This window comes from Molossus molossus, unplaced genomic scaffold, assembly GCF_014108415.1.
Source record: "Molossus molossus isolate mMolMol1 unplaced genomic scaffold, mMolMol1.p scaffold_m16_p_5, whole genome shotgun sequence".
In the NCBI taxonomy this organism is placed as follows: Eukaryota; Metazoa; Chordata; class Mammalia; order Chiroptera; family Molossidae; genus Molossus; species Molossus molossus.
In genome coordinates, this window is record NW_023425388.1 from 94,285,794 (window position 1) to 94,357,882 (window position 72,089).

A 72,089-nucleotide genomic window follows, 5' to 3' on the forward strand; every position below is an offset into this window, starting at 1 on the left:
ATGAGTGCACCTTATCTAGGTATAACCACATCCAATGACTATACAAATCAGCCTAGCTTTTGATTTTTGTCCTTGAAATCTGCCTTTTTGATCATTCTTTCCTAAGTTATGGTACCTAACTTATTCATAAAAGCTTTTTACAGGTATTGTTTGAAAAAATTTTGACATTGCTTATCTCAAAGGATATTTTTTTCACACTCATCTTTATTATTACCTTTTTAAACTTCATTACTTTTGTAGAGAGAGTTGAAAGGAACATTTAATCATTTAACATTTCTTGATTATAAATGATCTTTAAGACTCTCATAACAAGCCTCAGTTTTCTTATCTGTGAAGTAGGCATAAGGTTATGCTGTGCTCCTATGAGCAATGGGAATAACTTATACAAGCACCCAGGTTATATGGTGTGGAATCACCAACATTTCTTGAATGCTCACTTTGTCCTAGACACTGTCTTAGGGGATGTTCATAGATTCATTCAAAACTACATTATGAAGTTGACAAAATTATTATCCCTCTTTTTAAGAGGAGGAAATTGAGGCCCAGAATAATTTTTAAAAACTTATCTAAGGTTACCCAGCTAATGAACTGGGGTTTTCACCGAGGCGATCTGGTTGAGAGTCCGTGCTCTTCATCACAAGTATATGGTCTCAATCACTCAGTTACCTCAATATGTACTATGAGTCTAATATGTGATCACTCAGTCAATACTATTATTCTGTGTCATTGTTATTAAGCATGAGACAAAGAAATTGCTTACCAAATAAATCTATCATGTTTAATGGACAAAAAAAAAAAAAAAAAGACTCTCATTCCCAATGTTATTATTAATATAGTAATTTTTGTTGTAAACAATTAGTTGTGAGCCACTAGATTATTGCAAAACAAAGTTAATACATTACTTTGTATATAATTTTTTTACTAATATCTAGAATGACTATTGTTAGAAACATATATCAGCATTATAATTTCCAGTAAGTATAAGGAATTAATGTATTTCCTCCTTAGGTCTAATATATTGTCTTTTAACCTTTTAAAAAATTTACTCTTTGGAGTTTAAAAATGATTTATACTTTTGATGAGAAAATGCATGGCTTACATAGTTCAAGATATTAAACATTACAAAGTTTATTAACAAGGTCTAAAATTCTGTTATGTCCTAGTCATCATTTTATATATCACTAGTGTTAGAGTTTTATAAATTGTTTTATTGGTACTGGAAAAACTCTTCTAAGTATCATCAGAGATGACTGAAACTATTTATATTCAAATTCATATCTAGAGCCATTTTAATATCTGAATATTTTGATAATTAAAAGATACTGGTCTTGCCCGGCTGGTGTGGCTCAATGGTTGAGCATTGACCCATGCATCAAGAGGTCGCCAGTTCAATTCCCAGTGGGGAGCATGCAGGAGGCAGCCAATTGATGTTCTCTCTCATAGATGTCTCTATCGCTCTCCCTCTCCTTTCCTCTCTATTTAAAATCAATAAAATATAATTATTTAAAATAAGAAAATAAAAGATACTGGTTTTCAGATTCTGACAGAATCCTACTTCTGCAATGATGTGTGAGTGACAGTAGAAATGGCATTCTTCAGAAACTAAATTTATGGATTTTTACCATAAAAGGGTTTATATTGTAACTAAAAGTATCAGATTCATTTAATACATGATAGTCTCCTTAAAAGAAATTAAAGCTACTAAAAGCATTTCAGAATAAATTTTATCTGAAGTAAAAGGTATATAAATTTCCTGAATGTCAAGTTTGAAAACCAATGTATAAACAAACGAAATATTAAAAAGAAAAAGCAAAACAACACACATTTTGGTTCAAACTGCTTCATTATTTTTTCCTCTCATCACTGATTATGTAGATAATTCAATATATTTTACTTAATATCATGGTTGTTTAAAGTCTGTAGTTATTTGGGAATGTGAGTTATAAAACATAAGCATGGTGTATCACTGTTTTAGATAAGATGGGACAGTTAGACTGACATTAGAGTCATTGAACATCAGGAACTTAAAACAAAGACAAGTTGATTTACTCTCATGCTGCAGAGATTGACAGGCCTCTGCTCCACTTAGCCACAACGAGAGAGGCTTTGCATCTTGAAGATGCAACATCTAGAAAAATTATTTTTTCTACTGTCTACTTCTTGTTTGTATACATTCAATTTGGCAGTCAAATATATTTCTTCTGCTCATATTTAATTGGCTTAAACTATTCACACGGTCCTACCCAGCTGCAAGAACATAAAGAAAAGTAGGCAAGAAATGTTTGCTGAACATTTTCTCTGCCACCAACAATAACAATTATTTATTGAGTACCTTTACATCTGTAAATCACTGAGCAAAATGCTGAGCAGAGAGTAAGATATTAATTCTTCTTTGTCCCCTGGAAACTTATAAGCTAATCACAAAAGTATTTCTTTAATAATAGAGTCATCCAAATGAAATAATACATGACTTCTCCAAAGGATTTAAAAAACCAAATATCTATTCACATTTGAAAGAAAGAAAATACCTAGTAAAAATAATTAAATTACTACAGAGTACTTTTCATATGATAGAAACATACATATTATTAACATATAATATATACATATGATTTTAAAATTAATAACAATTTTAAAATAATGAGGCTGTGATTCAGAGAGCTTGGGTGCCTTACTCCAAACATATAACCAATAGATATGAAGAAGAGGTATGATTTATCTCTGAGTCTAGAGCACAGACTACCCTGCCTCTATGGTAGTATTTGGCCTGCAAGGGACTATTCCAACCACCAGAGTCTTAGGCAGTACTTAAATACTCATAGTGATAATTCTCTATTGATCTCTATGTCACTCTTGTGCTTTCTGTCAAAGCATTGAGATGGACCTCTTTTTTGAGCAGCCCATGTTTATGGTGCTTTATTAGATTTGTAGGTTGATGTTGTATTAGTCAGTGTTGACCAAGGAAGCAGAGACAATAGGGTATGTGTGTGTGTATGTATGTATGTATGTATGTATGTATGTACATATGTATGTATGTATGTATTCACTGGGCAAGTCCAAAAACGGTAGGATTTGCTGGCAGGAAGGAGGTCCAGGGAAGAGCTGATACTGCAGCTGAAGTTTGAAGGCAGACTACGGGCAGAATTTACTCTTCCTTGAGGAATGTCAGCTTTTTTTCTCCTAAGACCTGTTAAAGATGGGAGAGAAGAGTTAGGCTGAGATTATAATCACCAAACTTTAGATGCTTAATGCAAGAAAGATTTATTTTAACTGACTGCATAAGGCCCACCCACATTATGAAGGTGATCTGCTTTGCTTACAGTCTACTGATTTGAATGTTAATCTCATCTAGAAAATACTTTCACAGCAACATCTAGACTGGTGTTTGACCCCATTCTGGTACTGTAGCCCAACAAAGTTGACATTTAAAATTCACTATCACATGCCTTGGCTGGTTTGGCTCAGCAGTTAGAGCGTTGGCCCAAGGACCATAAGTTGCGGGCTTGATTCCGATCAAGGGCATGGACGCGGTTGTGGTTCATTCCTGGCCCTGGTCGGGGTTGTGTGGGAGGCAACCAGTTGATATGTCCCTCTCACGTCAATGTTTCTTTCTCCCTCTCACTCCATCTGAAGATCAATAGAAAAATATCCTTGGGTGAGGATTAAAAAAAATTCACTATCAGAAAGCTCTGGTAAAAATACACAGACAATTATTTAAAGAAGAAGGTGTTTTTCTCATATATTAATATGTTCGGCACTTCTAATGTACAGTTAACTAGAATAAATGGATTAACAACAAATGTTTTTCTAGAGTCACTTTACATTTAAATGTTTTTAAAGTATCCACAATTAAGCCTAAGTTAACAGAACACCTACTGAAAATGAACAGGTGACATTAATTGACCCCTTCTTTTTCCAGGGAGAAGTTGCTCTTCTAGTGAATATAGTTCAGGGCAACTCAATAAGTATCCCCAGAGACCAGCAGAAAGACAATGAAAAGCCCTGTATTCTTCTATATCTACTGTGTCATTCAGTTTCTGTTATATATACTGCCTCATAGTTTTAATTCTATTTTCACGTGCCTTGAAAATCATAGGCCTTGATTCCCCAAAATAATTTCCCTGGAGAATGATATGCTTCTTGACATAATGGACTGTGTCTTTTAATGTCAGTAAAACTGTGTACAAAGCAAGTACTCAAAAATATTGCCTTGCTATGTTATAAATGAAATTCTTTCATTTCAGAGATTTTTTTTAGAGAGAAATAAAATCATTAAAAAAATGACTTACGAAGAATAACTTATGTGTAATCTTAGTGTCAAAATGACATCTTAGAAAAAGTTTGGTGGAAGGAGTACTGAATTCAGCATCAGGAAAACTGGCATTTCCTTCTGGCTCCGAGTCAAAGAAAACGAGTGACTTCAGACACAGCGACACTCCGGTACCTGCGCTCAGCACCAAGCAAGGGAGGGGCTTGAGGCTCTAAAGATTCTAAGATTCTGTAATTCCTGGAAATAGTCTAAGACTCTAGTCACATTTTTATTTCTTTAAAAATTTTTTTGGTTTTGTTATTCATACTGAGATAATCTTCTTAAAGTATAATGAATATTGAATTCCATTTAATGCTCTATTAGTTAAGCTGCACCCAGATTTCTGATGTTCAGAAACTGTGATATAATAAATGGTGCTGTTTAAGCCATTAAAATTATATAATAAATATTAAAATAATATCTTTAAATTGTTTTGCAATTTTCAGGAGAAAAATCTTGTAGAAAGAAGAATTATATAATTAATAAAGGAAATCCAGATGGCACATTATAAACAGAAACATTCTGGTGTTGTATTATCCTGTTGTAGTTGAAAGATATTTTGAAAAATAAAAATAAAAGCAGTGCTAATAGTTTTGAAAGAACCAACTTGCTTCAGCATTATGGCTGACATTTCTGACTATTTTCTATGTCACTATGATTGACAGGTTGAATAAATATGAATGAAATATTAGCAATCTGGCTCAAAATAATGTCAAAACCTCCATGTCCAGAATGAATGTCAAACTCCAATATAATCCACAATTACAAGACTCTTGAAAATCGCAATTCTGTCATCATTTTTATGAAAAATCTACAAGCATAGTAATTGCTTTTTGGTAGGATAGTTTTTGTTGTTGTTGAGGAGTCAAATTTAAACCATCTGCAGACAGATGGAAGAGAAAGTGGAATTAGGGCTGTTACCAAAATCTTCTGCAGCTGTCAGGGAAGGTTTGAGGAGGTCCTAATGGTTCATTAACAGTAGGCAATGCTACATCCTGGGACAAGGAAACAGGACCTGGGGAGAGAGGAGTGTCCTTTTCATGGCTGGTTATTTTGGCAAACATGATTAAGTGATGATTGGTGTTGCAGAATACTGCTCCCATGGGCCCCGGCTGCAAATTCTGTCCAACATCTCTGGTACTCTTTCTGGCCATCAGGCCACATTGTGACTTCCAGTTGTTCAAAATAGAACCAACGAGGGCCACAGGCACTCACACCACACACATTCTTTCTCTTCGGGTCATCACCCCATTGTTCTTGTTTGTTTTAAGCATTGAAGAAAAGGAGAAAATGAACAAAGAGTTCAGCATACCACATGGCATGGCCATTACATGAAATACAGCAAAACTAGCTGTACAGTACAAGCAGAAGCCTCTGGAAACCCTGCACTCATTTCATATTTGGTGCACCACTCAGGTTCTTTTCAGTTTTGGGGTTCTCATGTGACAATCACTCTAGATTTTTGTGTGTTTTAAAATTTTTTTCTATGTCTTTGTTTCATATAAGCTATTTAAACACATTCTTGATTGGTGTCTCATATAGCCTGCCAAAGTCAAATGGATTCTTACAACATTAGTGCCCATTAAAAAGGAGAAAGGAGAAAAGGGGTATAAAAATAAAATTGTTTACAGCAATACAAGTATTCACCTAACAGCCACTGTGCATATTATGTTTTTGTTGATGTTTGTTTTTCTTTTACTGTTAAGAACTTTTGTAGCTTCTATTAGAAAAAAAAATCCATATTAAAATTGCTCATTGTGGCCAAACAGTCCTTTTATTTCTCAGACATGTCCCATGCCTTCCAGACTCCACAATGTTAGTTCACTATAAACTTGTTGAGGATGCTGTTATACTCATTTCCCTTATCTCAATCTTAATAATCTTTTAAGACCTTTTAAAGCCATTTTCTACCCTGTATGTAGCATTTATTACCTGCTACAATTATAAGCCACATGGTGAATCTTGCCTGGAACACAATCTTTCTGTACTAGTACAATTTCCCCAAATAGACTCTTAACCTTTATAGACAAGATCCTGTGATACACTTCTCAGTACTTACAATATCTTTGAAGCACTTTACACAGAGTAGGAGTTTCTAGGATGATGATGATGGTAATAACTCGAGGTCCCATTTGGAAGGGTACATTTGGAATGAAAAAGCAGTTTTAAAAATACTTGTGGAGATAATTGCATCATATAATATTTTCAAGATGTTAGGGTGAAAATATGTTCAAAGATAAAATCCTGTGGGCTTAAGTTTCAACATTTATCATGACTCAGCAGTATTCAGATTCACCTCTTACTGGAGAGCTGAGCCCCTTTCCAACAAAAGAAAGAATGTAGTGCAGTTTTCAGAGCAAGAATGAGACATCCATTTAACCCATACAACATTAAAAGTAAAAGCAAAGATCATTACTGGGAACGTAGACATTAAGAAGATGGGAGCTCAAACATAAAAGAAAGAGCCTGTGAGTAGAAAACATGTATTGACTTTATATATGCTTTTGGGGCATGAGGTCCAGATCTATTTCTATATTAAAGAAGCTACAGCAGAAAGGATTAAATAAGGTCTGACTTTCTTCATTGGGTCATTTGAGTTGGGAACGAGTTGGCAATGTTGTTGGCTGTCTAAGAACATCACAGAAGTACTTTAAATGTCAATCATTTTCATGACTATTAAAACAAAAAACAAAGTAATTATTAATATGATAGCTATTTATGTAAATAAATTGATACATTCTTTGTTAGCTCTTCATTTATTCCTGGAAGGAAGAGAGACAAGAAACTTCATGTAACAACACTTACATTCTTTTAGTGCTGGCTTATCTTGCCAGTCTTCTGAGGGCTTGACATATACTGACCCTCTTAATTCTCACAATAACCATCAGAGACGTGCTGTTATTATATTGGTTATTCAGAAGGGTAACAGAGGCCTGGATAGGTTGAATAACATATTCAATCTCATATAAGGCTAATGAATGGGGGAAATAGAATTCAGGTACAGACAATCTAGATCCAAGGGGCAAGCCTATAACCATCATGGTCAGCCACCTCATGTCACTGGATATTCCAAATAGTGGTGTGGCAAGGATTGGGCAAAAATGAGACAGATTCTTAGTTTATAGTTGGTAACCTGAGTAGAATGACTGAACTTTGAGAACAATCAATAAAGACAGGCAATCAGTATATTTGTTACCCAGTGGTTATTCTCTGGTCCTGAATGAGGGCACCTCTCTGTAGATACATTTTAATACATCTCTAGATTCCTTGCTTGGTTATATATCATGTTCTTGGCCATCAGTGTGCTAGGTGCAGGTCGTTATGCTTGCCCAAAAGCAATCCAGGAAATCATAGTTTCCTCCACATCCATGGTCTTTAGCACAGTTCTAATTCTGATGCTGACATGAGCTCTTGTTGTGTGGTGATCCCCTCGTCAAGCTGGAGGTGCTACATGTTGTCAATAAAGATGCTTTGGAATTTATCTGCAGTGATTGATTCTTATAGAGTGGAATAGAGCACTGAGGGAAGGCTGAGTCATACCTACAATGTAGAAACACACGTGATTTATACTTAGTAAATGACAAAAATACCCATTATATGTATACATCTTATCTTGTACTTGGTAGAATGCTTATTACAGAACATAAGCTGTTACATAATTCAAACCAGTCTAGTTGGATTAAAATTTATATCTTGAAATATTTTTTCAACACTTTAGAATATTAAAAGCTAAAATTTGACCATCACAAACTCTATATATGCTCATGATCTAGATTTGCTTTCTCACTTGGCAGTTAATTTAAGAGGATCTCTATTCCTTAATGTGCTGCCTTGTATTTATTTCTCTTTGTACCATCGTTGTATAGAGAGGTCAGTTTAACTTTAATTTAAGTGTAATCTTTTTCCAAACATTCCAGATTTCTGTCCACTCTCATCAGGGTGACTATCTCACAGTTTTGTTTTAATTTTGTTGCCCATTACTGCTACTCCTCCGCCTTTCGAATTGCCCCTATTTCTCTTCCTAGAGATGCTTTTCTTTAGGTTTTCAAAAAATAATTTTCTCCATCCATCACAGAAGATCTTTTACTATTTGAAAAGCAATGTTAAACTAAATTTCAGGCTTATAGAACTCCTAGTTCAAGTTATGACACAGAGCACATATATTTACTTAACTCCCTTCCTGAAAATGCAGTGAAATGTCAATACAGAAGTATAAATGACTAAACAACAACAACAATAAAAGAAGTGCTGAGTGGCCCTGGCTGGTTTGGCTCAGCAGTTAGAGCATTGGCCTGCGGTCCAGAGAGACCCGGGATGGGTTCCCGCTAAGGGCATGTGCCTTGGTTGCAGTTTGTCCCCAGCCCTGGTTGGGTAGTATGGGTGGCAGCCACTCAATGTGTCCCTGTGTCCCTTTCACGTTGATGTTTCTCTCCTTCTCTCTCCCTTCCACTCTATCTGAACAAAAAAAAAAAAAAAGGAAAAATATCCTTGGGTGAGAATTTAAAAAAAAAAGTGCTGAGTGAAGTGAGGTATCATCAGAATAAATATATAGTTAATTTATAAATAATAAAATTCAGGTGAAATTATTCAAAAATAAATCAGATCAGTGACACCCAAGTTTAGAGCTGATATAGGAGAAAAATTCATAAAATAAAAATAAGTTGTATGTATTGAAAAACCCCAAATACCAATACAAAATGTTAAAAGTTGACTTGAAGAAAAACTTTAGAAAATTAGGAGAACATACACAAAAAGAGAAAGAGAGAGAAGTGTAAGAAAACAGTATTAGAGATATCGATGATCATTCTGGGAATGTCGATATCTGAGAAATAGGAATTCCAGAGAAGCAGAATGAAAAAATGGAGCATTTGTAGAGAGAACAATGGTTCCCAAAGATGTCTATGCTTTAATTCTTAGAACTTGTGAATACATAACTATATACAGTTAAAGAGAAACTGCAGATGTGATTAAATTAAGGATTTAAAGACAGAGAGATTACCCTAATTATCCAGGGTCCGATGTAATGACAAGAGTCTTTAAGAAAGGAAGGTAGGAAGATCAGAGTCTGAGAATGTGATGACAGAAGCAGAAGTCTGACTGATTTGAGGAAGGAGCCATGGGCCACGGAAGGCGAGCAGCCTCTCAAAGCTGGAAAGACAGGAAAGTGTATTCTCCCTTATAGCATCCAGAACAAATACGCCATGGTGGACGACACCTTGATTTTAGGACTTCCAGTGACAGAAATGTAAGGTTATAACTTTGTGTTGGTTTGAACCACTAACACTAAGTGTTCATTAACTTGTTATAGTAGCAGTGGGAAATTCATAAAGTGAGAATGAAGTAACATTTCCATAAGGCAAAAGAACAGTGCTTTTATAATTAAATGAATCGCTTAAGTGGGAAGCATTTAGCGAAAAAAATAAAAAGAATCAACACAATTAGAAATATCACAAAATTTAGGAAAAAAGGTGTTAAAAGTTGCTAGGAGGAGGATTCAAAACAAAAGTTAAAGCTAAACTAGTCCTGGCCAGTTTGGCTCAGTGGTTGAGTGTCAGCCTATGTACCAGAGAGTCCTGGGTTTGGTTCCCACTAGGGGCACACACCAGAAAAAACAAACAAAACAAAACAAAAAGCAGCTAAACTAGCTATCTACAAAGGATCAGTTTTAAGATGTGCGTCATATTTCTCATAAGCATCATGGGATATTAGAGAGCGATAGAACATGCTTGTCTAGGAAAAATGTTTTTAAAATTGATATCTATTCTCGAGCAAAGCATTAATCAAGGTGAGGAATAAAGACAGTTTGAAATGTAAAAACTCAGAGATTTTACTCCCTGTAAACTCTTTCTTAAAGGAATACATAAAAGTTTATGTATCTGAGAATAAAGAAAATAGGTAATCCATGTACCAGATTCAGGAAACTAAAGAATAAACATTTCTGGATAACAGATAAGTAACAGTGTAGAAAGCAAACAAGTCAAAATAAAATAAGGAGTCAGTCAATAAGCTTTGAGAAAAACTTGGTCAAGAAGAAAATGAGCACCAGAATGATATAATAGGAAAGTTGAATGGTCTTAGCTATAAGACAAATACATATTAAAACATAAAATCTTGTAAAAAGTACACTCTACCCTCACAGTTATACTGGTCTTTAATTTTTTAAAATTATTACTATTTGTTTTGCTGTTGTTATTTGACCTTTTCTCTTCTTGCATATTTGAAGGATTTATAGAAAATAGGGATTTGGTCACATCAAGAAGCATAGACTAGTTGGAAAGTGGAGTTTTATTTTCATTTTCTTCTGCAAGGCAGAAATGGGTTTGAATGCAGGCCCTGGTTTTTAGTGAATATTGAGTCTGATACTGTCCTTACTGAGCTTTGTTTTTATAATCTCTAAGCTGGACAATAAATTGCAGTTCAGATACATAGATTAAAGGATTACTTTAAATGAGGTATCATGTAGAAGCTTCTATCATAATGTACACCTTTATTATATGCTTTTTGCCTTGCTCTCATACCTTTGGAAGCATACATGGGAGTCCTTTCACTATTCACTATCCTCAATAAAATCTGGGGGGGGGGGGGGCGTGTCTCACTTCAGTTCAGGCTAAGATTCTCTGTAGAGTCTCTTTAGAAGTAGCTCCTTTTCAAAGTCTAAAAGTTAAAAGCCAGCATTGATGGAAGATTCCTTTATTTTCAAGTAAAGATTTTTTTTTTTTTCCCCTGGCCAGGTGGCTCAGTTTTCTGGAGTGCTATCCCATACACAAAAAAGGTTTCAGGTTTAATTCCTGGTCAGGGCACCTACCTAAATTGCAGTTTTGATCTCTGGTTGGGGCATGTGCAAGAGACAACCAACCAGTCAATGTTTCTCTCTCACATCAATATATCTCTCTCTCCCTTCTGTGCTCTCTCAAATCAATAAATATATCCTCGAGTGAGGATTCAAAAAAATTTTTTTTTCCTTTTTGGCAGTTAACTTGCTTAGGAAACAGGAAGGAAAATCTTAAATTCTTTTACAGCTTGCTCCTTTTTACACCTACTCTTACTGCTTGCTGCCCAGGGAGTTTGAAAGAACATCCCAGGAGGCCTGACAGCATAGTTGCAAAATCTGTAGCAGTTGAAATGTCCAACCATTATTATAAACTTTTGGCTTTCAGTTGAGACTTTTGGAAATTTCAACATTACTTGCAGTTTCGGGAAGTATTTTTTCAGAACAAAAGTAAGGAATCTGAATTTCCACCAACCACAGCACACTCTTGTTTAGCTCTCCTATTTGTCTGACCCCTTAAGAAATAAAACATTTTTTTTGATGTGTTCTTCATCTTAAGTGTCCAATACAGTTTTTTTTTATTGATTAATTTTTGTTACAGATGTTTCTCCTTTTTCCCCCACTGATCCCCCTCCCCCGCCCCTTCCCCAGATTGTTGTCCATGTCCACTGTTCATGCATACATGCGTGTAAGTTCTGTGGTTCATCCCTCCCCCGCCTCCCCACTCCTTAGCCAAACAGAGAAAGACAAGTTTCATATGATCTCACTTATTTGTGGAATATAATGAACATAACAGTTTGAGGAATGGGGTAGTCCCAGAGACGCGGAAGCGGGGTACAGACCAATACAGTTTTTTTTAAGATGGTTCCTCCACAGAAGATATATCTAACATGGTGTTCCCAGTCATAACCATATCAAAGAAATTTTTGGGTTCATCAAATCAGATTTTATGAATATATGTACTTCAAATAGACATTTCTCTCCAGAAAAACCCAGGGTGATTTTTCTCTCCTATGAGCACTTCAATGGAGCACTGAGCCGGGGTAATCCCTGGCTTCCTGCCTCTTCACACTCACAGATGGACAGGATCCACTGTGGCAGGGGAGGGGTGTCCTCTCCTGCTTTCCTCGGTCAATTCCCAGGAAGAGGGCCCTCTTAATGCTATACTATTTTCAATTAACTTTTAATTTTTCAGATTCTGAATAATGCTTTGCTGTTGTAGTTTTTTCTCTTTTCCACAAGCATGCATGCACAAATACAGTGATTCCTCTCTGAGTCTCTTTTTTTTTCCATTTTTTGTTCAGATAGAGTGGGAGGGAGAGAGAGAAACATTGACGTGAAAGGGACACATCGAGTGGCTGCCACCCACATGACCCAACCAGGGCCGGGGACAAACTGCAACCAAGCCATGTGCCCTTAGCAGGAAACGAACCCAGGTCTCTCTGGACCGCAGACCGATGCTCTAACCGCGGAGCCAAACTGGCCAGGGCTCTTTGAGTCTTGATTACACACTGAACAAGAACATGGATGGATTTCTGCTTTCTGATTCTGCACGTCTGGAAATTGGAAATGCTACTCCATTCTTTTCTGGTTCTGCACATAAGGAGGTTGGAAATTGCCACTTGGTCCTAATAACAAGTAAAAAGCTGAACAGACAGAAAAATCACCCACTCCTCTTGCATCTGCCAAGGAGGGAAGGACATAGGGCAAGCCGCTCCCCCTGAGACTGGATAAACAGGTGAATACAGGGGGCCTTGGTTTATGGGAGCAGAAATTCACAAGTGGAAACCACTAATGGAACTCTGCTGGGCTAGGAAAACCTGAACTGGAATTGAAAAGTGTCTGGAGGCTCCGTGTGGACAAACCTGAGTTAAAACTCCAGGGGGCCTCTGTCATGGGGGTGGGGTGGGGCGCACAAATATTGTGACATTTACCCCTAGGAGCTTGACCAGATTATCACAGTAAATTATCTGAGAAAAATGTCCTATTTCCACAGGGGAATGCGAAGTGGAACTGTTTTGGGATAGCCCAGAGCACTCTGTTCTGCTTCTCAACGCCTGCCCTCTGGGGAAACTGGTGAAGAGAAACCTGACCTGCTGGGCTTTTAACAGAGCCTTGGTGACAGGAGGAAAGGGAATATCCACCTCCAGCCCCAGCAGCTGCAGCCATTCTCACCCACCTAAGGGGACTGAAAAGTACTGAGAAACACTGGTGAAGGTCACGGTCCAGAGACACAGGCTCACTAAACACTGACGTCTCATCACAGGACTAGTGAAGACTCCCTCCTCCTATCACCACCACAGAGCTAAAGGCTTATTTACAGCAGTTTCTTTACTCAGGACTTCATGTCCAGTGCTCAAGATAAATTACAAGGTATTTCGAAGGTCAAAAACACAATTTGAAGAGACAGCAAGTATTAGTACCAGAAATGGCAGGGATGTTGAAATAACCAAATCAAGAATTTAAAACAACTGTGCTTAATAAGCTGAGTTCTAGTGGATAAAGTAGATAGCCTGTAAAAACAGATAGACAATATAAGCAGAAATGAAAATCCTAAGAAAAGAAACAAACAATGACAAAAGAGCTAGAGAACAAAAACACTAACGGGATTTTAAAAAAGCCTTTGATAAGCTTATTAGTAGAAGGGATATGGCTGAGGAAAGCATCTCTGACTCAAAGGGTATATCAATAGAATCCCTGAAAACTGAAAAAGAAAAAGAATTAAGACTGAAAAAGACAGAATAAAATATCCAAGGATTGTGAAAAAAAAAAATCGGTGTACTCCACATGTATTAGAAATACCAGGAGAAAAAAGAGAGAAAGGAACAAAAGAAATATTTGAAGCAATGAGAATTTTCCCAAATTAATGTGAAACACTGAACCACAGAACTAGGAAGCTCAGAAAACACCAAGCAGAAAATGCCAAAATAAACCCACAACACCTCAGCATATTACTTTCAAATTACAGAAAATCAGAGAGAAAAGTTTCGAATCAGAGCAGCCAGAAAAATAAAAATACCTCACCTATAGAGGAACAAGGACAAATTACATTCGATTTCTCTTCAGCCACAGTGCAAGAGTGAAATGAAATATTTAAAGTGTTGAGGGAGAAAAAAATGACACTAACCTAGAACAATAATACCCCATGGAATTATTTTTCAAAAGTGAAGGAGAGGTGCTCTCCCTCTGGGGAGCAGACCCTCTGCTTTTCCTGTCCCCTGCCTCCCCCCGAGGCCTGTCACCTTTACCCTTCTCTCTGCTCAGCTCCATGGCCCCTTCTTTTCCTCTGTAACTTGTTTTCTAACCCATTTTTTCTATGACTCACTTCTGCCTCTGTGACTTTCTAAATAAATTTTCTCTTATACATTGAAAAAAAAAAGTGAGAAAAAAATCAAAACTTTTCCAGACAATCAAAAATGGAGGAAATGTGTTGCCAGTAGACAAGAACTGTTAAACAACAACCACACAACCATCACCTGCACCACTACCACCACCACAACAACAAACACTTCCATTGAGAAAAGAAAAATAACTAGGTCAGAAACTCAGATTTACACAAGGAAATAAAGAACATTGAAGAAGGAATTGGTGAAGGGAAAATAAAAACTTTTTTCTTATTCTTTATTGATCTAACAGATAAGTTTTTTCAAATTAATAGTAACAACGTTTCAACTGTATGTTTATCACATATATCCACTATGCATGTGTGTATATAAGTGAAATGAAAGAGTCATAATGCAAAGGAAGGGTGAAAGGGATTTGTATTATTTTGTTATTTTCAAGTACCCATGCTGCCCATGTCGTGGAATAATGCTACTTGACAGTGGACTTGCATTACTTATAAATGTATATTGCAAACTCTAAGGTAACCTCTTAAAAATGTTTTTTTTTTTTGTAATTTAGAATTTTTTTTCCTTTATTAATTTTAGAGAGAGAGAAAGGGAGAGGGAGAGAGAGATGAAAACATGAATGAGAGAGAACATTGATTGGCCACCTCCTGCATGCCCCCCACTGGGAATCAGGCCCACAACCTGGGCATGTGCCCTGACTGGGAATCAAACTGGTGACCTCTTGGTGCATGGGTTGACGCTCAACTGCTTAGCCATACTGGCCAGACAAAATGTTGTTTTTTAAGTAGAACTTATATGCTAATAAAGGAGAGAAAAAGAAAATGGGAATCATATAAAATTCTCAGTTAAAACCACAAACGGCAGAAAAGGAGTGTAAGATAAAAACTGGAGCAAAGGATAAGAACAACAAATAGAAACTAGGACCAGCTATTTTCTTCTTACTGATTTGTTTGCTAAGAAGTTGAGTTTTTGGACCAGGGGAAGAAAATGTAGTTCCCATACCTTAATGGAGTCTCTTAGTTTTGCATTAATTTAGATTGGCTTCCTCTGCCCTCCCTCTGTTTCTTGCATGTGCACTAGCTGATATCTTCTTTGTTAATCCTGCCCACTTTGTTATTGGGCCTTCTACATGCCTCTGAAACTAAAGCTTTAACGTTTGAACTTATGGATGTCATAGTCCTTCCAGGAACGTAGCCATCTCCCGCCTGGTTGGTTCAGCTTGCTCCCTGTTTCAGAAGGCTAACACATACATTCTGGGCCATGCATCTTCTTTGTCTTGACAAAAATTTACCTCATCCAACCAGTAAGGCTGCTCACAGACCTGGTGACTTCCAGTGTGGTCTCCCCCTACAAAACCAAGAAAGTCAACCATGCTGCTCCACCCTCTTTGCTAACTGGGCTGCCTCAGTGTTCAGAGCAGAATCATTCTTCCCAAATGGTCTCCATTGAAGGAGTGAGTCATGGCCCCTGAAATTAGTACTCTTTCAAATTATCTAATAGACTTTTTGCTCTCCCAGATTCAATTCAGAGAGGGAATACTGAGGCAGAAGTCAAGGTTCATTTCCCCCACCCTTGTCCATTTTCTGACTGACCTTCAGGGTCAGGGTGAAGTGTTATTTCACTTACACTTTGCCACCTTCCTTCTCAGAGTAACCTCAGGGGATCATGGTTGCTTCTCTAACTATTAGAAAAACACCTACTTTAACCCTTCATATATCAAATAAAAACTAAAGAAATCAAGTCAATCTTTATTTTTCTTTACTGTATTGGACATTAAGATTTCTGTCTTGTAAAATATTACTAATATGCTAATTATTTTCATATTATTTCTCTTTACATTTCTTCTGAAACACATTTTAACCTTCTCATCCTCCCGTGATTCCTATGGCCCTAGACCTCAGGTCAATGAATGTGATGGTTATATATGCAGAAGTGTAAATCATTAGCTGCATTGCCACTCTTATCTTACTTCTCTTCTGAAGTCAGATGCATATTCCAACTGTCCATCTAAAACTCCCCTAGGAAGTCCAATAATCAGTGCAGTCTTTATGCAAAACCCGGATTCCTTATGTTTTCCTCTACCGCTAAAACTCTCCTATAATCTCATTTATTATTATCATTTCTTACTCAGTAACCTATTCCAGAAACCACAGTCACTCTTGATTTCAACATTTCCTTACCTTCTTTCCCAATTAAGATATGTCTAAGTGCACCAACTATAGAATAATTTTCCCAAAGTCCTTAGGAAAAATGATTGACGTCTCTAAATGTAAGCTTCCTTTTTGTACCAAAAATATACTATTATGTAGGTCACAGATTGTTGGGAGAATTAAGAGAAAAAAAGATGGATATAAACATCTTGTTAGTGGTAGCAGTTACTCTTGTTTCTCCCCTCATGAACACCCACAGTCTTCTCCTTTCCTATAGGGTCTTTCGGTATTACTTTGAAGATTTGAGCAAAACGTGCAAGATTCTTCATCACCAGCCATCATCTTTAACACTCTGAGCACTCTTCATTTTCCTCACTAAGTGTCTGTCGTGCCTTGCTTTTCACAATTAGGTGTGCTCCCCACTCTTCTTCTCACTGCTTAAAATGCACTGTACTCACTTTGCAACTTTGGCATTTACTCTCCTCATAACCTTGGGAAAATATCATAATCTCTCTTGGCCTCTGTTCCCTAAGATCAAAGATAGATATAAAAATAAAACTGAACTCATGGAAGCTTCCTGAGATCAAACCAAATAGTACATATTGATACTACAAATAGTCTGGCTTTTTGTTAGGGTCCACTGTATGCTAGCCACTAACTAAAGACTGCATTATTAATTACTATTCATTATTATCATTATCATTATCAGCAGCAGTAGCAACACCTTTCCAGAGAGCTTACTTAACCTTCAGGAGAAGTTAAAATATCATCTTATCTGCAAACACTGTTCCATGGTGGTCTGTTCATTCACAGTATTGTGGTGTCTTGTGCAATCTCGTGTTCATTTCCTCTGAGTTTCTCAGCACCTTGGAGGCAGAGACCATGACAATCATCTTTATATTTTCAGTATCTTGTCAATGATTGTATATAGTAGGTGCTCAATAAAGAGTTGCTGAAGGAAGAAGAACAAGAAAATAATAAAATTTACTGTGTTCTTAGGTGTGTGACAAATTGTTCTAAGATCTCCTATGTATTAATACATTCAATTCTCCGGTAGCCCTCTAATGAGATAGTTTTGTTATTCCCATTGCACAGCTGAGAAACTGAGAGGTGGAAAAGTTAGGTAACTTGATCATAGCCAAAAACCAAGGTTATTTGGCTGCAGAGTCTATAATTAACTTTAATGCTATATAACTTTCCCTGGGCAAGAAGGAAGATGGAGAGACAGAGGATGAAATTGGATGATCTCTAAGGTCCTTCCTGTTTAACATTCTGTGATCCCAGGATTTCTCTTAATGTCTTTGAATCTAATAAATGCAGAAATAATATATAAATAAATTACTTCTTCAGAAGTTCTATAAAAGGTTCTAACTATTCATGTTTATTCACTAGGCATATCTAGTCTGATAAAATTACTGTTTCATATTAATTAACCATAGCATGCCTACTCATACTCTCACCTACTTATAATTTTACTCAGGTTAATGGTTATGTTTTAAATGGAATCTATTAGAAGTCATCTTGAAATTGGAATTTTATAATTTTCAAAGTTTAAGCTCTGACTGCCTTCATCTCACACAAAAGCTTTACTTCAGTCTGGCTATGCTAGATTTACACATTTGAAAACACACTTCATTCAGGTAGGTGCTCCCGGAAAGATTGTTGTGTAGGCAGGTATTTCTTTTAGGGTTTTAACCAGCTTCCATATACCTGAAAAGAGGGGACCTAGGAACACTTCATGTTTGTTAATACAACTATTGTAGAAGTAATGAAGGTAGACAGACTATATGGTAGAGAAAGTTGAGAGAGATGGCATTCCATGGAAGGAAGAGATGCCAATGAAGAGTGGATTACCACTGTGGGCAACTGGGGCTCAGTCCTGCTGGATACTCTCAAAATTGTTTCTCTGTAGCTAGAGCCTTTACCATAATTCCTGTCCACTGTTGTTGAGGGTTGTACTCAAAGGGTATTAATTACCCCACACTTCCAAGCTGCCCTCCTTGTGTGCAGAGTGAGTGAGCTTCCTGTAACTTCCACAAAGGCTATAAAGCAGAAAACGGAGAAGCAGGCACTAGGACTGGGACGCTGCCAGAGTGCACAGGAGCTCTCCACAAATGCAGGTGAAATTTTAGGTTGAATTAGGGACCTTAAGAGAACCCCCATATCACCCAGTGCAGCATCCCTTTTCAGGCTCTGAAATGTTACTGCCCCACATTAATTTCAATTTTTTTCACAACTCTTCAAAGTTTCGGTTGGCCACAACCTCTTGAAAAAACAAGAATTTAAAACAGATTTAGTATAGCAAGCTACAGTTCCTGCTAGAGTAGTGGGTTCCAAGGCCATAAATAATATTCATCTCTCTTCTCTACCACCCATTGATTAACCCTGGCTGGTGTCGCTTAGTTGGTTGAGCATCATCCCATGCACTAAAGGTCACCGGTTCGACTCCCTGGTCAGGGCACATGGCCGGGTGGCAGGTTGGCACATAATGGGAGGCAATGAATCGATGTTTCTCTCTCACATTGATGTTTCTCTCTCTCTCTCTCCCCCTCTCCCTTCCTTTCTCTCTAAAATTGATTAAAACATATTTTTTAAAAATCCCAACAATTAGAGAATGGAGATCTTTGTAGAGCCATTTGTCTACCCCAGAGAGATTGTGTCCTTAAATAGTAGGAGGTAGTTTGGAGACAGGTTAGAGGATTATAAATAAGAGAAATAAATTCATTCTTTTAACAGATATTTATTGAGTAAGCACTTCTCTCTAGTATTCTGGTTTAAAACTTTAGATTTTGAGCAATAGGGTGACATTGAATAACATTAAGTAAAAGAGTGATGGTATAAAATATCTGCTTTAGGGTTGTTAAGCTGCTGCTACCAGGCTATGGGGCAAAGCTGAAGTAGAAGAGAAACTAATGATTTCTTCTTTTTTAAAACTGCAGTTTAGGGCCAAGAGATAGGGCCTGCTTTTGGAAACTGGCAATGGGAAGAGAAAAGAAAGGATGACTTTGAGAAATGGTACAAAAACATAACTGACTGGACTTTCTGGCTGTTATAAAAGGCATGAAGGGGATGATGGCAATGCATAACTGGGAGAATTTGAGGAATAGCAAAATGCTCGTTACAGTATCTCTGATTCAAGAAGAATGAAGCAATGTCCCAAAATCTCTGAACTGGCATGCTTGAATAGAGGCACCATGTTAGCCAGAAACAACAATATACATAACTAATGGACACAGACAATAGTGGTGTGAAGGCAGGCAGGGGCGGGAGTGGCGGGAGAGATGGAGAAGAAGGAGGGGGCGGTGGGGCAGAGGAAAGGGAACATCTGTAATACTTTCAACAATAAAGATAACTTTTCTAAAAAAAGTAAAGCACCACTTTTTTTTTTTTTAACTGATTCATTTTTTAAGGGAGAAAGAGAGTGAGAGAAAGAGAAACATTAATTTGTTTTTCTACTTATTTATACATTCATTGGTTGATTCTTGTATGTGCCCTGACCAGGGATCAAACCTGAAACCTTCGCTATATTGGGACATTGCTCTAACCAACTGAGCTGACTAATTCATTGAGAGCATGCTGAGAGATGTGGTGGGGAGAGGCAGGCTAGGTTGGTGGGTGAAATGATTGAGCTAGAAGATAATAAAGAGGAAAAACTTATGGACACTGACAACAGTGTGGTGATTGCCCAGGGTTGGGGGATGGAGCTGCAGGAGAGTATGGGGGAATAAATGGTGATGAATGGAGACTTGACTGGAGTGGTAAAGACAAAATGCAGTGTACAGATGATGTGTAGTAGAATTGTCCTCCTGAAATCTGTAAAAGTTTGTTAACCAGTGTCACCCCAATAAACTCAATAAAAAGTAAAAGTAAAAGAACTAAAAGGAATAAGTATCAAAACTCACCAATTTTTCATTCTCATTTCATTATTCTTTTTCTTTGCTGTTGCAGGCTGTCAAGATGGACATCACCTGTCACAGTGCGTTTTCCATCAGCTGGACTTAACCACCAGTAAATGTAAAAATAACCAAGCTATTCAAGTTTCATAACAATTCAGGTTTATTTGCAGGAACACAATGTCATCTTCCAACAAACATATCAGCAGAGATTATAGTAAAGTGTGGGCCTAAAGTGTTAAGAAATGATTTGAGTTAAGAACAGTTTTGAACCAATTAAAGAGTACAGGCTGTGATTAAGTCAATCCTGCCACTAAAGAAGGATCGACATTTTTCTTACACATACTCAAATGTTGTCTCCTCTACTGCATGAACCAGACACATAATGATGCAACAATGGACTAGACACAGAGTAGGCCACATATGGTGGACATTTGCTCGAATATCCCCGCATAGGCGATTTTTTTTTAAGCCTTAGGAACTTATTCATTCAAATCCATACCTTGGAGGAGATTTTATTGCTTCAGTTCTCCTACTTAAAACTAGTTTTTATTTCTAGATTAATTTAATAGACAGAACACAACAATGTTGATCGTCACAAAAAATGCTTGTGTCAAACACTTTGTCTCCTTAATTCTTAATACTTTGTGTATTTTTAAAAGAATTTAAATTCATGTGTGTCTTATGCATTTACATTTAACTCATTAAATTTATCTTAACTTAGAGACCAATAGACTCAGGATATTGTTTATTTGCCTTTGAAGCACTTTTTATTAGGAAACAATTGCATATTCACTGGTATAGTTAATATTAGATACCCAGGTGTTTAGTTTTACAAGTATATAAATAGCTCTATCTAGAACATCCATGTTTGTCCTTATGTCTTGCTTCCCCTGGCCTATTAACACAATGGTAATCATCCTCATTATTATCATCAATTGTAGAACTATTATTATCTTATTATTTAATATTATTATTGTTATAAACTTCATAGTAACATTATTGGTATTATAAAAATACCTATAAATTTTGTCAAGATGGTGGGTAGGTAAACTTTCTCCCATAACCACATCAAAATTAAAACTAAACTACAACACAACCATCATTCAGAACTGCCTGACATCAAGCTGAATGGAAGTCCTACAACTCTACGAAATTAAAGAAGCAGCCACACAAAGACTGGTAGGGGGGAAGAGGCGGGCTGGTCCCACACCCACGTGTGGCAGATAAAAATCAGGAGGACATCTTGGCTGGGAAGGTCCTCCCTGAGGAGTGAGGGGTCCCTATCCCACACCAGTTGCCCAGTTCAGGGTTCCAGTGCCAGGAAGAGAAGTCCCCATTACCTCTGGCTGGAAAATCAGTGGGAACTGAGTGGAGCCCCAGGCAGCTCCCCTTAAAGGGCCCGTGCACAGATTTACTGGGATTTGCTTCTTCTGAACTCAGAGGGAAGACAGATTGAGGGGCACCAGAGACATGCAGGAAAGAACTGAGTTGTTGGCCTCGGGGTAAGGGCAGGAGTGGCAGCTTTCTCCTAGACAGACATGCTGGCAGAGCCCATTGTTCCTTTGGTGAGTACTTCTCCCTCAGGGCAGGCAGAGAGCCGTTATATCTGGAACTCCACCAACCTGGTCCACACTGTTTGCCCTGTCCTGGAGATTCCCTGAGGTCTCGCCCCACCGAACTTTCAGGCTCACCCAAGCTGTTTCCAAAGGATTTACCATAGGAGTTACCTGTCTTGGATCCTGCTTCGGTGTTTCCTAAAATCTCTCAAATAAGCAGCATCTGGTCTCAGGGAGCTCCATACCTCTCATTAAGGGGCCCCAGGCCTGGCAATAGAAATAGCCAGCATTGGTTCACAACTTGGCTTTTCCTGGACACCTCCAAGCCCAGCACAAAAAGAAGCCATCGACAGATCACTTTGTACCTGATGCCTGGTGGCCCCAGATAAAACACAGGCAGTGGCTAACCTTGCCCCAGAGCCAGCACACTCAGTGGACAGCTTCAGACCACATCAAAACACCACTCCCCTACTACCTCCATAAGTGATACACACAATGAGTGAACTCAGTGGGTACCAGAGCCCTGATAAAGTAAGTCATAAGTCTTGCTCTGTGTGGTAGGCCTCTACATGGCTGATCCTACAAGGTAGGAAAAGGCCAGTGGTCAATGGGCACAGCCAATTCTTGCAGCTGATCTGCCTGAGTAAATCCTTTCCATTGACATGCCAACAGCAATCAAAACTCAAATACAACAGAAGGGGATACAGTCCACACTAGGGGTGCACCTCAAGGGTCCAGCTGGGGTAATAAGGAAGACTGTGCCACTGGATTCTATAGGACACCTACAACAGTAGGCCACCCTACAAAGCCTAGGAGGCATAGCAACTCTGCCTAATATATAGACACAATTACAGGGAAGCCGCCCAAATGAGTAGACAAAAAAACATGTCTCAAATGAAAGAACTGAACAAAACTCCAGGAAAAAACTAAACAAAATGGAGATAAGCAATCAATCAGATGCAGAGTTGAAAACATAGGTTATAAGGTTGCTCAAGGAACTTGGTGAGACATTTAAGGGACTTATTGAGACCTTCAGAAAACTTAAGGAGACCTCCAAGGAACTTAGTGAGAACATCAACAACATAAAAAAGGACCAGTCGGAAATGAAGGATGCACTAACTGAAATAAAGAATAATTTACAGGGAATCAATAGTAGAATAGGTAAAGCCAAAAAAATCAAACCATTGATTTGGAATATGAGGAAGCAGAAAACACCCAACCAGAACAGCAAGAAGAAAAAAGAATCCCAAAAAAATGAAGATAGTGTAAGGAGCCTCTGGGACAACTTCAAGTATGCCAATATTCACATCATAGGGATGCCTGAAGGAGAAGAGAGAAAGCAAGACATTGAAAACCTATTTGAAACAATAATGACACAAGACTTCCCTAACTTGGTGAAAGAAACAGACATACAAGCCCAGGAAGCACAGAGAGTCCCAAACAAGGTGAACCCAAAGAGGTCCACACCAAGACACATCATCATAAAAATGCCAAAGGTTAAATGCAAAAAGAGAATCTTAAAAGCAATGAGAGTAAAGCAGTCTGTTACCCACAAAGGATCTCCTACAAGACTGTCAGTTGAGTCCTCTTTTCTCCACACCCTCGCCAACACTTGTTTGATGATTTGTTGATGGCAGCTGTTCTGACAGGTGTGAGGTGATACCTCATTGTTGTTTTAATTTGCATCTCTCTGATGATTAGTGATGTTGAGCATTGCTTTATATGTCTCTTAGCCATTTGTATGTCCTGTTTGGAGAGGTGTCTATTTAGTTCCTCTGCTCATTTTTTAATTGGGTTCTTTGTCTTCCTTTTGTTGAGTTGTATGAGCACTCTCTATATATTGGAAATTAACGCCTTATCTGATATATCATTGGCAATGATGCTCTCCCATACAGTGGGTTTCCTTTTCATTTTGATGATTGTATCTTTTGCTGTGCAGAAGCTTTCGAGTTTGATGTAGTCCCATGTGTTCATTTTCTCCTTTGTTTCTGTTGCCTTAGGTGATGTATCAGTGAAAATTCTGCTACATATGCTGTCTGAAATATTGTTGCTTACATTTTCTTCTAGAATTTTTATGTATTCACAAGTTACATTTAAGTCTTTTATTCATTTTGAGTTTATTCTCATGTATGGTGTAAGTGGTGTTCTAGCTTCCTCTTTTTGTAAATAACTGTCCAATTTTTCCAACACCATTTATTAAAGAGACTATCTTGACTCCACTGTATGCTCTTGCCACCTTTGTAAAATATTGATTGAGCATATTGTCTTGGTACACTGCTTGTGGGAATGCAGACTGGTACAGCCACTGTGGAAAACACTATAGTGTTATCTCAAAAAGTTAAAAATTGAACTGCTGTTTGACCCAGTGATCCCACGTCTAGGAATATACCTTAGGAAACCTGAAACACCAATCAGAAAGAAAATATGTACCCCTATGTTCATAGCAGCACTATTTACAATATCTAAGATCTGGAAATAACCCAAGTGTCTATAAGTACATGAGTTGATTAAAAAGGGTGGTACATGTACACAATGGAATACTATGCAGGTATAAGAAAGAAAGATCTCTTATCCTTTGAGATGGCATGGAAGGACCTGGGGAGTATTATGGTCAGAGAAACAAGCCAAGCAGAGAAATACAAATATCACTTGATCTCACTTATTTGTGGAATATAATGAACTAAACAAAGTGCTGAAGAAAACTAACCCAGAGACATAGAGGTGGGGTACAGACTGACAAGCCTCAGAAGAGGGGGTTGAGTGGGAGAAGAGATAAACCACAAAACTTACATGCATGTATGCATGACCAATGAGCATAGACAACAAAGCTGGGGATGGGGTGGGGCGGGGGGGGGTAGAGGGTGTCAATGGGGAAAAAATGAGAAACATCTGTAACAGAAACAAGTTAATAAATAAAAAAATTAAAAAAAAAAAAAAACCCGTCAGTTGAATTCTCAAAAGAAACTTTGCAGGCCAGAAAGAAGTGACAAGAGATATTCAAGTTGATGAAAAGCAATGACCTACAACCAAGATTACTCTATCCTGCAAAGCTATCATTTAGAATATATGGACATATCAAGAGTTTCCCAGTCTAGAAAAAGCTAAAGGGATTCATCACCACCAAACAAATATTGCATGAAATGTTGATGGGTCTTCTTGAAGGAGGACAAAAATATGAACAATATAATGGCAATTAATACATATCTATCAACAATTGAATCTACAAACAAAATGAGCAAGCAGAACAGAAACAGACTTATAGATACAGAGAACTTTTTGTTGCTTGCCTGATGGGTGGGGGTTGGGGGGATGGGTGAAAAAGACAAAGAAATTAAGAAGTACAAATTGGTTGTTAGACTGATGAACCTCAAAGAAAACGGGGGAGGGAGAGTGAGATGAGATAAACCAAAAAACTTCTATGCGTATATGCATAACCAATGGACACATACAATAGTGTGGGGAAGGCAAGGAGGGGTGCGGGATTGGGGAGGAGGGGGTCAATGGGGAAAAAAGGAACAAACATCTGTAATACATTCAACAATAAAGATGAGTTAAAAGAATAAAAATTAAAATTAAAAAAATAAATAAATACCTATATTTTTATAACATCTTCATTTACAAAATGATTTGACCTCATTCATGTTTACTTAAATACTTGTTTGGTAAAAGATTTTCAGATTTTGTAGTCCATTCACCTACTTTTTTTCTGAATAACTATCAGGCAGAGAAAATTTTTCAATTGTTTATATCCTTTGAAAAGCTTTTCTTTAGTCCATTTGTCCTTTTTTTTTTTTTTTTTTTTGCCTTTATGACTTTGAGTGTGCTATTCACCTCCCTTACCTAGTTCAGCCTTCTCTGTTCAAATCGTATAATAGATTTGAATACAAAATAAAACTCATATCTCTCTGAAATATTTCATTGTTGAATCCAAATGTTCTGTTCTACTGACTCCATTTATTGCTTCTTTATAACTCTGGACACTACATTATTTATTTTTCTGAATTACAGCCTGTTACAGATCTTTAGTATTTTTAACTAACCTTGTAGATGTGTGCTCTAAAACCCAGCAGAGCCCCAGCCATCTTCTCAAGTCATGTTCATGGTATTTTCTTCTCTCATGTCTTCTCATTGTGCTCAGTTCTAATTGCTACAACTTACAATCTCAATGAATGTGGCTGGTTTGTTATAAATTTTCACTTTATTATGTGGCATATGTTGCTTGTTTCCTATATGAAAACTACAAGGTAAATAGAAGTGGATTTTGACCATTCTCTTTTTATTTCTTATTTTAATTTTTTAGTACCATATTATTATTTTATTTTTTATATTTAATTAATTTTTGTTACAGATGTTTCTCCTTTTTTCCCCACTGAAACCCCGCTCACCCTCCCTCTCTGCCCTGTCCCCAGCTTTGTTGTCCATGTCCATTGTTCATGCATACATGCATATAAGTTCTGTGGCTTATCTCTCCCCCACAACCTTCTCTTCTGGGGATTGTCAGTCTGTACCCCACTTCCATGTCTCTGGGACTATCCCATTCCTCAGACAGTTATGTTCAGTATATTCTACAAATAAGTGAGATCATATGATACTTGTCTTTCTGTGTTTGTTTTGTTTTGCTTAGGATAATACATTCCAGGTCCATCCATGTCATTTCAAAGTATAAGAGATTTTTCTTTCTTACAGCTGCATAGTACTCCATTTGTCTAATGATGGACATTTGGGTTGTTTCCAGATCTCAGCTATTGTAAATAGTGCTGATACAAACATGGGGTACATATATTCTTTCTGATTTGTGTTTCAGGCTTCTTAGGGTATATTCCTAGAAGTGGGATTACTGGGTCAAATGAAAGTTCAATTTTTAATTTTTTGAGGTGACAGCATATTGTTTTCCATAGTGGCTGCACCAGTCTGCATTCCCACCAGCAGTGAACTAGAGTCCCCTTTCTCCACACCCTTGCCATCACTTGTTGTTTGATGATTTGTTGATGGCAGCCATTCTAACAGGTGTGAGGTAATACCTCATTGTTGTTTTAATTTGCATCTCTCTGATGATTAGTGATGTTGAGCATTTCTTCATATGTCTCTTAGCCATTTGTATGTCCTATTTGGAGAGGTGTCTATTTAGTTCTTCTGCCCATTTTTTAATTGGGTTCTTTGTCTTCCTTTTTTTGAGTTGTATGAGCATTCTATAGATTTTGGAAATTAAACCCTTTTCAGATGTATAATTGGCAATTATGCTCTCCCATATAGTAGGCTTCCTTTTCATTTTGGTGGTTGTTTCTTTCACTGTGCAGAAGCTTTTGAGTTTGATGTAGTTCCATGTGTTCATTTTCTCCTTTGTTTCTGTTGCCTTAGGTGATGTATCAGTGAAAATTCTGCTGCATATGATGTCTGAAATTTTGTGGCCTACATTTTCTTCTAGAATTTTTATAGATACATGAGTCACATTTAAGTCTTTTATCCATTTTGAGTTTATTCTTGTGTAAGGTGTAAGTTGATGGTCTAGTTTCATTTGTTTGCATGTAGCTGTCTTATTTTTTCATCACCATTTATTTAAAAGGCTGTCTTTACTCCACTACATGCTCTTGCCACCCTTGTCAAATATTAATTGAGCATAATGACTTGGGTCCATTTTTGGGTTCTCTATTCTGTTCCATTGATCTATCTCCTGTTCTTGTGCCAGTAACAGGCTGATTTGATTATAGTGGCTTTGTAGTAGTATAACTTGAAATCTGGTCATGTGATCCCTCCTACTTTGTTCTTCTTTTTCAAGATTGTTGTGGCTATTCGAGGTTTTATTTTGTTCCATATGAACTTTTGAAATATTTGTTCTAGTTCTGTGAAGTGTGTCTTTGGTATTTTGATGGGGATTGCATTGAATCTATAGATTGCTTTAGGCAGTATGGACATTTTATTGATGTTAATTCTTCCAATCCATGAACAAGGTATGTGCTTCCACTTTATTATATTATCCTCTATTTCTTTTTTCAATGTCCTGTAGTTTTCTGCGAATAGGCCCTTAACTTCTTTGGTTAAGGTTAGTCCTAAGTATCTTAATTTATTTGCCAGGATGGCAAATGGGACTGTTTTTTTAGTTTCTCTTTCTGTGAGTTCATCATTGGTGTATAAAAATGTCATCGAATTCTTGACATTAATTTTGTATCCAGCTACTTTGCCAAATTCATTTATAAAGTCTAATAGATTTTTGATGGAGTCTTTGGGGTTTTCTATGTATAATATCATGTCATCTGTGAATAATGACAGTTTCAATTCCTCCTTTCCAATTTGGATCCCTTTTATTTTGTCTTCTTGTCTGAGTGCTGTGGCTAAGACTTCCAGTACTCTGTTAAATAAGAGTGGCAAAAGTGGGCATCCTTGCCTTGTTCCTGTTCTTAAGGGAAATGCTTTTAGTTTTTGCCCATTGAGTATGATGTTGGCTGTAGGTCTTTCATATATGGCCTTTATTATGTCAAGGTATGATTCCTCTATTCCCAAATTGCAGAGCGTTTTTATCAGAAATGGGTGCTGGATTTTGTTGAAGGCTTTTTCAGCATTTATTGATATAATCATGTGGTTTTTATCTTACATTTTGTTTATGTGGTTTATCACATTTATTGACTTGCGAATATTGTACCAGCCTTGCAACCCTGGGATGAATTCCACTTGGTCATGGTGAATAATTTTTTGATATATTGCTGAATTCAATTTGCTAGTCTTTTGTTCAGGACGTTGGCATCTATGTTCATCAGGCATACTGGCCTGTAGTTTTCTTTCTTTGTAGTGTCTTTTTATGGTTTTGGAATTATAATTATGCTCACCTCATAAAACGAGTGGGGAAGTCTTTTTTCTTGAATTTTTTGAAACAGTTTGAGGAGAATTGGTGTTAGTTTTCTTTGAACGTTCGGTAAAATTGCTCTGTGAAGCCATCCGGGCCTGGGAGAGTCTTGATTACATCTTCAATTTCCTGAGTTGTTACTGGTCTCTTCAAGTTTTCGATCTCCTCCCGGTTCAGTTTTGGGAGACTATTTGTTTCTAAAATTTGTCCATTTTGCTTAGAATGTCAAATTTGTTGCCATATAATTGTTCATAATATTTGTTCACTATCCTTTGTATTTCTGTGGTGTCAGTTATTATTTCTCCTCTTTCATTTCTGATTTTCTTTATTTGGGTTGTCTCTCTTTGTTTCTTGGTGAGTCTAAGGGTCCATCAATCTTGTTTATCTTTTTAAAGAACCAGCTCTTTGTTTCATTGATCCTTTGAATTGGATTTGGTCTCCATGTCATTTATTTCTGTTCTGATCTTTACTATTTCCTTTCTTCTACTTGCTCTGGGTTTTTTTTTTGTTGTTGTTGTTGTTTGTTTGCTTTTTAGTTCTTTAAGTTATGAGGTTAGATAGTCTGTTAGAAATTTATCTTGCTTCTTGAGGTAGGCCTCTAGTGCTATGAACTTCCCTCTCAGAACTGCTTTTGCTTCATCCCATAGATTTTGTGTTGTTGTGTGTTCATTTTCATTGGTTTCCAGGAAGTTTTTAATTTCTTCCTTGATCTCCATGGTATCCCATTAATTGCTCAATAACATGCTATTTAGCCTTCATGTTTTCAATGGTCTTTGAATGTTCTTGTTGCAATTGATTTCTAGTTTTATGCCATTGTGATCTGAGAAGATGCTTGATATGATTTCAATCTTCTTGAACTTGTAGAGACTTATTTTGAGCCCTAAAATGTGGTCTATCTTTGAGAATGTCCCATGTTCACTTGAGAAGAATGTGAATTCTGCAGTTTTGGGTTGTAATTCTCTGTAGGTATCTACTAAATCCATTTGATCTAGCACTTCATTTAGAGTCTGTGTTTCCTTGTTAAATTTTTTGTCTAGAGGATCTATCCAGTGGTGTCAGCGGGGTGTTGAAGTCCTGTGCTATGATTGTATTGCTGTTGATTTCTTTTTTGAAGTCCTCCAGAAGATTTTTAATATATATTGGTGCTCCTACATTGGGTGCATATATGTTTATCAAGGGTATATCTTCGTGTTGAATATATCCTTTCAATATTATGTAGTGGCCTTCTTTGTCTCTAGTTATGGCCTTTATTTGAAATCTACTTTATCAGATATGAGTATTGCTACCCCAGCTCTTTTTTGCTTTTCGTTTGCTTGAAAGATTTTTTTCCATCCCTTCACTTTCAGCCTATGTGAGTCTTTTGTTGTGAGGTGGGTCTCTTGTAAACGACATATATTTGAGTCATGCTTTCTTATCCAGTCAGCTACTCTGTGTCTTTTTATTGGAGCATGCAATCCATTCACATTTAAGGTGATAATTGATATGTAATTATTTATTGCCATTTTTGTTTAGTGTGGTTCTATTTTTCTTTCTATTTCTTCTATTAATTACAGCAGTCTTTTTAGCATACCTTGCAGTGCTGGTTTGGTGTTAATATATTCTCTTACCTTTTTTTTTGTCTGGGAAGCTCTTTATTTGACCTTCTATTTTGAATGATAGCCTTGCTGGAAAGAGTAGTCTTGGTTTTAGATCCTTGTTTTTCATGACCTTGATTACATCATGCCATTCCCTTTTGGCCTATAGTGTTTCTGTTAAGAACTCAGCAGAGAGGCTTATGGGGTTTCCTTTGTAGGTGACTGTTGTTTATCTCTTGCTGCCTTTAGGATTCTCTCTTTGTCTTTAATTTTTGGCATTTTAATTACTATGTGTCTTGGTGTGTGCCTCTTTGGGTTCTCTTACTTGGGGCTCTCTGTGCTTCTTGATATTGAATGCCTTCTTTCTTTACTAAGTTTGGAAAGTTTTCTGTCACTATTTCTTCAAATATTGTCTGTAACCCTTGCCCATTTTCTTCCTCCTCAGGGACTCCTACGATGCAAATGTTATTATGTTTTCCGTTGTCTCACAGTTCTCTTAAGCTATCTTCCTGTTTTTTAATTGTTTTTTCCTTTTGGTTTTCTGATTGGTAGATGTTTTTCTTCCCTGTCTTCTAATTCAGTGATCCGGAACTCAACTTCCTCTACTTTGCTGGTTAGTTCTTCCAATGTGTTCTTTATTTCTGCTATGTCATTCTTCATTTCCACTTGGTTGGTTTTCAGTGTTTCTGTATCTTTACTTATAGTGCTGAAGTCCTTACTCATGCTGTTGAGATTCCTCAAGATCATGGCTCTGAACTGTATCTCTGATAATTTGCATAACTGTATTTCATTTATCTCATCTTAGGTAGAGTTCTCTTGTTCTTTTGCAATTTGTTTTTTTGTTTCACCATTTTGGCTATCTCGGTGGGTTTTGGAGCCTGTCAAATTTTCCCTGTAGGTGTTGGTGTTCTGCTGTTTGTGGCTCCCTCTACTAGATTTGGATGAGACTCGATGGGCCCACCTTAAACACCACTGTCAAGTCTTACTTTCCTGGGTAGATTTGCAAGCCTAGGAAAGGTTCAGTTATCCTCTAGCTTTTTCCTGGAGGCTAGTAGTCTCAGTTACTCAGGACCTTGGAATGTAGCCCTGGTGTTCTGCATAAGAGGATTTCCAGAGGGTGGGATAGGCTAGTTGTTAATGAGCCTCAATTTGCATTTCTTTGCCTCACCTGGAAAAGGGTGAATTTCCTAGGAAGGGGTTGCTGCTCTTCCCCACAGCTCTAGAAGCACACTGGCCACCGTCCTTTTTGGCAGCAACTCAGCAAAAACACTGAGTGCTCTCCAAATCCCATGTGTCCCCACTGAATTCTAGCCCAGTCGGCCCTCCCTCTGCCAGAGCCCCAGGTAAGTGGCTGTGGCTATTTTAGAGCTCTGTCCCGGCTCTTTGCACTGTGGAGTGGGCTTAGTCTTTATTCCCATAGGGTGCTGCTCACAGCTAAGACTGCTGCTGTTCGTGGGCTCCCAGCTCACCACCCTCTTGCACTTCTGCAGATCCTACCAGTATCCCTGGTTATATGGTCTTGTCCTGCTGCTTTTCTGTTGCTTTTTTTCTGAAGATTTGTCTTTATTTTAGTTGTAATTCCTGTTTGGTCCTGGGAGATCGTCTGTGTAGCTTTCATTCACTCTGTGGCCATTTTTACATCCTCTAAGCCTATCTTGTGTGCAGCTGAGTCACATAGGACTCTCTGGTGCTCCCCCACAGGTAACTGGATCGCACAGTCCCTGCTGGATCGCACAGGCCTCTCTGGTGCCCAGCACCCCACAGATCCCACAGGCGGGCAGCTGGATTACACCAGTCCCTCTGGGGCTTCAGCTTCCCACTGCTCTTGTGGGCCACTGGGTCGCACAGGCCTCTGTGGAGCCCCAGGTCTCACTGCTGGTGGCTGGGGAATGCTGCTGCCCTGTGGGGCTCAACTCCTGCTCAGCCTGTGCTGTAGTTTTGGGGGATGGGTCTCAGCTGCTGGTCTGTGCTTCTGTTGCCTAGGGACGGATGTCTGCTCCCCAGCCTCTGTTGCTGGGGTATATCTAGACTCTGGTTGGGCTGGTACTTGGGGGATGGTGCCAGGCTCCCTGTTGTCCTTGGCTTCCACAACTGGCACCCTGGCAGCTCCACTACTGTGCACTGGTCTGTGTTGACACAGAGTGTCCACTGCTCCGATGGTACCAGGTGCACTGGTGGCTCAGGTTGCTGGGCCCTGGCCGCTCCCACTGCCTCCTGCCAGGGACGAACGACCTTTGTCTTTTTAGCATTTTGCTGTGAGTCTGGGCTTTTCAAAAAATTATTTTTTATTTTACTTAATCCTTACCCAAGGATATTTTTCATTGATTTTTAGATTAAGTGGAAGGGAGGAAGGGAGAGAAACATCGATGTGAGAGAGACACATTGATTGGTTGCTTCCTGCATGAACCCAACCAGGACCAGGGACTGAACCTGCAACCCAGGTATGTGCCCCGGATCAGATCAGGAATCCAACTCAAGATCCTTTGATCTGTGGACTGCCATTTCCAACCTCTGAACCAAAGTGGCCAGGGTTCAAAACAATTTTTTTTTAATTTACTTAGGATGTTGTAACCATAGTGCCCTCAAGAAGGACGAGTGGTAAAAAAGACCTTAATCAAAACTCCCAGGAATAAAATATTGTTTATCTACAAAATAGATAATGACAGACCACAGCTAGCAGGGCATTGGTGAGGTTTGTGCTGGAAGCTGGCAAGGAAGGAAGAAAGTCAGCCTCTCCCTCAGACACTGTCAGTTTGGGGAGCAGATGTGGACAGTCCAACGCTGTGAAAAGTGACAGGATGAAGGTAAAAGAGAAGAGGCAGGCATCTCAGTCTAGTTCAGAAGAAGCACTTTGGAGAGATCTCAAAGTCAGGCAGATTGTGCAAGGCAGGCATTAGAATAGGCAGAAGGAAAGCCTTTATTTAATAGACATTTATGTAATACCTGTGCTAATTACTGTTTCAAGCACCTTACAAGTATTCTTTTTCAATCCTTATAACTATCCCATGAGTTAGCACTATGACTATTTTAATTTTACAAGTAAAGCACAAAAAAAGCGAATTACTTAAGCTCAACAGCAGGCACAGCCTGAATTTAAATCCAGGCAGTGTGCCTCCAGGGCCCTGTTCTTCATCCCTACAGCAGGCTTCAAACAAGGAATGCACATACTCATGAAAGAGCAACACAGTCAGAGAAGAAAAAGTGAGTTAGCCTTGCCTAAGTGCAAGTTAACGCTCAAGAATAAATGTGAAGGATGTCACATTAAAAAACAAACAAACAAACAAACAAACAACAAAAAAAAACAGGACTTTATCTCAAATGAATTATTGTAACCACTGAAATGACAGTGTTTTATTTCACTATTAGAAAGAATACTCTCTAGCATTATGGAGTATGGTATAGTAGATGATTGGAATGGACATAGAACAGGGTGGAGGTACTTGCAATTACACTAGGGGGAAAAATGATGAAAATATGGTGGGAGGGGAGCTGAAGCTCATGAGAGTCATTCTGACCATTGACATTTGAAGACTTGGTAAGCTGTTGGGGTTGGACAACAGAGAGACAGTCATGTGTGGGATGAATCATCTGAGTTTCTGATTAGGGAAGGTTTGGGGATGGGGGCTGAGAATTCGCAGATCTGCTAGTGCTGGTTTCTGTAGCCCCAAAGGAGGCATCTTTGAGGTATGGGGACTGAAGCTCCAGCATGCCGCCCCTGGTGGAGGGGCTTGCTGGAATTTATGGCTACATTACCAGCTTTATAACTGTCACCAACCAAACTGATAGAAATGAAGAATAATCTCTTTAATAAAAAGAAAAACAGGCAGTTATCACTAGCTCTCCGAACTGAGAAGATTGAAATTAAACACTTTGGGAAAACAGACATGGGTACTATGTTTATGATGAATAAAAACACTGCAACTCCTTACAGTTTTGCCATGCATTTAAGAGAGTGGTACTGTGCCCAGGCCAGGTGTGACTCTGTCGGTTGGAGCATCCTCAGCTAAACCAAAACATTTGGTGTTCAGTTCCAGTTGGGTGAGTAAGGGAGGCAACAGATTGATGCTTCTCTCTCACATTGACGTTTCTCTCTCTCCTTCTACTTTCCTCTGTCTAAAATAAAAACAAAACAAACAAAAAACACATCCTCGGGTGAGGATTGAAGAAAAGAGTGATCCTGTATGAAGTATATTCTGGCTCTTGTGGATGGAAGGCCATGAGACATGTATAAGCCTTTGACCAAGTCCTGTGCAATTAAACTTCTTAGTTTCAGAGCTCATGATCCAGGGGAAATTAATGAGGCTTACTGGCACTCTCGTGCCATGACGACGAGCTGTAAGACAGAGGGGGGATTCCAACATGTGTGGTCAGAACTCTAAGTTTCTGTAATTGCTGGAACCTTCTGCTCTGATGTAGTTTCAGATAAGAGACTTGATGAGTGGATGCCAATGAAAAAGAACCTACATTCTTTCACAAAAGATGCTCTTGCTTTCATTTATAAAGATCTTCTATTTGAAATTCTGGAAGTTGGTGCAAAAGTGGCATTAGGAATATTTCAATCTAACAAGTATAAAATGGATTTCATAAAAGAGAAGCCATTTTAGAACCCTGAGAGAGGAGTCAAGCTACACAGACCTGGAAACATTAGGGACGTGAGTGAGGGCCCTTTTGTTCTAAGAACAAGTATTTGTTTCTAGTATGACATATTAGCCATTCGCAATGCTCAAGCCAAACAGACAAGTCTTATTTGAAGATCTCAGGGTTTTCTTCCTGTTAAGTTAGGGGCACATTTTACATTATGGGATAAGCTATTGGAAAGGTCTCAGAAAATGGTAACTGGAGATCACACTAAACCTATGGAGAAAAGTGCATCTACTTAATAACTTCCTAAAATTTAAACATGTATAGTAATTAAAATAACATTTTTCTGTGTAAAACATTAAAGAGATAGGAGGAAAAAATCAAACATTAGCGAATGTTCATGATAATATGAAGAGAAAAATTATGTAGATTTCAAAACTGTGTATTTTAAATTATCCTTAAAAAATGTGTAAATCTACACACAAAAGCTCTGGTGAAAAGAAAAGAACAACTATACATTGTGAATGGTAACATTTTTTAGTAGAATTTAACAATTTTCTCTTGTATTTTCTAAATTTTCTGCAATGAACATAAATTAGTTATATTTCCATTTAGCTAAAAGTAAATGTTACTGGAAATATTTTTAACAGCGTTCTTACTTAATGTTAACTAGTACAATCTTCCTTGAAAACAAAATAAACTACTAACTAAAAAATAGATGCTTCATTAACTTTGGATCAGGAATTCTCCTCTTAGGACACTATTTTCAAGTAATATATAATTCTCACATGTTTGTTTATAAATATATTTATTATTGTGCTATTTATGATACTAAAATCTTGGCATCAACAATAGTTGTTGAAATGAATTACAGTGCAAATGTGTGGATGCATATTACACACTCATTAGAGCAGCTTCTAATAAAAATATTGTATCACCAGGGAAAATACTTATGATATATAAAAATAGCAGGGCCTGAGTTCTTTGTTGATATTCACATAGAATCTCTCTGGGTGGATGGTGATACTGATTTTCTTCTTTGGCTCATTGTATTTTTCAAAATCTGTATAGTGTGTTTACATAATTGCTTATAAATATTGATAACATAAGAGTGTTTAGTTTGTTGTCTGTACAGCATTATTGCTCTTTAATGATTTCAAATGAACTTATATTTGGATTGTTAGTGCACAGCTAACAAGGAATGGAAAAATCACCTGGATTATGGGGCTGGCTATGTCAGGAGAGGCAGTTGGTCAAAGTCATAATTGTAAATAAGAGCAAGTATGGAGAGCCAATAATTCCATTGGAGAGTATGTTTTTCAAGAGTACTTGAATATGATAGGAGAGATCTTAGCTTTTAATGGAAAGAAACACTAAAATTTGGAATTTCAAGTTTTGGGAAGATAAAGTGATATTTTGGGGGACAGTATCATCTTTTTGGAATTTCTGAAAAACAGAAATTCAGGGCCCACCATAGATGATCAACTCTTATTTGTGTTTTGAGCAGACAATGCTTGTGTTATTGTCTTTACTTGCGTGGATAAATTGACCAACATTCAGAAGTGGTAGTGAATCTTGAGGTGGTCCTGTTTCTCCTTTGTCCCATGAAAAGTTATGGAATCTTTAGAAAATTAATTCTTTATCATCCTTTAAACTTTGATCTGTTTTGAACAAAACACAAGTATGTTAGATTTGACAGAGGTAAAAATCTGTGCTAAAATAATTGAAATGATGCTATCCACATGTAAATGTATTAACTGCATGTAACCTGAGCACCTATATGCTAATCCTAACAAAGTTAATGCGTATTGAATGACTACTGCACGCAAGTCCTCTAGTCACATCATCTCACTTAATCCTCAGAGGAGACAATCCTTAGAGATAGCTCAAAGTTTGAGCTGGGAATATTTTAAATTTGTGTAGTTGCCTAGTAAATAAGAAATGAATTCATTATAGAAGTAGGTAGTGTTATCTACATTTGATAGACCACATAACTGGAGTATGAGTGTTGGCATCAAGAGACAAATAGGATTTAGTTTGAGCCTCTACGACCACAATGTTCTAGTATTCTTAGAAAAAAAAGTATAACACTATTCATTCTTTAGGACATTCTTGAGAATTTGACATTTTAATGATGAAATTTTTCTTTATACAGATACCTATTAAATATTTCTTTTACTTCTTATATTTGTTCTTTGTGTGGTCATACTTTTTATATACAGTGATACCTCAGTTCTCGAACATAATTTGTTCCAGGAGGACGGTCGAGAACCAAATTGTTCGAGAACCGAAGCAATGAAACCCAATAGGAAATAATGGAAACTGGATTAATTCGTTCCAAGCCCCAGAAAATGCCTATTTACTGGCCTAATTTGTATATAATATGTAGAAAAACATAAGTCTCAACAAGAAATAAAAGTGTACAGTATGTCTAAGGGTTAAATTCAGTGTAAAGCGTGACTCTCTCCACAAAGCGTGACTCTCTCCACAAAGCGTGACTCTCTCTCTGCACTCACACTGATGACGCAAGCAAGGCTCGCTGGGCCGAATGAACGCCATTCGGCTCAACTCGGCTCATCTCGGAAGTTCGAGTTCCAAATATTTGTTCGGATTCCAAGACAAAAGTTTCTCGAATCTCCTGGTCGAATACCGATTTGGTCGAAATCCGAGGCGTTCGAGAACCGAGGTATCACTGTATAGCTGTTGACAGTTTAATTTTTATACTAACTTTCAATGTGTTCTATATATTTATGTACTGCTAATATTTGATTTGTCATTTTAGATTAAAGAGAAAGTTCTTTACTAGAATTAAGACATACCATTCCTTCCTTAAATCCCTTTCTTCTATCTTTTCCCATCCCTTTCTTCTTCCTTTCTCCTTCCTTCCTTCCTTCCTTCCTTCCTTCCTTCCTTCCTTCCTTCCTTCCTTCCTTCCTTCCTTCCTTCCTTCCTTCCTTCCTTCCTTCCTTCCTTCGTCTTTCTGTCTTTTAAAAGAAATTTAGCTCTGGGTTTTAACCTTGTAGGGTTGGGAGAGGGGAGATGTGATATGGGGGTGGGTATAAATTTTCATTCTATGTGATTTTTTATTTTACCAAGAGCATAAAAATAGTAACAAACATTTTTTGCTTCAATGACTTGAAGAAAATATTTATGCTGGAACTCATTGTTTTTTTAGTTTTACTTGTTCTTACAATGCAAGAATTATTGTCTCTGTTTTGCAAATTAGTCAGCTGAAATTCAGAGAGATTAAATGGCACACTCAAAACCATTTGGAAGAAGTATACTGGATGTGGACTTCAACCCAAATCTGCCCAGCATCAATATTCATGATATTTTTCTACTTATATACACTCTTCCTTTATTCTAAAACACAGGGTTATGATATTTCAGAGATGAAAGAGTGTTTGAAAGGAATTATTCTATTTCAATTTGTGTTGTAGGGAATTGTAGCCCAGAGGAATTAGACCACTTACTTAAGGTCAGATAAGTACCACAGTACCAGCACTATGATTGTGATTGCTTTTTCCTCATATTTCAGGAACTAACAAATTATTTGGTGTAATGGGTTTGAATGACAAGATAAACTATCAAAGTAGGAATATGAATTAAAAAACTTGTATGCTCAAGTTAAACAACAGATCTCCTCAAACATTCTGTACTATAACTGTACACGATGAACCACTCACTTCCTTATACTTTCACTTTGTGCCTCTGCCTAAAAGGTGTCTTCTGCCTCAATTGTCCATTCCTTGATTTTAAGATGTTCACATATTCTTTCAAGTTTTATCAAAGACCAGTTATTCCCAACTTTCTCCAATCAGTATTACGTGCTCCTCACTCTGAACATTCAAAGTATTTTGCTTGTATGGGGGCTTATGGAGATAGCTTAGGGAATGATTATGTTAAGCTAGTTTTCTCTGATCATAGTAGATTGCAAAGTTTACTGGGTACAAACACTATGCCTTTTGTAGACTACTTCTCTGTGGCCTTTGTGTCTCTATTTTTTTTATTTACTTATTTTTTATTGTTGAAAGTATTACATATGTCCCCCCCTTTTCCCCATTGACCCTCTCCTTCCCACTCCTATCTCCCTCCTGCCTTCTCCAGCCCAATGTCTGTGTTGATTAGTTGTGCATATATGCCTGTACGTTCTTTGGTTTATCTCTTCCCACCCCTACCAACCCCCATCCCTCTGAGGTTTGTCAGTCTGTTCCCTACTTCTATGATTCTGGATTTCTTTTGGTTGACAGCTTAGTTTGTTCAATATGTTCCACAAATAAGTGAGATCACGTGGAATTTGTTTTGCTCTGACTGGCTTATTTTGCTTAGCCTAATATACTAAAGGTCCCTCCATGTCATCTCAAAGGGTAAGGAATCTCTCTTTCTTACAGCTGCATAGTATTCTATTATGTAAATGTATCACTGTTTTTTTATCCACTCATGTATTGATGGACACTTGGGCTGTTTCCAGATCTTAGCTATTGTAAATAGAGCTATGGTGAACATAGAGGTGCATATAGTCTTCCTGATTGGTGTTTCAGGCTTCTTAGGATATGTTCCAAGAAGTAAAATCACTGGGTCAAATGCCAGTTCCATTTTAAAATTTTTGAGGAAACATATTATTTTCTATGGTGGCTGCACCAGTCTGCATTCTCATTAGCAGTGTGGTTGAGTAGCATTTTCTCCACACCCTCACCAACACTTGTTGTTTGATGATTTGTTGATGGCGACCATTCTGACAGATGTGAAGTGATACCTCATAGTCATTTTAATTTTCATCTCTCTGATAATTAGAGATGTTGAGCATTTTTTTCATATGTCTCCTAGTATTTCTTTCTCTCTCCCTCTTTGTTTTATTCTCACCCGAGGACATTTTTGCACTTATCTTCAGAAAGATCAGGAGGGAGAGAGGGAGAAAGAGAAAAAGAAAGAGAGAAACATTGATGTGAGAGAGACACATCAAATGCCACCCACACGACCCCAACAGGGGCCAGGAACAAACTGCAACTGTGATACGTGCCCTTAGCGGGAACCAAACCTGGGTCTCTCTGGTCCACCGGCTGACGATCTAACCACTGAGCAAAACATGCTAGGCTATTTTTAATAGATATAATATCTATCATATCAGATTCTTTCCAAAATTAAAATATATAATGAATATGTAAAGATAATAAATGATAGCTAATAATATTATTAGTAGAAAGTACATAGGTGTTTCTTCAACCAAATGAAATTTTAGGACCCCTAGATCTGTATATGAAGCATGGAATGAGGGACAATAAATATCAACTTTACCAAAAGCTTTTGCTTACAGGCAGATTTAGGAATACAACTAGACCTTCTTCTTCTTCCTCTTCTTCTTTTTTTTTATAAAAGTTTGGGGCTTTAATGAGCAATGAAATCCAGTTTGGTGTAGAGGGTCAGCATGTAGATTCTAAGGCCTTCCTGTCTTTTTTTTTTTTTTTTTAATTTGCTGTATTTTTTATCTTTTTTTAAATTTATTTATTTTTATTACAGATGTTTCTTCTCCCCCCCCCCCCACTGATTCCCATATGCAGCATAAACACAGCAGAATTTTCACTGATACATCACCTAAGGCAATAGAAACAAAGGAGAAAATGAACACATGGGACTACATCAAACTCAAAAGCTTCTGCACAGCGAAAGATACAATCATCAAAACGGAAAGGCTACCCACTGTATGGGAGAGCATCATTGCCAATGATATATCAGATAAGGGGTTAATTTCCAATATATAGAGAGTGCTCATACAACTCAACAAAAGGAAGACAAAGAACCCAATTAAAAAATGGGCAGAGGAACTAAATAGACACCTCTCCAAACAGGACATACAAATGGCTGAGACATATGAAGAAATGCTCATAATCACTAATCATTAAAGAGATGCAAATTAAAACAACAATGAGGTATTTTATTGTTTTTAATTAATTTATTTTTGTTACAAATATTTCTCCTTTTTTCCCCCATTGACACTCTCTTCAAATATGCCCCCACCCCATCCCCAGCTTTGTTGTCCATGTCCATGGATATACATACATAAGGGGTTTATCCCTTCCCTCAGCCGTCCCCCTCTTCTGAGCATTGTCAGTCTGTATCCTACTTCCATGACTCTGGGTCTATTTTGTTCATTAGTTTGTTTAGTTCATTATATCCCAGCAATAAGTGAGATCATGTGATTTTTGTCTTTTGCTACTTGGTTTGTTTCACTTAGGATAATACTTTCCAGGTCCCTCCATGTCATCTCAAAGGACAAGAGACCTTTCTTTATTATAGCTGCATTGTACTCCATTGTACCACAGCTTTTTTATACACTTGTCTACTGATGGACACTTGGGCTGTTTCCAGATCTTAGCCATTGTAAATAGTGCTGCTATGAACATAGGGGTACATATATTCTTTCTGATTGGTGTTTCAGGCATCTTAGGGTATATTCCTAGAAGTGGGATTACTGGGTCAAGTGGCAAGTCAATTTTTCATTTTTTGAGGAAAAACCATAGTGTTTTCCATAGTGACTGCACAAGTCTTCATTCCCACCATCAGTGTACTAGGGTCCCCTTTCCTCCATACCCTTGCCAGCGCTTGTTGTTTGGCGATTTGTTGATGGCAGCTGTTCTGACAGGTGTGAGGTGATACCTCATTGTTGTTTTAATTTGCCTCTCTCTGATGATTAGTGATGTTGAGCATTTCTTCATATGTCTCTTGGCCAGTTGTATGTCCTGTTTGGAGAGATGTCTCTTTATGTCCTCTGCCCAGTTTTTTAATTGGGTTCTTTGTCTTCCTTTTTTTGTGTTGTGTTAGTACTCTATATATTTTGTAAATTAACCCCTTGTCTGATGTATCATTGGCAATTATGCTGTTCCATATAGTAGGTTCCTTTACCATTTTGATGGTTGTTTTTTTTTGTTTTGTTTTGTTTTGTTTTTTTTTGCTGTGCAGAAGCTTCTTAGTTTGATATAGTCCCATGTGTTCATTTTTTTTCTTTGTTTCTGTTGCCTTAGGTGTTTTTCAGTGAAAATTCTGCTGTGTATGATGTCTGAAATTTTGTTGCCTGAATTTTCTTCTAGAATTTTTATGGAATCACAATTCACATTTAAGTCTTTTGTCCATTTTGAGTTTATTCTTGTGTATGGTGTAAGTTGGTGGTCTAACTTTATTTTTTGCATGAAGCTGTCCAATTTTCCTAACACCATTCATTGAAGAGACTGTCTTGACTCCACTGTATGCTCTTGCCACCTTTGTCAAATATTAATTGAGCATAATGACTTGGGTCATTTTTTGGGTTCTCTGTTCTGTTCCATTGATCTATGTGCCTGTACCAGACTGTTTTGATTACAGTGGCTTTGTAGTATAACCTGATGTTTGGGAATGTGACCCTTCCTACTTTTTTTTTTCAAGATTGCTGTGGCTATTTGGGGCCTTTTTTTGATTCCATATAAACTTTTGGAGTATTTGTTCCAGTTCTGTGAAGTATATTGTTGGTATTTTGATTGAGATTGCATTGAATCTATATATAACTTTGGGTAGTATGGACATTTTAATGATGTTAATTCTTCCAATCCATGAATAAGGTATATGTTTCCACTTTTTTATATCTTTCTCTATTTTTTTTTTTCTTTAATGACCTGTAGTTTTTTTGTGAAGAGATCCTTTAGTTCTTTGGTTAAGTTTATTCCTAGGTATCTTAATTTTTTTTTGCCAAGAAGTTAAATGGGGTTGATTATTTAGTTTCTCTTTCTGTGAGTTCTTTGTTGGTGTATAAGAATGCTGTCAATTTCTTGATGTTAATTTTGTATCCTGCTACTTTTCCAAATTTATTTATAAAGTCTAGTAGATTTTTTTATGGTGTTTTCGGGGTTTTCTATGTATATCATGTCATCTGTGAATAATGACAGTTTCACTTCCTCCTTTCCAATTTGGATCCCTTTTATTTTTTCTTCCTGTTTGATTGCTGTGGCTAAGACTTCCAGTACTACCTTAAATAAGAGTGGCAAAAGTAGACATCCCAGTCTTGTTCCCGTTCTTAAGAAAAATGTGTTTAGTTTTTCCCACTGAGTATGATGTTGGCTATAGGTTTTTCATGTATAGCCTTTATTATGTTGAGATATGATCCCTTTATTCTCACATTGCTGAGCATTTTTATCAGAAATGAGTGCTGGATTTTGTCAAATGCTTTTTTAGCATCTATTGATATGATCATGTGGTTTTTAATTTTTATTTTGTTCATGTGGTGTATCACATTTATTGATTTGTAAATATTGTACCATCCTTGCATGCCTGGGATAAATTTCACTTGATCATGGTAAATAATTTTTTTTTGATGTATTTCTGTATCTGATTTGCTGATGTTTTGTTAAGGATTTTGGCATCTGTGTTCATCATGGATATTGGCCTGTAGTTTTTTAATTGTAGTGTCTTTATCCAGTTTTGGAATTAGAATTATGCTGACCTCATAAAATGAGATTGGAAGTCTCCAATCTTCTTGGATTTTCTAGAATAGTTTGAGAAGAATGGGTATTAGATATTCTTTGAATGTTTGGTAAAACTTCCCCGTGAAGCCATCTGGGCCTGACTTTCTGTTTGCTGGAAGTTTCTTAATTATGTCTTCAATTTTCTTTGTTGTTATTGGTGTGTTCCGGTTTTCTTTCTCTTCCTAGTTCAGTTTTGGGAGACTGTGTGTTTCTAGAAATTTGTCCATTTTGCCTAGATTGTCCAATTTGTTCTTGTATAATTGTTCATAGTGTTTCAATGATCCTTTGTACTTCTGTGGTGTCAGTTGTTACTTCTCCTCTTTTGTTTCTGATTTTGTTTATTTGGGTCCTCTTTTTTTGTTTCTTGGTGAGTGTGGCTAATGGTCCATCAATCTTTTTTATTTTTTCAAAGAACCAGCTTTTTGTTTCATTGACCTTTTGAACTTTTTTTTTTAGTCTCTATGTCATTTATTTTTGTTCTTACCTTTACTATTTCTTTTCTTCTTCTTGCTCTGGATTTTCCTTTTTGTTTTCTTTCTCGATCTTTACGTTGTAGGGTTAGAGAGTCAAGTAGGAGTTTTTCTTGTTTCTTGAGGTAGGCCTATAGTGCTATGAATTTCCCTCTCAGGACTGCTTTCACTGCATCTCATGGATTTTGTGTTGTTGTATGTTTGTTTTCATTGGTTTCCAGGAAGTTTTTAATTTCTTCCTTGATCTCATTGGTAACCCATTTGTTGTTTAATAACGTGCTATTTAGCCTCCAGGTGTTTAAATATTTTTGTTGTAGCTGAATTCTAGTTTTATGCCATTGTGGTCTGAGAAGATGCTTGATAGGATTTCAATATTTTTGAATTTGTAGATACTTACTCTTTGTCCTAACATGTGGTATATTTTTGAGAATGTCTTGTGTGCACTTGAGAAGAATGTATATTCTGCAGCTTTGGGGTAAAATGATCTGTAAACATCAATTAAGTCCAACTGATCTATTTTGTCATTTGAGAACTCTATGACCTTGTTAAATTTTTGTCTGGAAGATCTATCCAGTGGTGTAAGTGGGTTGTTAAAATCACCCACTAAGATTGTATTGCTATTTATCTCTCTTTTGAAGTCCTCCAGAAGTTTTAAAATATATTTTGGTGCTTCCATATTTGGTGCGAGGCCTTTCTGCTTTTGATTTGGAATCTTGCCTTCATAACTTGTTTGATCTTGGAAAAACTAATTAGTTTCTTGGTGCCAGTATCTTATTTGTGACCTTGAATAGGATTTACCTCACACTGAATTGAATTGTAGTAACAATATCATCACTCTCCGTCTCTGTCTATCTGTGTCTGTTTATTTTTCTCTCTCTTTGTGTGGCCCCTAACTTATTTCTGGTGTCCATGCTCAGGACTCTAACTTAACTAGGCTCAGTCAGCACCAAAACCTCATAGTTAATGATTAGCTGTGTTCTGTAAGCTTACACAGTGTAATCATAAAGATTTCTGTCAATAAACAGCCAGAATAATATAGTGAAAAATGTCAAACTAGGTGTTGGCATGAAGTCTAAGCAATTATCCATCATAAGACCACCAGGAGGTATGGTTCCTGGTTCTTACTGCATTCTTTGTTTCATTGTATTGTTAATCATTAGTAGTTCAACTATACTATAAAATATATTCTACAACCACTGTCCAGTAGTGGAGAATAATCTACACAGGCAGCTAAGTCATCTTTTCTATCCTGACATAATCTTCCTATAAATAAATTACCCTATAATAAATTCTGCTTTGTTTTACTCTCTTAAGATACCTTCATGGTTTGGTGTTCACTGTACTTCTGCTCTACCTTAAGACAACATGTGTCTTATATCTATGTGCATAATATTTATATGTATATATATATTTATATATTTACATGTATCATATAAACTCTATCTATCATCTATCTATAATCTATCTATCATCTATCTACCCATTCATTCATCCATGTGTCTTAGAACAATTCTTGGCACTTGGTAAATACTGTGTACATGCTAGACATAGCATCATAATTATCTTCCTTCTCCTCCTCCTCCTTATTATGATCATATCAGGGTTTTCCTGCATCTGTTATACCAGTGAAGTCCTTATGTATTGTAGTTCAACATTCTATAAACTACCACCGTGGAACAGAAATAAAATTGCTTGAGCCTTATAGGAAAAAAAATCAGTTAATACTTCTATTTTAGCACTGGGTAATATTTTCTTTTTTTTCCCAAGGCCCTCATAAATTTTAATTTTCCAAGGGAACAAAGTCATTAACAGCCTATGGCCTAATGCAAAGTGGTCACTGAAAAATAACTATATATATTTATCTTTGTGACCCTCCAAAAAAACCTAAAGACAGCTGTCCCCAGAGCCCCATCTCCATCCATGCCATCTTGATCTGAACCAGTCCAAAGGCAAAAGCAAGCTCCCTTTTAAATAGTATTAGCTACATGTCACTAAGTCTATGTTTCTTTTTTTCAAATAGCATGTGTAAGTTAAAGAAACTTGAAGGTGTAATAAAAAAAAAAAATGATATGATGGAGATCATACCAAATGCTTTTATTGGTTTCATAGCAAATATAATTATTTGCCAAGTTTATAAAATAAAATGCTACAACATAATTTTTGGTATACTTCTTATATGTAAATTTCATCTTGTTCTTTCTAGCATCAGAGAATAATATGTATCAGAGGTTTTAGAATGTGGGATCTATACTCAGTTATTATATTTATTCATTTTATGTGGCGTATTTTAAAACTAAACACTATAACCTTTCTGTTAAATGTGCGAATTGAAAAAAGGATCATTAACTTATTTTTAGTCAAAACTCATTAATAGGAAAGTAAGTAGGTGCATTTGATACTAAATAATAGATTAATACTAAAATTAGTTTATACATTTTGTATTAAGTTGTCTTCATTCAAAGCTCTAATGTGCTAATTTTGGGTATATTGACCAATGAGCTTTTAAACAGGCAAAAATGTTTACACTATTCTAACATAATTAGATAGTTGATTATAGTAACAGTAACGCATTATACCCACTGAAGCCCAGTACTACTTAAACATTGTCATTCCCAGTTTTTTAATAGAAAAAAATAAAAACAAACTATCTATGTGGTAATTATAATTAGTTTCTTGTCATCTGTATTGCTAGATTTTATATCTTTTGTTTAAAGACTGACTCAAATTTTGCAATTTTGTGTGTATATATATATATATATATATAAATTGTATATGTATCTATACACATATACACAATTTTTAGAGACAGAAGAAGAATGAAACATTGACATGAGAGCTAAGCATAGATTAGCTGCCTCCTGCATACCCACTGCCAGGGATTGAGCCCACAACCCTGGCATGTGCCCTGATGGGATTTGAATTGGCAATCTTTTGGTGAACAGGACGATGGCTCAACCAATTGAGCCACACTGGCCAGGGCTTATTTAACTATTGGAAAACCAAGTTCTTTCTTTAATATCACATTTTACTTCTTCATTGCCCCAATATTTGGTTAATGAGATTTACATTTTTTTCAATACTCTAATATGAAAACAGGTTTATGGTGTCTCTGTAGCTACTAGGGACAAAGTCACAATGTGTAAAATTCCTCTAGTCTTTTTTGTGTAATCATCAAATTCTTCACAGAACTTCATGTGGCAATAAAAAATGTATGCTGTCCATTTAGCACTGCTGTCCCAGTCTGTCTAAGTGGTCCTAATATTGTAGCTATTGGATATGCTTCTCCTTACAGCCTTCTGATCCCATTTACAAGGGTGCTATTCACCATTTCCACATGATAATATTACATGTGTCTTTTTAACACTTGTCCTTTTGGACAAGCAGTTATTTCTTCTGTATTATGTCTTCCTGGTCTATTGTTTTTTTGGGGAATAAATATATTTACTTTGCATGAGGAGTGTCTTCTAAGACATGAGTATTAACTTAGATTTGTTTCTACATGCAATGGATTATCTAGGAGTTAAAAATTTGCATATTTTGTTAAAGGAATAATAAACATTATTATAAAGACACAGATACAGACAAATATACCCACAAACATATACAAGCATACCTATATAAGTCTATTGGTATTGATTTGGTTACATGAGTCCATAAGGCAATCTGGAATGATGGCTTTGGTTTATCATCTGATCTAATGACAGGTGCATATTTTTCTTGTTCATCTTGTTCATCTTGTATGAACTATACACTCAACAAGAAAATATTCCATTTGCTATTCTTGGAGTAGACATGGAAGGTTTAAAAAGGAACAAGCCATCGGGGGCTGGGATTTCATATAAATAAGACAAACTCCAGACAATTTTAAATTTTCTATTAATAAGAGAAGTATGTTAGTAAGGCTCTTTACAGTTTACAAAGTTTTTTGCACAGTATCTTGTATCTCTTGATAGTCATCACCAAGTTGTAAGTCAAGGAACATTGCGATAGTCTCCATAAGGAAATTATAACACCATGTGTTTAAATAAATGGCAAGAGGTCACACAACATTGCATGGCAGAACCAATAAGCATTCAGGCCTCTGACTCTTAAATCAGCAATCTTCAAATGATACCATTAACACACATCAATAATTAAAATAAAGGAAGGATTAGCTCTCTCTTTGTACCTGTAATATTCAAGTGGGCATCCATGGTCTCCCACTACAGCCTCACGGGTTTGGCCTTCCTCATAAGCAGCTATGGTGGGCTTAGTTCACTCATTAATTCATTAATTTACTCCACAAATATGAAAATGGACTGAGTTACAGATTGATTCTTTTTATACACAATCAGGGGAATTCTTTCATCTTAATTTATGAACTTTATTGACTTATAAATAAGTTACATATTGATTAAAGTGGTCAGTTTATTTGTTTGTCTACACATTCTAAACCAAAAATATGGACACTAAGAATATGAAAATAGAATTGGGGTTTTATAATGATCCTCTAAATCAGTTGTTACATTTCCACAATTATAAAAATAACTTTTGAGTTATATAGTTATTTCTATCTTTTTGATGATAATAATCACCCTTATAAGTAGTCAACTTCTAAAATAGAAACAATCACAGAAATGATAAAAATGCAAAAAAAAAAAAGAACATGGCAGTCCTTTGCCTCTCTTTATGGAGAACTAGTTTGGCTTTCAGCAAGAAACAATCTGTTTTGTGTCCATGATGTGGCCCACTGATACACAGCCAAGAGCATCCAAATGGCATAATAGGAATACAATTACGGCTCTCAGAGAGCCTGTTCTGTCCCTAGTCATATCTGAATTGTACCAATTGAAGAAGTAATAAGAACATATTCTTTTGTTGGTAATTTAAATACATGTGTTTTTTACTTATTTCTGGACAATAATGGTTTCAGATTTGTTCAATAATTCAGTCTTTTTTATAGAATTGTTCATGGCATAATGACTTACATTAACAATAACAACAAAGCAGTATAAAAAAATAAAAGAAACTTGAAAAACACTAGAATGGCATAAACTAGTAGACCTGTATCTAGGCATGACTGTAAGCATTTTGGGAAGCAAGACAAATAAAAAAATTTACCTTACAAAAAACAAACCTGGTGCTTAAAAATAAACTAGTTTGTATGTCTCTGGACAGATGATCTTAAGAATGTTAAAAAGTAAAAAAAAAAAAAAAAAAAAAAAAGTATATGTTTAAAAACATTAAAAATAAATTATATTATTTCGATAAAATACTTTGAAAAAGTTGACATTTTTAGCCATGTAATTTTGCTTCTAGACTTAAAAGAATTAATTTGCTAAAGCAGGAACTCTAAACTGATTATATATAACTTAGGCATTGATTATTAAAGTTTATATATTAAAGCAATGAGTGTGGTACACATACTACAATGTGAACAAAATAACTTTGCCAAAGACTATGTTATAGTGGTGACAATTATGTCTGTATTCAGTCAAATAAACTGGGGCAGATTTTAACATCTCTAGGCCTAATTTAGTGGGAACAATGGTTATAATACCTACATCTTAAAGTTGGTGTGAAGTTTATGTATAATAATTGTTAAATGGTATTTAATGAAAAGAATTGTTTTTAAGAAACACTGCTTATAACTATAAAAAAATCAAACATTAAAACCATCAATGATACTTAAAAAATGAAAAAGTCAACATTTTAATGAACATTTCTACAAAAAGAGCAACTGGAAGTACACACTTAAATTCTGTAAAATGTAATCAGAGACTTCCAGGCTGCTTGCATTAAAAAGAAATAGTGACTAAAGCTTTTGGCACACTGGGGAGCTGACATACCTACCAAAAATCCTTGGAGATTGGTGAAAGGAAAATATTTCTGCTGTTTTCAATGAGTATATTTGTCATTTTAACAGTTTTAAAAATAACCTCTAAATACTGAGTAGGAACAGTTAAGCACGTTCAGCTATTCATTCATTTTTCCATTCAACAAATATTTTTTAACTGCCTACTAAGTGTCAGAAATTGTGCTAGACTCAAGATGAAAAACATATGGTCTCAGCCTCAGAAAACTTTGTGTTTTCACAAAGCAAGCTCTACCAAGATGATGTTTCTAAAGTTCTTGCTCTTCTACATGCACACCTAACATCCAATCCTTTAAGATGTCTAGTTATAACATTTATCAAATTGAATCTTCTTGAGTAGTTAGAGCAGAAAAATCACACTGTATAATAATAATTTAAGTAAAATGTGCTATTTATTTATTTTTGATATTTTTGTTGTTGAAAATATTACAGATGTCTCCCAATTTTCCTCATTGACCCCTTCCTTCCCGCTCTCACGCCCCCTCCTGCCTTCCCCAGCCTAGTGTCCATGTCAATTGGTTGTGCATATATGCATATAAGCTCTTTGGTTTATCTCTTCCCACTTGTCCCACCCCCCATCCCTCTGAGGTTTGTCAGTCTGTTTCCTACTTCCATGACTCTGGATCTCTTTTGGTCGACAGCTTATTTTGTTCATTATATTCCATATATAAGTGAGATCATATGGTACTTGTCTTTCTCTGACTGGCTTATTTTGCTCAGCATAATACTCTAAAATGTGCTAGTCATTTAACACACCCTAGCAGTTAATGGGCATATATTGCTGATGTGTTAAGGTTTTAATTCACAAAAAAGGCTCTGTTTAGCAAATTATAAGACATAGCCATTTTGAAAAATTTTATCTTGATATTTTTGTCTCATTTATTTAAGAAATGTTTTCATGGTCAATAAATTTTTTCTCACAACTGTAAGAACTTTTTAAAATCATCTTGGAAATTTTCTAAGTGAATTAAGCTATATATCTAAGATTATATGTTTGCTATATCTGTAAGGTCAAATTTTACTTAAATACATTGTCCAGTTCTAAATATAACAAAATCAATTATTGTTTTGACACCAGAATTTTACTTTGTTTGTAATGTTTCAGGCACTTAAGAGTCTATGTTGTTGAATATCAAAATATATGAGATGCCCCTACCTTTAAGGATGCCCCTCCCCACTGTATAAAATGTTTTTATGAGGTAACTGAGGGTAGAACACTAATTCAGAAAAAAAAATCTGAAATGCAACTTTACTCATGTTTTTTTAATTCTAGAAACTCCTCAGAAGAAGTTAAACTTAAAAAGAAAATTAGACATTTTTTTTTGTTAGTCTTCATCTGAGAATATTTTTCCATTGACTTTTTTCTTTAGATAAAGTGGAAGGGGAAGGGAGGGAGGAAGAGAAACATCTATGTGAGAGAGACACATCGATTGGTTGCCTCCCGCACAAACTTGACCAGGGATCAAACCTGCAACCCAGATATATGCCCTTGACTGGGAGTCAAACCCAGGACCCTTTGGTCCACAGTCTGACCCTCTAACTGCTGGGCCAAACTGGCCAAGGCAGACAAATTAGATTTTAAAGTCTAATAATAGTAACAAAATTTTCCCAAACACACACACACACACACACACACACACACACACACATATTTCTATATACATTTCTGTCCAATTTATAATCAGAAATTGCACATGAGAAATGAGTGAAGAGAAGTGTCCATTACAAAAAATGGTTATCCCTCAGTAATCTTTGTTTGTTTTTTGGTACGTGCCCCTAGCGGGAACCAAACCCAGGACTCTCTGGTCCCCAGGCGAACGCTCCAACCACTAAGCCAAACTGGCCAGGGCTATCCCTCAATATTCTTCTTTTTTTTTATTCTCACCCAAGGACATTTTTCCTTTTTGGTTCTGGTAGAGTGGGAGGGAGAGACAGGAACAGAGAGAGAGAGAGAAAGAGAAACATCGATGTGAAAGGGACACATCGAGTGGCTGCCACCCGCACGACCAACCAGGGCCAGGGACAAACTGCAACCGAGGTACATGCCCTTAGCAGGAACCAAACCCAGGCCTCTCGGGACCACAGGTCGACTCTCTAACTGCTGAGCCAAACTGGCCAGGGCTATCCCTCAATATTCTTAAATGAGTTCAGCATAAATAAAATTCATCAACTTGAAAACTACATACTGGAAAAAAAATGGCGGTGGAGTGAACGGAGCTACACAGACCGTCTCCCAGAACCAAACTGGAATTACAACTATAACACAGACAAATCGACGGGAAAAAGCAACAGAAAAGCAGCTTGCGAGGACCATACAACGAGGGACACTGACTCCATCCCGGTAGGCTTGCGAAGGCGCGAGATGGGGCTGGGAGCCCAAGGTCGGCAGCGGCCTTAGCTGGGAGCAGCGCCCTTGGGTTACACTCCCAGGTGGCTCCACAGCACAGAGCCGGGACAGAGGCTGAAACAGCCACAGCCACTCACCTTGGGCTCCGGCGGAGGGAGGGCGGACTGGACTGGATTTGCGTTGGGACACTCGGGGTTTGGAGGGCGCTCAGAGCTTTGGCTGAGTTGCTGCCACCCAGGACGGTGGCCACATTGCTCCTTCCCAGGGCTCTGAGAGAGGCAGTAGTCCCTCCATTGGAGATCCAACCCCACCCTGTGGGCCATTGAAGTGCTAATTGAGGCTCACTAACAACCAGCATCTGCCCCACCCTCATGAAAGCCCCTTGGCTGAGCACCCGAGGGAGTTTTTCAATCAACTGACAATCCAAAACTCATCAAATAACCTAGACTGCTAGCCTCCAGGCAAAAAGCTAGAGGATAACAGTACCTTTCCTGGGCTGGCAACTTTAACCAGGAAAGTAAGACTACACAGTGGTATTCAACATGGGTCCTCCCTCACTCATCTAGACACAGGAGAGGGAGCCACAAACAGCAGAACACCAACACCCACAGGGAGAACTTGACAGGCTCCAAAGCCCACAGTGATAGCCAAAATGGTGAAACACAGAAACAGAAGCCAAATGAAAGAGCAAGAGACCTCCACCGAAGATGAGATCAATGTGGAGCAATTAGGCATGTTAACAGAGCTAGAATTCAGAGCCATGATCTTGAGGAAGCTGAACAGCATGAGTCAGGACATAGAGACACTGAAAATAAGCCAATTGGAAATTAAAAACCAACAAGAAGAGATAAAAAATGACATATCAGAAATGAAAAACACATTGGAAGGTTTAAAAAGCAGAGTAGGGGAAGCTGAGGACCTGATCAGTGAATTAGAAGACAGGGTAGAAAAAATCAACCAATCAGAAAAACAAAAGGAAAAAAACTATTAAAAAACAAGAAGGCAGCTTAAGAGAACTATGGGACAACTGGAAACGTAATAATATTCTCATCATAGGAGTCCTCAAAGAAGAAGAAAATGAGCAAGGGATAGAGAATATATTCAAAAAAATTGTGAGAGAAAACTTCCCTAATTTGGTGAAGGAAGAAGGCATTCAAGTTCAAGAAGCACAGAAAGCCCCAAGTAAGAAGAACCCAAACAGGCCCACACCAAGACACATAGTAATAAAAATGCCACAAATTAAAGACAAAGAGAGAATCCTGAAAGCAGCAAGAGATAAGCAACAGGTCACCTACAAAAGGAACCCCATAAGGCTCTCAGCTGACTTCTCACAAGAAACACTACAGGCCAGAAGAGAATGGAATGAAGTAATCAAAGTCATGAAAAAGAAGAATCTGAATCCAAGACTACTCTACCCAGCAAGGCTATCATTCAAAATAGAAGATCAAATAAAGAGCTTCCCAGACAAAAAAAGGCTAAGGGAATACATTAGCACCAAACCAGCACTGCAAAAAATGTTAAAAGGACTGCTGTAATTAGCAGTAGAAATGGGAAGAAAAATAGAACCACACTAAACAAAAATGGCAATAAATAAGTACATATCAATAATCACCTTAAACGTAAATGGATTGAATGCTCCCATAAAAAGACACAGAGTAGCTGATTGGATAAGAAAGCATGACTCATCTATATGTTGTTTACAAGAGACTGACCTCACAACAAAAGACTCACATAGGTTGAAAGTGAAGGGATGGAAAAAATTTTTCCAAGCAAATGGAAAGCATAAAATAGATTTCAAAATGAAGACTATAACTAGAGACAAAGAAGGCCACTATATAATATTGAAAGGATCTATCCAACAGGAAGATATAACCTTGATAAACATATATGCACCCAATATAGGAGCACCAAAATATATTAAAAATCTTCTGGAGGACTTCCAAGGAGAAATGGACAACAATACAATCATAGCAGGGGACTTCAACACCCCATTGACAACTCTGGATAGATCCTCTAGGCAAAAAATTAGCAAGGAAACAGAGACTCTAAATGAAGCACTAGACCAAATGGATTTAATAGATATCTACAGAGAATTACACCCCAAAACCACAGAATACACATTCTTCTCAAGTGCACATGGGACATTCTCAAAGATAGACCACATGATAGGACACAAACTAAATCTCTACAAGTTCAAGAAGATTGAAATCATATCAAGCATCTTCTCAGATCACAATGGCATGAAACTAGAAATCAATTGCAACAAGAACATGCAAAGACATTTCAACACATGGAGGCTAAATAGCATGTTATTAAACAATGAATGGGTCACCGAGGAGATCAAGGAAGAAATTAAAAACTTCCTGGAAACCAATGAAAATGAACACACAACAACACAAAATCTATGGGATGCAGTGAAAGCAGTTCTGAGAGGGAAGTTCATAGCACTACAGGCCTACCTCAAAAAACAAGAAAAATTTCTAATTGACTGTCTAACCTCACAACTTAAAGAATTAGAAAGTAAACAAAAAGAAAACCCCAGAGCAAGTAGAAGGAAGGAAATAGTAAAGATCAGAGCAGAAATAAATGGCATAGAGACCAAAAAAACAATTCAAAGGATCAATGAAACAAAGAGCTGGTTTTTCGAAAAGATTGATGGACCCTTAGCTAGACTCACCAAGAAACAAAGAGAGAGAACCCAAATACACAAAATCAGAAATGAAAGAGGAGAAGTAACAACCAACACCACGGAAATACAAAAGATCGTTAACAACTACTACTTCACGGGGGAGTTTTACCGAACATTCATAAAAGAACTAACACCCATTCTCCACAAACTCTTTCAAAAAATTCAAGAAGAAGGAAGACTTCCAAACACGTTCTATGAGGCCAGCATATTTCTAATTCCAAAACCAGAAAAAAGACACTATAAAAAAGGAAAACTACAGGCCAATATCCCTGATGAACATAGACGCCAAAATCCTGAACAAAATATTAACAAATCGGATCCAGAAATACATCAAAAAAATTATTCACCATGACCAAGTGGGATTCATTCCAGGGATGCAAGGCTGGTACAATATTCGCAAATCAATACACGTGATACACCACATAAACAAAATGAAGAATAAAAACCACATGATCATATCAATAGATGCTGAAAAGGTATTCGACAAAATCCAGCATCCATTTCTGATAAAAACGCTCAGCAATGTAGGAATAGAGGGATCATATCTCGACATAATAAAGGCCATATATGAAAGACCTACAGCCAACATCATACTCAATGGACAGAAACTAAAAACATTTCCATTAAGAACAGGAACAAGACAGGGATGTCCACTTTCGCCACTCTTATTTAACATGGTACTGGAAGTCTTAGCCACAGCAATCAGACATGAAGAAAAAATAAAAGGGATCCAAATTGGAAAGGAGGAAGTGAAACTGTCATTATTTGCAGATGTCATGATATTGTACATAGAAAACCCTAAAGACTCCATCAAAAATCTATTAGACTTAATAAATGCATTTGGCAAAGTAGCAGGATACAAAATTAACGTCAAGAAATCGACAGCATTCTTGTACACCAATGATGATCTCACAGAAAGAGAAACTGAAAAAACAATCCCATTTACCATCGCGCCAAAAAAATTACGATACCTAGGAATAAACTTAACCAAAGAAGTAAAGGACCTATTTGCAGAAAACTACAGGTCATTGAAAAAAGAAATAGAGGAAGATATAAAAAAGTGGAAGCACATACCCTGTTCATGGATTGGAAGAATTAACATAATTAAAATGTCCATACTACCCAAAGCAATCTATAGATTCAATGCAATCCCCATCAAAATACCAACGACATATTTCATAGAACTAGAACAAATACTTCAAAAGTTCATATGGAACCAAAAAAGACCCCGAATAGCCACAGCAATCTTGAAAAAGAAGAACAAAGTAGGTGGGATCACAATACCAGATATCAGGTTATACTACAAAGCGACTGTAACCAAAACAGCCTGGTACTGGCACAAGAAGAGGCATATGGACCAGTGGAACAGAACTGAAAACCCAGAAATGGACCCAAGGCAATACGCTCAATTAATATTTGACAAAGGTGGCAAGAGCATACAGTGGAGTAAAGACAGCCTCTTTAATAAATGGTGTTGGGAAAATTGGACAGCTACATGCAAAGAATGAAACTAGACCATCAACTTACACCATACACAAAAATAAACTCAAAATGGATAAAAGACTTAAATGTGACCCGTGAATCCATAAAAATTCTAGAAGAAAATGTAGGCAACAAAATTTCAGACATCATATGAAGCAGAATTTTCACTGATGCATCACCTAAGGCAACAGAAATAAAGGAGAAAATGAACACATGGGACTACATCAAACTATAAAGCTTCTGCACAGCAAAAGACACAATCATCAAAATGGAAAGGCAACCCACTGTATGGGAGAACATCACTGCCAATGATGTATCAGATAAGGGGTTAATCTCCAATATATATAGAGTGCTCATACAACTCCACAAAAGGAAGACAAAGAACCCAATTAAAAAATGGGCAGAGGATCTGAATAGACACCTCTCCAAACAGGACATACAAATGGCCAAGAGACATATGAAGAAATGCTCAACATCACTATTCATCAGAGAGATGCAAATTAAAACAACAATGAGGTATCACCTCACACCTGTCAGAATGGCCGCCATCAACAAATCATCAAACAACAAGTGTTGGCGAGGGTGTGGAGAAAAGGGGACTCTAATACACTGCTGGTGGGAAGGCAGACTGGTGCAGCCGCTATGGAAAACAATATGGTGCTACCTCAAAAAATTAAAAATTGAACTTCCATTTGACCCAGTGATCCCACTGCTGGGAATATACCCTAAGAAGCCTGAAACACCAATCAGGAAGAATATATGTACCCCCATGTTCATAGCAGCACTATTTTCAATAGCTAAGATCTGGAAACAGCCCAAGTGTCCACCAGTAGACGAATGGATCAAAAAGCTGTGGTACATATACACAATGGAGTACTATGCAGCAGTAAGAAAAAAAGATCTCTTATCCTTTGAGACGACAGTGGAGGGACCTGGAAAGTATTATCCTAAGTGAAAGAAGCCAAGCAGAAAAAGACAAATACCACATGATCTCACTTATATACGGAATATAATGAACATAACAGTCTGAGGAATACAGTAGACCCAGACACATGGAAGTAGGGCACAAACTGACATCCCTCAGAAGAGGGGATGGGGGGGTAGGGGGGTGGGAAGAGATAAACCACAGAACTTATATGCATGTATGCATGACCAATGGACATGGACAACTAAGCCGGGGATGGGGCGGAGGTGGGGTGGGGTGGGGGGTGCCAATGGGGTAAAAAGGTAAAATATCTGTAACAAAAAAATAAATAAAAATTCATATTAAAAAAAAAAAAAAGAAAAAAGAAAACTACATACTGACTCACATCAAGCAATTTTGGAAGTGTCGATTCTGTTATGGCTGATCTTAAGGCCATTAAATCTTTACAAATAATTTATACCTAAGTCTGATTCAGGGAGGAAGAACAACATAACGGGTAAGGACCAGACAAGCTAACCAGCCTGAACCATATCCTGATTCTACCATTCACTGGCTTTGTGAACTTCTCTGGATCAAAATCCCTATTTATAACTGGGGATGTCTCCTCCTTCTCTTCCAAAAAAGTATTTTTCTTATGGGCATATCATGAAGATTAAATGAGTTAATACACAAAAAAGTACTTAGAGTAACCTCAGTGAGAATTAGCTCGATTTTTCAATGCTCATGGGTCCACAGCTATAAAAAGTACCCTGGGCTTCTAGAAAATAAAATTAGTTAATCTAAAAGAACACTCAGTGCTGTGAGTATTTCCTATAAATTGCTCAGTGTTATGAGTTCTTCCTATAAAAATTATTTGTTATAAAATCATCTCTAGCTAATGCTAAAAGCCCAGGGAAAAAGAGAAACAATTTGAAAGAAAACAAAAAATTTAGCCAAGCTTTCAAATATTTCCAACTATCTAGACCTTGATATTCCTATGAGAGTAAAATAAAGACAGGCAGATATTATTCTCCACTTCAGGCAATTATATGGCTAGACATCAAAATGTTGGAACATCATTTTTTATCATGCTTTTCAGGAAAGGAATTTAAATGATTATTAATTAATGGCATAACTACTTGGAGACTGTGAATACCAAAAGCAGAGCTGGCCAGCAGACCCACCCAATTCAAAAAGCACAAATAGTGATTATATTCCTCAACTTCCTGTCCAAGGTCCAACTTTAGAGTCATATTTTAAAGAATGGGCAAAAACTAAAAGCATTTCCCTTAAGAACAGGAACAAGACAATGATGCCCACTTTCACAATTCTTATTTAACATGGTACTGGAGGTCTTAGCCACAGCTATCAAACAGAAATTAAAAATAAAAGGGATCCAAATTGGAAAGGAGGAAGTGAAACTGTCATTATTTGCAGATGACATGATATTATACATAGAAAACCCCAAAGACTCCATCAAAAATTTACTAGACTTAATAAATGAATTTGGCAAAGTAGCAGGATACAAAATTAATGTCAAGAAATCGATGACATTCTTATACACCAATGATGAACTCACAGAAAGAGAAACCGAAAAACCAAACCCATTTACCATTGCAGCAAGAAAATTAAGATACTTAGGAATAAACTTAACAGAAGAAGTAAAGGACCTATTTGCAGAAAACTACAGGTCATTAAAAAAAGAAATGGAAAAAGATATAAAAAAGTGGAAGCACATACCTGGTTCATGGATTGGAAGAATTAACATCATTAAAATGTCCATACTACCCAAAGCAATCTATAGATTCAATGCAATCCCCATCAAAATACCAAAGACAACTTCACAGAACTAGAACAAATATTTCAAAAGTTCATATGGAACCAAAAAAGACTTTGAATAGCCACAGCAATCTTGAAAAAGAAGAACAAAGTAGGAAGGATCACATTATCAGATCTCAGGTTATACTACAAAGCCTGGTACTGGCACAAGACAGCCTGGTACTGGCACAAGAACAGGCATATGGACCAGTGGAACAGAACAGAAAACCCAGAAATGGACCCAAGTCATTATGCTCAATTAATATTTGACAAAGGTGGCAAGAGCAGTGGAGTAAAGACAGCCTCGTTAATAAATGGTGTTGAGACGGGAGGGGTAGGGGGGAATCAGTGGGGGAAAAAAGGAGAATCATCTGTAACAAAAATTAATCAAAAAAAAAAAAAGAAATAGCAAAAAAATAAATAAAAAAAATAAATGGTTTTGGAAAAATTGGACAGCTACATGCAAAAAAAAAAAAAAAAAAAAATGAAGTTAGACCATCAACTTACACCACACACAAGAATAAGCTCAAAATGAATAAAAGACTTCAATGTGACTCATGAATCCATAAAAATCGTAGAAGAAAATGTAGGCCACAAAATTTCAGACATCATATGCAGCAGAATTTTCACTGATACATCACCTAAGGCAGCAGAAACAAAGGAGAAAATGAACACATGGGACTGCATCAAACTCAAAAGCTTCTGCACAGCAAAAGATACAACCATCAAAATGGAAATGCAACCCACTGTATGAGAGAGCATAATTACCAATGATATATCAGATAAGGGGTTAATTTCCAATATATAGAGAGTGCTCATACAACTCAACAAAAGGAAGACAAAGAACCCAATAAGAAAATGGGCAGAGGAACTAAATAGACACCTCTCCAAACAGGACATACAAATAGTTAAGAGACATATGAAGAAATGCTCAACATCACTAATCATCAGAGAGAGGCAAATTAAAACAATAATAAGGTATCACCTCACACCTGTCAGAATAGCTGCCATCAACAAATCATCAACAACAAGTGTTGGCGAGGGTGTGGAGAAAAGGGGACACTAGTACTGCTGGTGGGAATGCAGACTGGTGCAGCCACTACGCAAAACAACATGGTGTTACCTCAAAAAATTAAAAATTGAACTTCCATTTGACCCAGTGATCCCACTTTTAGAAATATTCCCTAAGAAGCCTGAAACACCAATCAGAAAGAATATATGTACCCCATATTTGTAGCAGCACTATTTACAATAGTTAAGATCTGGAAACAGCCCAAGTGTCCATTAGTAGATGAATGGATAAAAAAGCAGTGGTACATATATACAATGGAGTATTATGCAGCTGAAAGAAAAAAAAGATCTTTTATCCTTTGAGACAACATGGAGGGACCTGGAGTGTATTATCATAAGCGAAACAAGCAGAGAAAGACAAGTATCATATGATCTCACTTATTTGTGGAATATAATGAACATAACAGTCTGAGGAATGGTGTAGTCCCAGAGATGTGGAAGTGGGGTACAGACTGACAATCCCCAGAAGAGGGGATGGTGGGGGAGATATAAACCACAGAACTTGTATGCATGTATGCATGTATGCATGAACAATGGACATGGACAACAAAGCTGGGGACAGGGCGGGTGGGGAGGGGGAGGGCAGAATCAGTGGGGGGAAAGGAGAAACATTTGTAACAAAAATAAATTAATTAATTAAAAAAAAAAAGAATGAATGAGACTATCCTTGAAACTAGCACAAGGAGATTGTGAAACTGTTTCTTTTTCTTTTTGTCTTCACCCGAGAACATTTTTCGATATTTTGTTCAGATAGAGTGGGAGGGAGAGAGAGAGAGAGAAGCATTTATGTGAAAGGGACACATTGAGTGGTTGCCACCCACATGACCCACCCAGGGCCGGGGACAAACTGCAACCGAGGTACATGCCCTTAGCAGGAGCTAAACCCGTGTCTCTCTGGACCACAGGTCCGACGCTCTAACCACTGAGCCAATCCAGCCAGGGCAACAGTGTCTTTTTTAATCTACTTCAAAGGGTAGTGTCTTGGGCCACTTTCTGAGTATATTGAAGTAGCAAATATGCAAGAGGAATTTTTATTTTCCAATTTTATATATATATACATTATATATATAATATATATAAATATATAAAAATATTTAACTATATATAATATATATATATATTTTTTTCAGGGTCTTTACCTTAAAAGTAAATTATGAGAGGTTAGGTCTTGAAAGTTTCTATCTAATTAAGCTCTAGTCATACCTAGTGTCAGAGGGACTTCAAATGGATAAAAGAAAAGGAATCTCTGAAACAAATACGCCCAAGTTATAGTGCACATAGCTGTCCTCAGACTTGCCTGAATATACAGAAGTAAGAATCCCTATTAAATCTCAAATGAATTCAGGAAAAATATAAATTTTGCTGTCCACACAAACCAGAATCTGAAAAATTCAGAGAGCTTCTATTATGGAGCCAATACTATTCTAGATTTTCACATGTTCTTATTTAAGATATCTCTCAGGGGTTAAGGTAAGCTTCTCCTTGGAATTGCTGCTTCCTCATTTGTTTTGTTTGGCCAACCAGCTTGGGAGGGCTTACATCTACACTGGGCCCTCCCCTCAAGGAAGTGGATAACACCTCACAGAGTCACAAACAATTGTGACTTTTCCAGCAGCCATGGTGACCACTGCCTCCCCTGTTTCCCAGTGCCTTCCTTCATGTTCCTCTTAGATAAGCCCCCTGGAGGTTACCACAGTCCCAATATTTTGGTTTGAACTGACCATTCTGGCTTTAGCCCAGAAATCTGAAAGCACCCTAATAAAGGGTATCCCAGGTCATGCCTTTCTTCCTGCCTAATCTCTACCTTGATTTCCCCATGTGGCCCCTGGAGGCATGCCATGTACTTCCTCCAGGACCTGTGAGGAATCAGCTTCTCTATTTCATTTTCTTTTGTGATCTGTAGTTGAACCATGGCTTATCATTTAGCACCCTGTGCTGTACTTAACAAACGTTATTTTAACAAAGTCATAACAAAGTTTGGTAATTTAAATATTATAGACAAAGCACTTTTACGTAGAAAATAAAATTAATATATAATGTTAACTCATAGCTACCATTAGATTTTAATTATTATAAGTTCTTAATATTTCCCCAAATTAAGGATTTTCATGGCTAGTGGCAGATATTCTAGGTGATCTCTGCCTTCTTAAAGTAGATCAAGTGAATTGAAGTAAATAAAAAATCTATCACAGTTAGGGAGAATACTAGGATGATTTTACTACTACTGTAGTTGAAACTGCTTAGAACTTAGAATTATCTGTCAAAGGGACATCAAACAGAGATCATCTTGATTTGATTGATAGCTCAGAGCTACCAAAAGAATGGCTTGCAAATTTATTCTCAAGCAAATGTAATACAATCTTTAAGTCAAATGGGGAACACTACAATTTTGATATTGTATAGATATCTCTATAATTTATTTTCCGTGGTGATTTAAAAATAAAGCAGGTCATTATGTCACAATGAGTGGTCATTATATCTTTTATGTAAGGGTTAAAAGATGCTAAAAATCAACATCAAAATAAAGATAAACCATCTATGAAACCCTTTTTATAAAAGAAATACCAATAGTGCATTAACTTTTTTTCAGATTCATGTCACCACCCTCAATATGTAATTAAAATAATGTTACTCTGACTGGATTTAATTTATGAGTTGTGCAGTACACAGCTCATATTGAAAATATGCAGGGAGAGGGGTGGGCGGTTGAGAAGGTATGAAGGGATAAATGGTAATGGGAGGAGACTTGATTGTGTGTGGTGAACACACAATATAGCGTACAGATGATGAGTTGTAGAATTGTGCACCTGAAACCTGTATAATTTTGTTAACCAGTGTCACCCCAATAAGTTTAGTGAAAAGGAAAAATAAAGAATAAAGAAAATATGTCAAAATGACATTCTCATGACACGTATATCATTTTAGGTGTCAAATCATTTTGGTTCAAATACTACACACACACACACACACACACACACACACACACATACATGCTAACACAACAAATACTATAGAGCTATCCAAACAATTTAGGTGAATTTGCTATGGTCATGGTATTTGAGTAAATTTTATAATCATTTTTCATGGGTAGTGTGGGAAATTAAAGATGGTTGCAAACTCTTTGGCTCTTCTGTGAAGAAGTGGAGTCTATGACACCCCTTGCGGCTGGGTGAGGGCTGTAATCCATGACATACAGCCACAGTGATGCTGTGGGCAGGTGCTGGATCTGGACCTTAAGAGGCTAAGAGTGTCTACTTACTGTTTCTTGAAACACTCTCAGGAAGTCTGGAGCCACACATAAAAATTCTGATTACCTTGAGACTATATGAGCCTGACTGGCACATGCAGGTACCTTCTTTGGCAGACCCCGGACAACCTCAGCCTTTCAACCAAAGCTCCAGGTGTGTGAGTAAAGCCATCTTGGACTTTCCAGACCAGCCTATCTGCCTCTGGATATCAAGGTAGCCTTAGGCAAAACCATAAGAAACAGAATAGTCCCGCTGAGCTGAGCTCTGCCTGAATTCTTGAGCCAGAGGATCATAAGATAGGATAAAAGATGGATTCTAAATATCTTCCACTGCTTTATTTAAATCATATTTTTTGTATAAGTAAAACCAATGAAAACATTTCTGTCAATCTTGGCTATTTATGTGGCAGAGGAATCTGATTTGATTTCTTGTGATAAACAGAACTTAATTCCTTCATTTATATCTTATGATTGTCCAGCAGCTTTGGCTCCTCCTCAATTTCAGAATAACAAAAATGTTACAGAATTCTAAAAGCAAACAAACAAAAACAGATAAAAGATGGTACACTGCCCAGGTTGGTTTGGCTTAGAGCGTCGCCCCATGGACAAGGAAGTCCCGGGTTTGGTTCCCACGAAAGACACGTACCTCAGTTGCAGTTTGGCCCCGGCCTCGGTTGGGGTCATGTGGGTGGCAACCACTCGATGCCTCTCTCTCATATCCAGGTTTCTCTCTCTCTCTCTCTCTTCTTTCCTCACTCTCTCCTGCTCTATCTGAAGATAAATGCAAAAAAAAAAAAAATGGGACCCTGATGAACCTACTTGTACAGGCTTTCACTGGTCTTGTTGTGTGGTAGGCAGCTAGACATACAGGAGCAAAGCAAGGAGGATGGGTCAGGTACAGAAGGTCACCAGGGCAGAGAGCCATGGGTGCCTAGCAATGGGCAAAACTGAGAAAACGAGGACCTTGCCCCCAGGGTGACCTTTCATATCATATTGCTGGTCATGTGTTTTAGACCCCAACCTTTCATATTGCTGATAACGCGGTTAGAACTCTCCCCTGACCTTTCTTCCCTGGCATGTTGCTAGTCATACAAGTTAGACCTCCTTAGAAGGGGACCAAACAATGGGCCTGGAGAATTGCCATTAAGCATTAAGCTCTCATGAAACTGGGGTTCTGACCCACATCAAATACATCTAGGCCTCAGTTGTATTTCAGCTCCAGAACCAGAAAAGCAGTAAAACCAGACACGCAAAGCCATGGCTGACTCAGGACCAGCTTCAATGCTAATGACCCCTGGCTTGGCACCAACCAGTTGGTGGAGACCAGGACTCTTCAAAGACACACCTGGAAAGCTGATGAATATTCTATTGGGATCCTCCCCTGCGATCTCCAGATAAATACCCTCAAGACTGAGGACACAGGATGGCCCTCTGTATGGAGCATGCACAGGCTTTCCCTACGCCCTCCCTCGCTGTGTTTTCCTTGCCTCTCTCTCTCTTTCCTAAGCTTCAAGGGCCATTCCTTTGCCCCTTGTAACTTGTTTCCTAAGCTCATTTCTTCTATAGCTCCCTTCTTCCACCTCTGTGACTTTCTAAATAAACTTTCTCTTATAGTTTGAGTCTTGTCTCTGAATTCTATCTTAGCCAGAACTCAAGTACCAAGGTTGCTGAACCCAGGCCAGATCTGACTTCACTGGTCTAACACCTCGTGTCATTTCTCTGGCATCACTTACTCTGCTTAACTTTTTCTCATTACACTTATCACTACAGACATTGAATTAAATATGTGATGTCCACCCCAACTTTCACATATCACTTCTCTAAGTGTACTCTATTTTGTTTCCTGCGTAGAACAGTGACTGACAGATAAAAGCCTCAAAAAATTATTTGCTGAAGAAGTAAAACTTTGTTTTCAGGTATTTTACCTGAAAATGACAAATTTTATTTTTGCAAATAAAAATACATCACCCCTATATTTTTGGATTTTAAGAAATAGTAATATATGTGTTTATTAATGTTTTTATTTTTAGGAATGACTACCACAAATATTTATTTAATTCATATACCTAAAGCCCTTAAGAAATTATCCTTTAAATATTGTACGAAATCTTATAGTTCTGGAGTTAATAAATTAAATTTTTTCTTCATCTTCCCTTGATTTGTATTTAATTTACATGACAGTAAATTGTATATGAAATACTAACCTCTATATTTCATGTAATTATGTATAACTTACAATCATGAGGGTGTCAGGACATTTATTTCAGCATATGTGAGTTTACAATGCATTGAAAGTTTATGTCGATAAAATTGTCCTATTTGACAAAGGGTGAAAAAAATTTAGAAAGTTTTTACAACAGTGAAATTGACTTTGAAATGGCAAAATATACAGTGGCTCTCTATTTGGTTTAAATGAACAGGCTTTTATCAATCTATTCATAAAATCTCAGTGTGGTACCATTTCCCTGCTAATGCTTTATGCAGAGGGAGTGTAGCTATTTTGTATGCTTAGCCTTTGTTCTTCTACCACTTTCTCTTTCCCATGTTTACATCATAAGAGGGAAGTTAGGAAAATAAAAGAAGCCAACTGAGAAAGGCCACATAGGTTTGAAGCTTCAGGAGTAGGAGCAGAGAACACAAATCCTCCAGGCATGCTGTTTGCATGGCTAACAATACATTTCACTTTAAAATTCAGTTAAACTGCATGAGAAGCTACATTATTATTTTCCTGAATTAATTTCTCTTCCCCATGCAACAATGACTGTTCTTCTTATCAACCACTCTCATAATGGATTGTAAACAACCAACCACCTCAGCAACATATATTATTAAGATTCTTCCTTTTTTCAGGCCAACTGTCCCTGCAATTATATTTTACAAACACAATTCTACACAGCTCCTCTCAGTTGAACAAAATAATGTAATTTTACTGAATGACTCTGCAGAAGGCCTAATTATTTCTGGAAGCAGGACTCCTGATGTTATTTTACATTTAATTCATGACCACATGCTGAAGGTTATTATCTGTGCGGCAACCAATTGAAATGTTTTCTAAAAGTATTTTACGAACTTTTTAACCTGTGACTTTTAAAAACAATTATACTTTGACACTCAAATACACAAAAAGTTCTCAAATATAATAGATAATTAAATTATAAACCTTCTATTTGTTTATTTAAATTTTAATTTAAAAATATAGCCCTGGCCGGTTTGGTTCAGCGGTTAGAGCGTCGGCCTGCGGTCCTGAGAGACCCAGGTTCAGTTCCCACTAGGGGCGCGTACCTCGGTTGCAATTTGTCCCCAGCCCTGGTCGGTTGTGTGGGTGGCAGCCACTCGATGTGTTCCTTTCACATCGATGTTTCTCTCTCTTCTCTCTGTTCCTCTCTCTCCCTCCCACTCTACCTGAACAAAAAATGGAAAAAAAATGTCCTCGGGTGAGGATAAAAAAAAAAAAAATATATATATATATATATATATATATATATATATATATATATATATACTGATACCAATATCATTGAAAGTACATTTGTGTCATCCAATCAATCATTTATATAGATAATTTTAATTTTAAAAAATCTTGTAAATCTCTGTCAGTGACTGGGAAGGGTGTTTTTCTTCATGGACTCTTATGATAATGTGAATTAAAAATTATATTTTCTTGAAATACCTAGATCCTGTTTAGATTTTCTTGTGATATCCATCATATACTGCCTTAAACTGTGGTCATTTTTTAAAAAAGTCACACATACATATATGCATATATTTATCTTCCATTTAAAAGTCTATTGATATGAAAAATACTACAATAAAAGTAGTAGATAACACATAATAAGCGCTTTCTATGTACCAGGTAATGATCACCTTTTAGACACATTATCTCCCTAAATCTTCACAATGGTCTTGAGTAAAAATTTTATTTCACAGATATAAATTTCAAAACTTGAAAGATTTAGTAACTTGCAAAAGGATAGGTAGCAAATGGAGAACACAGGATTCTAGTCAAGAGATCTGCTATCACACACAGATCTAGCTCACAATACACAATACTGACATATTTAGATTAGGTTTTCAATACTGAGACATTGTGTGTGTGTGTGTGTGTGTGTGTGTGTGTGTGTGTGTGTATGTGTGTGATTGTTACAGTAGGTAGGTAGTTAGTTATTAACAAAGGAATGGAGCAAATGGAGCCAGGCATCTAACTAAGCTGGATCAATTAGGAAGGGGCAGCTTCACAGACACTCCAGGAAACAGCCACATCCTCTGTCCTGAGTATGAAGGAAAGATCAGCTTTCTAATCTCCCCAGGGATCAACTGGCCCATTCCTCTGGACTAATGGGGGGAGAGTTAACCAGTAAGGGGTAAATTCCTTTACTGAGCACACGTGCGATACAAGCAGGATGACAAGGCCAAACTATGAGGCATGTGCAGTAAGAGCCAACGTGACAACCATAAAAAGGAGTCTAGCCTGGGAAAAGAATCAGATTGGATAAGAGCGTGAAACCTCAGAAGAGCCAGGAAAGTGACTGGATCAGGGAGGACCCAACACAAGCCCTTGAAAAGCCAGAAAAGAGATTGGATGATTTGAAAGAAAGCCTGCTTTCTCCCAAGCGCAAAGATACATAATCAAAACTTAACGAAAGCTCAATTCGTTCCCTTTAGCAGCGGCAGGAGCCGGAGCGCAGTGCCAGCTGCAGGCACCATGGGAACCATGGCGGTGCTGGACTACAGCGTCTTGGATGCTGGGTTAATGGCCCGGCAGCTCTGGGTCCTGACCCTCCTCCCGGGCTTGGTGGGGATAAGTGTGGGCCTGTGGCCCCAGAAACAGGACTTCTTCCATAGCAAGATGGAGCTGAGCCTCCCAGTCATGGATGAGCCGCCTTCCAGGGGTGGGGAACCTTTTTTCTGCCAAGGGCCATTTGGATGTTTATAACATCATTTGAGGGCCATACAAAGTTTTAAAATTTCATAATTAGCCTGCTATATTTGGTCAGGTATATGATGTTAGCTGGTATTGATTTTGACGGCTGTATACAACCCTTGGGCTGGACATTCCCCATCTCTGAAAGCCCTTCCTTTGTTTTCACTTTAATACATCTTGTTACTATACCTTAAATTCTGCTATGCATGTATCCCCGAAACGCATTTCCTAAAACACTATAGAAGAATCCTATTTTCTCTTGCAACATGATCTGCAAGATGTGTAGATTTTTGAAAGGGTTATAAGGATAACATTAAAATATTCCATGTGGATGTTGGGTCTTTAAAGACAGGCAAAATCAACAGCAATAATATTAACAAAGTGCAATTCTAGAATAGAAACTTAATAACATTTATCTTTCCTGTATGATTTCTTCACCTGGGGAAATTAAATGTAGTTCATTGTTTCCCTGTATATGGTAATAAAAATGATTCACTCTCTGATATAATACTTAGGATATTAAAGGGGATAAACTGCTCTTCTCAAGATTGATGATGCAAATGATATTTAGTGCTAAAAAGAAAAAAGAAAAATATAGTTGCAAACGTTACAGAACAGAGTTTCTCCACTGGTCGCTAGCAGAGCCCAAATGCTAACACTGAAAATTGCAGTGGAGAAATATTGGCTGTTTATTGATGAATGATACCACCCAGGAGAAAGGAAAGCTAATGCTCAAAAGTTTAATCTCCCCAATGGTGTGTAGATTACCAATCATATAGGGCAAAATCATAAGACACTATGGGTTAGTAGTTCAAGGTCACACTAGGAGCTACTTGGACAGAGGGGAGGTAAGGGTAATTAATTATTTCTGCAGGTCTTGAGGACAGCTCTGATACCTGTTACAGTGTCCCTTTGTCTAGTTTCATGGGAAAGTACCCAGGCGATCATTCCTTATGGCTCAGGAACTAAAACATTACCTTGGTCAAGATGTTATGGTTAGCCTGCCAGAGGTCTAGATCATGTGGCCATTTGTCAGATCAGGGATACTATCTTCTGCTACTTTGGGGGTTGCTGATTATCTGAGAGAAAAATTCGGTTTCTGAGGGCTACATCTAAAGAGAAACAGATGATGTTTTTGGGTTAAATTTAATTAAAGAATCAAATTTAATCAAAGTCATAAGGACCCTCGGTATAATATAATATAATATAGTATTATAGTAAAGTTAAAATATGAACATGTTTCAGAGAAGAAAGAAAAGCATCTTTCACTTTTCAAATAGTTCTGAGATCCCAGCAAACCATCTCCATAGTCTAGGCAGATTCTCTTGTTACAGAATTATGTTTGTTGAAATGGCATTAAAATATACCTATAAACCTTAAAAAATTCCATCATACAGGTTTGTGTATAAAAATAATTAGCTATTAGTCAGCCCTGCCTATAAGAATATATGTATTTATATTACCTAGGAAGCATTTAATTTACATTGAATTTGCTTTTGTTGTGACAAGTGTAATTCCATACCAAGAAGACAGAAAAATATCCATGTTAATGAAGTTCACAGAAAAAATATTCTTCTATTCTATAAAAATATTGTGTCATTTTTTAGTATGCAAATGATGAAAGTCAAATAGTTGTGACATTTGTGATATTATATACAAGTATGCTATTTAAATCTTTTAATTTATCAACAATAAATTTAGAAAATATAATTAGTAACTGAATTAAATAATACTTTTCAATGGACATTTACAATAACTGTGTATAAATTTTGAGCTCTATTCTGCAAACTGAGAGTCAGAGGAGAGGATATATGATTTCAGTAAACACCCTTGGACTGCAATGCTATTACAATGTGATGAATATACTTTTCTCTATGCTTTATATTCAAATGGATAAAATGATTAGTACAATTTATGAAGTCATAAAAACATGAATATTTAAAATTTATTTTATCACAAGAGACTTATTACATTATTAAATACAAGACACTTCACTTGGAAAAAGAGGCATCTTGTGAATAAAAAGTAACTGTCTTTTTAGGTCTTAATACATTCTAGAAGTATTTTTGAGTATTAGTGGGAAATAAATCAAATTCAGATACATAACTTTTAACAGAGAAGTGATATATATTTTTAACATTGAAACACAGCCATTGTAGGTGTGTAAGAAGCTGATATGTTGTCTATGCCACAATAGTAATAAAATCATAGAATCGTCTTTTTAGTTGTTTTATCACTTTACAGTGGATAAATTATTCAGATTATATTTTTGCAAATACAATTAATTGTATAGTAACAGAACATTAATTTGAATGAAAATATTGCATTTCTACAAAAGAAATATCAGTTCTTGGCAATGAATTTGGTACAATGATATTGTTATGTACAAAAATATTGATCTCATCAAGTAACTGGTATAATAGTCTTAGGATAAAATAAAATATTTGACTAATCCATAGGTTACTTTAAACTTAACACCCAAGCACTGAGAATACAATCATATTTTAAGAGTTCTGAAAAATTTCTCAAAGTAATCTTAAATCATGTCACAAAAAAATCTCAATGTATTCCTCAAAAAAATTTTTTTAGAGTCATCACCCTTTAACTAAACAGAATAATAAATTTAAAAATTCCCTCAACATGTTGATAATAAACACAGAAAGTTCACAAAGCAAAGCAAATATTTGTATAAAAGTATTGTTTAAAATAAAAGCAAATTGCCTGGCCTGTGCGGCTCAGTGGATTGAGTGTCATCCCATGGACTGAAAGATCCTGGTTCAATTCCCGGTCAGGGCACATGCCGGGGTTGCAGGCTCCATCTCCAATGCTATTAATAGCAGGAGAGGGCATGCAGAAGGCAGCTGATTGATGTTTCTCTCTTAATTTCTCTCTCTCTAAAATATCAATAAAAACATATTTAAAATAATAATAATATGCTCAACTGGTGTGGCTCACTGGTTGAATGTCAACCCATGCACCAAGAGGTCACTGGTTTGATTCCTGGTCAGGGCACACGCCCAGGTTGTGGGCCCAGTTCCCAGTAGGGGACATGCAGGAGGTGGCCAATCGATGTTGTCTCTCATTGATGTCTTTATCTCTCTCTCCCTCTCCGTTCCTCTCTCTCTAAAAATCAATAAAAACATAATAAAATAAAACAAAAGAAAATTACTATGGCTGATTATTTAACAGCCAACATCATTGTAAAACATAAGATATGCCCAAAACTATGTTCAGAGGCACAAGCAGAGTATTGAACATTTTAATAATAATAAAATAGAATGAAAATAAGTAAATATTCATATTAACAGGCCATACAAAAAAACAATTCCAACAAACTTAACACCCAAATATACCTAAAAAAGATAGGAAAACAATTCCAACAAAATTGAGGGAAAATTAATTATCCAATAAAAGTAGAATCAATAAATTTAAAAAATATTTTTGGAAAACAATGGAATATACAAAAACCCATTCAATATAGTCTAAATTTATATCCATCATGAAATATTGGTTTTTAAGACATATTATATATAATCTTTCAAATATCCTCAGCTAAATGATGCCCGTTAAGTTGCTTTAGCTGTCGTATTTTGAAGGAGAAACAAAATATTACCAGCAAGTCCTATCTAAATTTCAGAAGTGGGAGCAAATAAATAGCTGCTGTTTTGAAATCATTGAATTTTGGGAATGGATTGCTATATAGCAAGAGATCTTCATTAAAACAGTTTATTCCTTTGAAATCCCTTTGCAATCTCTTTTGCTCTTTGGGTATTT

At 36.9% G+C, this 72,089-nt stretch overlaps 1 pseudogene; it reads left to right on the top strand.

Moving 5' to 3' along the window:
- Positions 1-9,510: 9,510 nt before the first annotated feature.
- LOC118617010 lies at positions 9,511-35,322 on the top strand (annotated as a pseudogene).
- The last annotated feature ends 36,767 nt before the right edge of the window (positions 35,323-72,089 follow it).